This window comes from Bubalus kerabau, chromosome 12 (assembly GCF_029407905.1).
Source record: "Bubalus kerabau isolate K-KA32 ecotype Philippines breed swamp buffalo chromosome 12, PCC_UOA_SB_1v2, whole genome shotgun sequence".
Lineage (NCBI taxonomy): Eukaryota > Metazoa > Chordata > Mammalia > Artiodactyla > Bovidae > Bubalus > Bubalus kerabau.
In genome coordinates, this window is record NC_073635.1 from 8,966,387 (window position 1) to 9,038,475 (window position 72,089).

Sequence of the window (72,089 nt, forward strand, 5' to 3'; positions counted from 1 at the left end):
CAAAGAGAACAAAATATAAGAGATTTAAAATAATTACAATAGTCAACATTTTGTAAAATTTTATGATAAAGAAGAACAGAGGTGAAAACTGGAGAGGAATGTAAAATTAGAAAACGGTTTTCTTAAAATGAGTGTAAATCATTGGAAGGACTGATGCTGAAGATGAAACTCCAATACTTTGGCCACCTGATGCAAAGAACTGACTCATTGGAAAAGACCCTGATGCTGAGGAAGATTGAAGGCAGAAGGAGAGGGGATGAAAGAGGATGAGATGGTTGGATGGCATCACTGACTCAATGGACATGAATTTGAGTAAGCTCTGGGAGTTGGTGATGGACAGGAAAGCCTGGCATGCTGCAATCTATGAGGTCACAAAGAGTAGGATATGACTGAGCAACTGAACTGAAGAGAATATTTGTATTTATGATGAGGGTGATTCAATAAGGGAAAAATTGATACAGAAGTAGAACAGATAGGTTACTGAACTTTATGACTCTAAGTAGGTGAAAGGAGATGGAATCTATTTCACAAGTGGATGATTGGCCATAGATTGGTGCCAGAGACAAAAGCAGTAGAAAAGAAGGCAAAGTGTACAGTCACAGAAGGAGACAGGTGAGTCCATTTGGTGAAAAATAGTCATAGAAATTTTCTAGGCTTTGTTTTCATTGTAAATCAACTAGGAAACAATACTATAGACTGAATAGGTGAGGGGAATTGGAAGCTTTCATGAAATAAACATGTATATGAGGGGAGAGAGTGAGTGGACTAGAAAGATACAGTGTGAAAGCTGGCTATTAAGACAGATGTTCTTCTCAATCTCAATTTTTTGTCTTTAAATATTGCAGTCTTGGTGTGTGTGGAGGATCACTGAAGTCAGGCAAAAATACAAAGAATAAGTGAAATGGAAAAATGACTGGTGATGTCAACAGAGTGAGATTCTTGATAGCTAGAATTTGAAGTTTTTAATTTTTGACCACAGCAGATTTATGGCTATGACCAAAGGAGACAGAATACAAGTCAGTGTTTCTAGAGAAGTGAATGAAAAAATAAAGATCAAGTTTCAATGGATCATTAACATGGAGTTTGAAATCAGGAAGGAGTCTATCCTGTTCCTGTTGTTGTTCAGTCACTAAGTCATGTCTGACTCTTTGGGATCCCATAGACTGTGACAAACCGAGCTCCTCTGCCCTCCACTATCTCCCAGAGTTTGCTCACATTCATGTCCATTGAGTTGATGATGCCATCCAACCATCTCATCCTCTGTCACCCTCTTCTTTTCCATGAATTGGCTCTCCCCATCAAGTGGTCAAAGTATTAGAGCTTCCTGTGAGCCTCATGGTCTGCATCAGCTATTTGAAATTTTTTCCTAAATTATTTTCTTGGATACTTTTTTTTCCTCTTAAGCTATTTCCTATAATGCATCCAGTGATTTTTAAAATACATTCTCCCCTTTCTTTCTGAGATGCAGAGGCAAGCCACATTTATTCATTCAGGTGCATTCTTCTATACCTAGTATCCTAATAGCCCGTGTTGGAATTCCTAATAGTGGAACTGGATGCCCCAAACATCCCTTCCCCCAAACTGGGAAGGGACTTTGAAGCATAAATGGCAGAGGGCTCAGGAGTTTAGACTTCTTAGACATCTCTCTGATGATGAATGATGGAATCCAGCTCCACCTCCACACCCCAGCCTAGATGGCCTGAACAGAGCCGAGCTACTCGCCCATGAAATCTAAAAAAAAAAAGTAAATTACCACAGGTGTGATGCATCTAGCTAAGAAGAAGTGAAGGGAGGCCAAAGCTTTTCTTTGAGTCTCTATCAGTCTTGACAAATTTCTTAGTTTTTTCTCCCTGATCTTATTTTCTAAACTGTGAAAAGACAACATCTTTTGGATAAAGATTCATGCCTGTCCTGCCCTAGCTGCTCAGGAGCTCCAAAAGGCCAAGTTGGTTCTGGCACAGTTCCTGAAATGGAGTTTGTGAATTATGCTTAACAAGAACTCAGTCCTCTGATCTCAAGATGTGTGTGTGTGCGTGCACGCACATGTGCGCGGGCTTATGCTCGGCCATGTTTGACTCTTTGCTGCCCTGTGAACTGTAGTTCACCTCTGCCCATTGGATTTTCAAGGCAAGAATACTGGACTGGGTTGCCATTTCCTCCTCCGGGAATGTCAAGGTGAGTAAAATCCAGTTTCCATAGAAAGCTTTAGCAGATTAAGGTTGAGCTGACCTGAAGTTATTTGTATGATGGCTGTGAGCTGAAGTCTTATCTTTGATTCTTACTGAGACTTTTAAAGGCAGGAAAAGTGAGGATACATCAGTCCCCTTTCTTTTCTTCCTAGCTAGAGTTTCCCTTCACTGACTCATAAATAAGCTCAGCAAATTTTTTTTTTCCATTTTTCTTCAACAAGGAAGAAGAGACTTTAATATAGAGGGAGTGTATTAGCTTTGTTGCATTTAGCATAACCTTAACCAGAGCCTGGAACTTTTAGCCCCAGCTTGAGGATGTTGGGCTTCCCAGGTGACTCAGACCTTAAAGAATCTGCCTGCAATGCGGGAAACCTGGGTTCAATCCCTGGGTTAGGAAGATAGTCTGGAGAAAGACTCACTCCAGTATTCTTGCCTGGGAAATTCTATGCATAGAGAAGCCTGGTGGGCTATAGTCCATGGTGTTGCAAAGAGTCAGACACCTCTGAGTGAATGCTGAGGATGCTAGCTCAAGAATCCAGGCTCTTCCCAATTCCTTATAATTATTTATGAAAGCTTTCCAAGGTTTTACAGACACACAGAAGATTATTTTGCTTTAATACTTAAAACCCTTTGGTGATTCCCTTTCTTATAAGGGAATGCAGGATCTCATTTCTGGAAATTTCCACAGATTCCCTTCTGGATATTCTCTCTTCATTCTCTAGAATCCATCTTTATGGGATTTGTGTGAGTGTTTTGCTCTCCATGGGTGAGCCATGCTTGATCAGCATTGGCTTTTTCATTATCTGGCAAAATGCAAATCCTACTGAAGATGTCAGTTGATGTTTAGCTACTATAGAAAACTTTCTAAGTCAGGTGGGTTTTCCTTCCTTCCTTTCTACTTACCTACACGGTCATACTTCTCATCATCCTTATTGTAATTTGCTATAAAATATTATTTCTTCCACTGTGCTTTAAGTGATCATGACAGCAACATGAGTCTCTGTCTTCCTGACCATGGTATATTCTATGCTTAACACACCATTCCTGATGCTTAGTTCTCACAATAAAAGCTTTGAATAAAAGAATTTGCAATAGATAAATAAATACATGATCCTGCTTGTTTATTTTATGACAATTTCTTTACCTGAATTGCTGAATACGGTGCCAAATTTTTACAGAAACTACTGTCTTGATTGTGCTAAAGATGTGCACTCCCTATGGGGGCATTTCTGGAATTCTCTTGCTTTTTATAATCCAATGAATGTTGACAATTTGATATCTAGCTCCTCTGCCTTATCTAAAGCCGGCTTGAAAATCTGGAAGTTCTTGGTTCACATACTGTTTACGCCTAACCTGGAGAATTTTAAGCATTACTTTGCTAGTGTGTGAGACGAGTACAATTTTGTGGTAGTTTGAACATTATTTGGCATTGCCTTTCTTTGGGATGGAATGAAAATTGACCTTTTCCAGTCCTGTGGCCACTGCTGAGTTTTCCAAATCTGCTGTCATATAGAGTACAACACTTTAACAACACTTTTACCTACCTCCTGTGAAACCTGTATGCAGATCAAAAACAACAGTTAGAACCAGACATGGAACAACAGACTGGTTCAAAATTGGGAACAGAGTATATCAAGGCTGTATATTGTCACCCTGCTTATTTAACTTATATTCAGAGTACATAATGCAAAATGGTAGGCTGGATGAAGCACAAGCTGGAATCAAGATTCCCAGGACAAGTATCAGTAACCTCAGATATCCAGATGACATCACCCTTATGGCAGGAAGTGAAGTGGACTAGAGAGCCTCTTGATGGAAGTGAAAGAGGAGAGTGAAAAAGCTGGCTTAAAACTCAACATTCAAAAAATGAATATCATGGCATCCGGTTCCATCACTTCATGGCAAATAGATGGGGAAATAATGGAAACAGTGATAGGCATCATTTTCATGGGCTCCAAAATCACTGCAGATGGTGACTGAAGCCATGAAATTAAAAGACACTGGCTCCTTGGAAGAAAAGTTATGACAAATCTAGACAGCATATTAAGAAACAGAGACACCACTTTGCCAACAAAGGTCCATCTAGTCAAAGCTATTGTTTTCCAGTAGTCATGTGTGGATATGAGTTTTGGTCCATAAAGAAAGCTGAACGTTGAAGAATTGATGCTTTTGAACTGTGTTGTTGGAGAATTCTCTTGAGAGTCCCTTGGACTGCAGGGAGATCAAACCAGGCAATCCTAAAGGAAATCAGTCCTGAATATTCATTGGTGGGACTGATGTTGAAGCTGAAACTCCAATACTTTGGTCACCTGATGTGAAGAGCTGACTCATTGGAAAAGACTCTGATGCTGAGAGAGATTGAAGGCAGGAGGAGAAGGGAACAGCAGAGGATGAAATGGTTGGATGGCATCACCAACTCAATGGACATGTGTTTGAATAAACTCTAGGAGTTGGTGATGGACAGGGAGGCCTGGCATGCTGCAGTCCATGGGGTCACAAAGAGTCGGACACAGCTGAGCCACTGAAGTGAACTGACCTGAGTCAAAGCCATGGTTTTCCCAGTAGTCATGTATGGATGTGAGAGTTGGACCATAAAGAAAGCTGAGCTCTGAAGAATTGATGTTTTTGAACTATTGTGTTGGAGAAGACTCTTGTGAACCCCTTGGACTTCAAGGTGATCCAATCAATTAATCCTGAATATTCATTGGAAGGACTGATACTGAAGCTGAAACTCCAATACTTTGGCCACCTGATGTGAAGAACTGACTCATTGGAAAAGAGTTGGACATGACTGAGTGACTAGATTGAACTGAATGGGGTCATTTAATGAGATAATTCTTTTACTTTTTGTAGCATTCTGTTTCAGTCACTTCAACCTATGTCTCAGACATAAGCCCTAGGAAGATAAGTAAGTTTTTCCTTAATTTTACTTCATTCTTTAGTTCTTGTTACTGTCATATCTAATTGCCAAGTGCTCTATAATTTATTATATAATTATGATCTTTCTAATAGTTGTAAATATTTCAAACTCTAATATTTAGCTATGTATATATATAGGGAATATAACAGACTGGCTCAGGGGTAAGTATTCCACCTGCAATACAGGAGATGGAGGTTTAATCCTTGGGTTGGGAATAGCCCCTGGAGTAGGAAATGGCAGTCCAATCCAATATTCTTGCCTGAGTAATCCCACGGACAAAGGAGACTGGCAGGCTACAGTCCATTGCATCACAAAAGAGTTGGACATGATTGAATGACTAAACAACAGCAAAATATGTTTCTGTGTGTGTGTATGGGTACTGATAAGTGTTTAATTTTTTAAAACAGTTCAGCTGAAATTTTCAAATACCTTTTTCTCTAATGACAGAAACTGATCCTCTCCTTGACATCACTCTCCTCTTTCTGAGACATTTTCTGATCCCCATACCAGATTACCTTCAATGGTCTGCCCACTCTGGATCTGTGGCCAAATTTACTGAGTATATCAGTGCTTCAGTGACTGATACCTTTTACTGTATCCTAAACTCTTGGAGAGAAGCAATCACGTGGTTTTCATCTTTGAATCCTATGGAATGCACAGCATAATGTCTTACACATCGTTCATTTATGACAATATTTTGCTTTGTGGCTCAATTGTCTTGTCTATTATGAGCTTGGATAGTACTCAACTATTGAATAATGTTTAAAAACTTTAATTTTGTGGATTTAATAGGGAAAATAAAATAAGTTTCACTTTAAGTTTTTTGTAGAATTCAAGATTTGAAATACCACACCAATTCACATAAGAAACAATGGACCAACATGGATTACATTATATCTGAAACAATGTAATGTACTTACAGGCATGTCATTTCAATAATGAGGTTTCAAATTATCTGTATATAAACTTTTCATCTAAAATATATTTCATGTAAAACTGTAATTCATGTAAAGGCTTATGTAAAAGTTCTCTTCATGCAAATTAATATATTTTTTAAATGTTGTAATGCAAAAGTAACACTCAGTGAAACATTGTCAAGAAAAAAAAATATAATATATCATTTTACTCCCTGAAATTACTGAAGTAGTTAGAACAGCAATAAGAACAATAAGTGAAGCACACAGTCTGAAACACTGGGAATCCAATTGCAGGATACATCTTTTGGAGAGTGACCAGGTGGGGAGAAATAAATTATAGATGGTTCTTTTGAGTGTAGTGATTGTCAAGCACCTGGCCATTTAGGTTATTTTAGTATCTAATTAAATTTCCAACCAGTCCATCCTAAAGAAAATCACTCCTGAATATTCATTGGAAGGACTGATGTTGAAGCTGAAACTGCAATACTTTGGTCACCTGATGCAAAGAACTGACTCATTTGAAAAGACCCTGATACTGGGAAAGATTGAAGGTGGGAGGAGAAGGGGATGAAAGAGGATGAGATGGTTGAATGGCATCACTCAATGGTCATAAGTTTGAGGAGACTCCTGGAGTTGGTGATGGACAGGGAGGCCTGCTGTGCTGCGGTCCCTGGGGTCGCAAAGAGTCGGACATGACTGAGTGACTGAACTGAACTGAATTAAATTTTATCATAGTAGGCATACTTTTATTTTATAGTATTTGAAATCATATGTATTATATTCTAAATTTAAGATTATTTCTTTTCTAAAATAATTATATATCCAGGTATTATGTTTATTACTTTATTATATTAGTATATGTTACTACAAATAATAAAACATTTTATTTTAACAGTTAAGGAAAACTCTCACAGGAACTGGTTATTAGTCATTAGTATTTCTAGCCATTGGAGTCCCCAATCTTATTGCCTTCAGGTATTTGCCACAAAACCAAAAATGCAACAAAAACCTGAAGCGTTTGTAATTGCTGTTTTCCTAAAATGTATTACCTGTTGTAGAACACTAAAATTTGAAATTCTTAGCATTTCCAGAAGTATCATTATCACTGAAAATAGTTCAAAGAAAGATGCACTCTTAACTTTACTCATTTTCCTAAAAAACTTCCCTCAAAAAAATCATTTTCGAAACAAAGCACCCTACGTATCACTGTATCAAACACAAAATTGAGTCTGCTAACAAGTTAGAGAAACAAAAATGCAAACAGGTTTAATAGGCATGCCATGAAAAGCAATGTGGAAATGTATGACAAATCATATAGAATATTCTATTGTTTTTCTAATAATCTGTGCATTTATTTTAACCAATATACCATCATTATAAACATTTTAAATACTTTCTTTGAAACCTACTCCAAACTAATGTAGAAAGACTCTGAGAATCTCTCCCAATACTTTTTACAACCATCTCTTTTGAGATTAATGCCCATATTTCTTACCTAGAACAAAATATAATTTAGAATGCATTCTAAATTATAAAATATAAAAACCCCAAGTTTGAAACTTTGAAAATAATACAAATATTTATTTGTATTCATATTAGATAAATCGAATTGGCAATGAAATATGTAATAGTCTGAAATCAAGAAATGAATTAAGGGAAAATGCTTAAGATAAAATGTACATCATCAAAATATATTTGTGGAAGTAAGGCCTGATTGTAAATGTCCTACATTCTACATTTAGTTAAAATAAATTTAGTAAAGTTTCTCCCATTTTCAATGCAGTAGCCTCTGCATCTGCTCTTAAATAAATAATTTTTGTATAGATAACAGTTATTCCTTACGAATACATGTATTTGATGCATTAAATATGTATTGAGTGTCCACGTATGAGCAAGCAGATAGGATATATTTTAAATATTTGCACGTATTTTTGCTATTAGAGTAGATCAACAGAATTAACAATAGAAGACAGATTATCTAAATGTTATTAATACAAGGAATAAATACAAGAAAGTTGTCACAATCAGAAGAAAAAATGTGAATTTTGACAAGACGTAAAAAATTGGAGGCATGCACACAGATGTGGCATTTGAGTTGACCTTTGAATGATGAGTAGTTTGAAAGGAAAAAGCAGGAGAAGAGCACTGGAGCACAAAGAATGACAGGAGTCAAAAGTGAGAGGGTGATACGGCAAAGTAAAACGGTGAGATGGTGGAAAATGAGATAATATATTAACTCCTCACTGCAGTGGCTTTTGGAATCAAGTTAAAAAATTGTCCTACAGTATATATACATTTAACGTGGAGTTCTCAAATATTTTTGAGCAAAAAGGTGCTCTTTGTAAAAGAAAGATCTGCTTCAATTAGGGCTTCTACTAATAGGAAAAGTTTTGGTGAAATGTTAGAAGCAGAAGGATCCATCTTTGGCTTTATTTTATCAGTTTCCTTTATTAATTGTTTTTTAGAAAGCACAGTCAGTATCTCTTTGATATCTTGATAGTTCTACTTTAGAAGACAACACATACACATGCATACAGTCATATGTTTAGATGGAAATAGCCCTTCGATATGCACATGTGTATATTCTTGGAGTGATTTAGTCAAATAAGAATATACTACTCTAATTTTGTTTTACTAATTTTATGAATCCTACTTGGATTGTAGAAGATGGTCATTCTCAATGACATCTGTTTTAGTTTTTTTTTTAATCCCTCTATCATTTCTCTGGTGAAATAAAGATGCAAATCAGGATGAAGAGTCCTTAATTTGGCAGCAGCTGTATTTCCTCACATTGTTCACAGATGGGATGCAAACAGCAACAGAAAAAACTAATCTGTAGTTTGGTGAGAAAGTCATATATTTTAAATTCTTTCAGTGCTTTCTTAGATTCACGTCAAAATTTCTTTTTTTTTTTAATTTTTAATGGAGTATTTTTATTTATTTATTTTTAAATTTTATTTTATTTTTAAACCTGAAACACTGTATTAGTTTTGCCAAACATCAAAACGAATCCGCCACAGGTATACATACGCTCCCCATCCTGAACCCCCCCCCTCCCTCCTCCCTCCCGACACCATCCCTCTGGGTCGTCCCAGTGCACCAGCCCCAAGCATCCAGTATCCTGCATCGAACCTGGACTGGCAACTCGTTTCATACATGATATTACACATGTTTCAATGCCATTCTCCCGAATCTTCCCACCCTCTCCCTCTCCAAAAGAGTCCATAAGACTGTTCTATACATCAGTGTCTCTTTTGCTGTCTTGTACACAGGGTTATTGTTACCATCTTTCTAAATTCCATATATATGCACATCAAAATTTCTTTTTGGATGTTTATGGCTTCTTGATTTTTGAAAAATCTTATATAATGATCTAATTTATTTTTTAGTTCAAAATTAGCGATTTTAATGGATATGCTATGTAATTTCAAGGTCTTTCACTTTAAAGGAAGCAAGGTTCCTTGATTTTATTTTAACAGACATAAAATATTGTGTTTATTTAACTGTCATCAAACCATTTTACAAATTTCAAGTTTGAATAATGGTAATACCAGACTGTTCATCCTACCTTTCTTATGAAGATGTATCTCATTAGATCACCTAACTTGGTTGTAGTTCTGTCAAGCATCTCAGTCCCTTCCCACATGTTAATTTCCAGATAGTAATAGCATTGCTATGGCTTGTGGTTTTGCCTTCACTCTTCTCTTCCTCACTTCTCTTAAGATTTCTCTTGATAACTTTGGCCAGTTGCACTTGTCATTTGGTACTACTCCCTTTCCAGTATTTTCAGTTGTCCAGACCACACCTCTCTCTTTACATCCACAATTGCTTCTTTCACCAACTTACAGATGTGTGTACATGAGTGCACACACACAACACACACACACACACACTACTGTGGAACTTAAAAGGAACTCTAAAAAAGGATGAGGTTGTGTGGCAGATGAAGTATATATAGTTTCAGCTCAATCCTCATATCTTGTTTTAGTTTTGAAATATTTCAAAAATGAATGCTAATTTGGAAAAGAAAATGTTTGCTAAAAGATACAATGAGTTAATACTCCATACATATCAAATATAATTTATCCATTAATTCAATTTAAACATAAATATCAATAATGTATTAATTTCATCAACAGCAAATGGGTGGACTTTCTCTTCCTCTGTATAAGGTCCTAGTAGTTTAAAACATTATACATTATGGACCGTGTTTCTCTCTAACAAGTGAACTCTGATTTCCCTTCCCTTGAACCTGATTGGGCACAGGGATTTTCTTAGAGGATAGGTTCTAAGCAGAATGAAATTCTGTGTCCTTTAGGGTAGGTCATAAAATGCTTTGTAGCTTCTGCAGAGACTCTGTTGGCCCTGTTTCTTTGAGGTATTTGAAAAATGTGTAAGAGCTTTGATTCTACATGGAACTTAGGTCAATAGTCCTGACTAAACTTAGCCTCTTAGCCCACTCTGCCAAAACACCAAATATGAGGCAAAAGCCCTTTTACTCTCACAAATCTTCCTATCTGCCAGATAAGTATTATCAACGGACCTAGTCAACATCTCTGAACATTAGAGCAACACCCAACCCAGGCCTGCTCCAATGTCTGATTCACAAACCTGAGATATAATGCAATTTCAAGTATAATACTCTTTCCAGAGAGTAAATTTGCAGTGGTGGATGACAAGAACAAAAATTAGCGGCTCCATTGGAGCACTTGATCTCACTCACCTTATTATTTTCAAGTATTTTTTCCCTCATCACATTTTTACCTTTCTGCCTTATCTTTTTTTTTTTTTTTTTTCTATTGCTATTAGCTTCCATTTCTTGTCACTATGTTAACACTCTGTGGCTTTTTTCTTCTCTAAAAAAATCATTTTATACAATGTCACTTTCCATTCTTCCATCTATCTTCCCTTTTCTCTGTTCTTTACTCTTTCTTTTTCATCTTTATTATATTTTATACCAAAATTTTATAAAAAGTTCATATAAATTGTCTTTATTTCATCACTGCTGCTGCTGCTGCGGCCAGGTCGCTTCAGTCGTGTCCGACTCTGTGCGACCCCATAGATGGCAGCCCACCAGGCTCCCCCGTCCCTGGGATTCTCCAGGCAAGAACACTGGAGTGGGTTGCCATTTCCTTCTCCAATGCATGAAAGTGAAAAATGAAAGTGAAGTCACTCGGTCGTGTCTGACTCTTCACGACCCCATGGACTGCAGCCCACCACGCTCCTCCATCCATGGGACTTTTCAGGCAAGAGTACTGGAGTGGGTTGCCATTGCCTTCTCTGATTTCATCACTGTCTACCTTATTTTTTATCTACTCTTAACATTCATTAGGCTGTCTTATCAGGGATACCTACTTTCGTCAAATTGAATGTCTCCTCAGTTATCAATTCAACATTTCAAGGGTTCTTGGTATTCTATACTTTTTCTTATATAAATATTTCTATACTTAAATTATTTCTTTACTGTGTTTCTGAGGGTATACACTATCATGTTTATTCTTCCCACTTCACTGGACACTCCCTCTCCACTTTCTTTTCTGAGTTTTTCTCCTCTCTTTCTTACTACAGAATGCTGAAGTGCCCACAGACACTCTTGTGGATGCTGACCAGAGACTGGACAGTTCTTTGGTAACAACAAGCATGGCAGTGTATATGAATTGAGATAGAGGGGGAAGAACCATTTCAAGTTCTTTTCTTGAACTAGAGTGTAAATTCATCAGCTGAGAATAACAATGGAAGCAGAGATGGTGAGTGGTAAAAGAGATGATAAAAGAGCAAAATCATTTTCTAGGAAAGCAGAGAGACTGAAAGGAAATAGGAATGAAAATATTATTGTTGGGGAGAATTGAGGCCCAAATGTAAAGTCCAGGAACAAATCTATTTGAGATATAGAGTGATAGGGAAATAGAGAACCAAGAGGAAAACCACACAAAATTATACATGTTTGCTGGCATGTGGTTGAATGCCAGTAAACAATAATGCTTCAAGAAAGACTGACAGCAAGAAAAGGTCATTATCAAGGTCATAAACATTTCTTTTATCAGGACCTATGTCAAGGAAAAATTTAGCAGTGGTTCAATGCAGTCTACTTTTAAATTTTAGATAGCAATGTAGAAAGCAATTGTCATTCATTTGTGTATAGTCATAAAAAAGCATAAAGACACTTGCCTATGATAAGGTAGAATATGTAGAAAAAAGCAACATTTATAGTATCAGTATACATTTTTAACCATCTCTTTTTTTTATTCGGCATTTTTTATTTTATTTTTCAAATGTATTTATTTATTTATTTTATTATTTTTTTTAAATTTTATTTTATTTTTAAACTTTACATAATTGTATTAGTTTTGCCAAATATTTGGAGGCCAATTATTTTACAATATTGTGGTGGTTTTTGCCATATGTTGACATGAATCAGCCCTGGGTATACATATGTCCCCTGTCCTGAACCCCCCTCCCACCTCCTTCCCCATCCCATCCATCAGGGTCATCCCAGTGCACCAACCCTGAGCAACCATCTCTTTAAATAGAGAAGCATTAAGCATAAACAGACTAACACCACAAAAAACCATAATTCTTTGAATAATAAGATTTAGAATGAATTATATCTTTATGATCATTCTCAAATATTAACTTGTTTTAGTAGCTGAGTTATAAAGAACATGGAGTTTGCAGAGCAGCCTGGACCTGTTGCAGAACTTTCTCTCACTCTGGAACACTGTCAAACTAGTAGCTTCAGGGGTTGCTTTACTTTGATTTTAGGAAGGACCTGGCCCACAACTTATTCTTCACATTGGAAGGAATACCCAATAAGCTTCACACCACTGTGCTCTAAGAAATGTTGATGAGATGGAAAGGTCCTTGGATTTTGAAGGGGTTTATTTTCCACACTTTGATGCAAAAATATCTTAACAATACATCTAAACTAATTACTACCTGAGAAAAAAACGTTAAAAAAATGAAACTGTTAGTAGTTCAGTGGTGTCTAACTCTTTGAGACACCATGGATTGCACTCACCAGGCTCCTCTGTCCATGGGATTCTTCAAGTAAGAATACTAGAGTGGGTTGCCATTCCCTTCTCTAGGGGATCTTCCCAATCCAGGGATCAAACCCAGGTCTCCTGCATTGCAGGCAGATTCTTTACCATCCAAGCCACCAGGGATGCCTCGAAAGTGTAAGTCACTCAATTATGTCTGACTCTTTGTGATCCCATGGACTGTAGCCCTCCAGGCTCTTCTGTTCATGGAATTCTCCAGACAAGAATACTGGAGTGGGTTGTCATTCTCTTCTCCAAGGAATCTTCCCAACCCAGGAGCATTCTTTACCATCGGAGCCACTAGGAAAGCCAATTGCTTCTTAGTACTCACCAATTCAATCAGCCTAATAGCATCACTGTAATGGATCATTACAATATCTTATGGAAAGGAAAGGCAACCAGGTTCCCTCTATGGACTAAATTATGACATAGGGCTAGAGAGTTGCTATACCCTTGAGATAGGATAGAAAAATTGTAGTACTAAATGTCAGCTGAAAAATAAAACTATTTCTGTTAAAGGTTATTATAAAAATTAATTTAAAAAAATGACCAATTGCTGCACACCAGATAACAAGGGTGTTTTCATTTGTTCAAGTGATAGAACCATCTAGAATGGCAAATGAGATTTAAAACACCACATTATTAGGTTTCAGTTCAGTTCTGTTCAGTCACTCAGTCGTATCAGACTCTTTGTGACCCCGTGAATCGCAGCACGCCAGGCCTCCCTGTCCATCACCAACTCCCGCAGTTCACTCAGACTCACGTCCATCGAGTCAGTGATGCCATCCAGCCATCTCATCCTCTGTCATCCCCTTCTCCTCCTGCCCCCAATCCCTCCCAGCATCAGAGTCTTTTCCAATGAGTCAACACTTCGCATGAGGTGGCCAAAGTACTGGAGTTTCAGCTTCAGCATCATTCCCTCCAAAGAAATCCCAGGGCTGACCTCCTTCAGAATGGACTGCTTGGATCTCCTTACAGTCCAAGGGACTCTCAAGAGTCTTCTCCAACACCACAGTTCAAAAGCATCAATTCTTCGGTGCTCAGCCTTCTTCACAGTCTAACTCTCACATCCATACATGGCCACAGGAAAAACCATAGCCTTGACTAGACGAACCTTTGTTGGCAAAGTAATGTCTCTGCTTTTGACTATGCTATCTAGGTTGGTCATAACTTTCCTTCCAAGGAGTAAGCATCTTTTAATTTCATGGCTGCAGTCACCATCTGCAGTGATTTTGGAGCCCAGAAAAATAAAGTCTGATACAGTTTCCACTGTTTCCCCATCTATTTCCCATGAAGTGATGGGACCCGATGCCATGATCTTGGTTTTCTGAATGTTGAGCTTTAAGCCAACTTTTTCACTCTCCACTTTCACCTTCATCAAGAGGCTTTTGAGTTCCTCTTCACTTTCTGCCATAAGGGTGGTGTCATCTGCATATCTGAGGTTATTGATATTTCTCCTGGCAATCTTGATTCCAGCTTGTGTTTCTTCCAGTCCAGCGTTTCTCATGATGTACTCTTCATAGAAGTTAAATAAGCAGGGTGATAATATACAGCCTTGACGTACTCCTTTTCCTATTTGGAACCAGTCTGTTGTTCCATGTCCAGTTCTAACTATTGCTCCCTGATGTGCATACAGATTTCTCAAGAGACATGTTAGGTGGTCTGGTATTCCCATCTCTTTCAGAATTGTCCACAGTTTATTGTGATCCACACAATCAAAGGCTTTGGCATAGTCAATAAAGCAGAAATAGATGCTTTTCTGGAACTCTCTTGCTTTTTCCATGATCCAGCGGATGTTGGCAATTTGATCTCTGGTCCCTCTGCCTTTTCTAAAACCAGCTTGAACATCAGGAAGTTCACGGTTCACGTATTGCTGAAGCCTGGCTTGGAGAATTTTGAGCATTACTTTACTAGCATGTGAGATGAGTGCAATTGTGCGGTACTGTACTCTTTAATTTTTGAAGATCCACATTTTCTGTGTAAGCCAAATAGGCAAGTTGAGTGGAGATGTGGTAGAAATCACCATCCTTGTATCTTTTAAGTCCTTGATAGTAGCACTCTGCAATCCCTGCAGAAATATGGCATTGATTTTGATTAATATTTGGTAGGTAAAGGTGGTTTTAAAGTCCCTCATAGCTCAGACTGTAAAGAATCTGCCTGCAATGCAAGAGATCAGGGTTCAATCCCTGGGTCAGGAAGATCCCCTGAAGAAGAGAATGGCAACCCACTTCAGTATTCTTGCCTGGAGAATCCCATGGACAGAGAAGCATGGTGGGCTATAGCCCATGGGGTGGACTGTCATGGTGGGCTATAGTCAAAGAGGTGGGCATGACTGAGTGACTAACATACACAAAAAGGTGATTTTAGTTGTTTCCGCTTGCTCTTCCTTACCAAAAGGGAGCTAATCGCATGGGTTAGAGGGCCAGTGTGAGGATTCTGCCAGTTGCTATTTTTATTCCATTTATAGATGAAAGAAATGTAGAAATAATCAGTGGATGTATTTGGAGAGCCACTGGGACCACTGTGAGGTGTCCAAGCATTACTTAAAACCTCATCAATCACTTGACCTCTTTAAGCACGTATTATGACTGGACGACCACAATGATGTTTTGAGGTTTTAAGAATGTGTGTTAGTACAGGGCCAGTGTCCAACAACTCCCCCCAAAGTCTGATTACTTCTCTCTAACAAATGTATATGGAGAAGGAAATGGCAACCCACTCCAGTATTCTTGCCTGGAAAATTCCAAGGACAGAGGAACATGGTGGGCTACAGTCCATGGGGTCACAAAGAGTCAGACAGGCCTGAGCACATCAGCACAACAAATGTATATTTAGGCTGGTACTTGGCTCTATGTTATTTTAGGAAAGGCTGGAGAAAAGATGATATAAATTTGTACCAGTTGTAATAGTGTATTTCCTTATGGGGATCCAGCTTCCCCATATTCAAAGTGATTTGGGGCTATAGACTGGCTCAAGTCTCAGCAAATCACTGAAGAGTTGCTACTCTTCTTTGGCTATTCAAATTAAACTTATGTCCAGTATACCTAGAACTTCTTCACCTGTTCAAGTCAAGTAAAAGTTTAATAAACTACCTACCTATTTATATGGGTTTCCCAGGTGGCTCAGACAATAAAGATTCTGCTTGAAACACAGGAGAATTGGGTTTGGTTCCTGAGTTGGGATGATCACTGGTAGGAGGAAATGACAACCGACTCCAGTATTCTTGCCTGGAAAATCCTATGGACAGAGAAGCCTGACTGGCTATAGTCAGTTGGGTCTCAAAGAGTCAGACATGACTGAGTGATGACAAACACACCTCTGCCAAACACACATCTAATTATAATCAATGGACATCATGAGCATCTAGTCTATTCCTTAGGTCCCTGTGAGTCAGACTATCCTGACAAGAGCTTTGTCTCTTCTGTGGGTCAAGCAAATGCATTCACATTGTCTTTGCCATTAAGTGATGCCACTTGGCCCTGGTAACCTGGGATCTCATTATCCACATCACATTAGGGATTCAGGATTGATGGTAATAGTTCTCACACTAATTTCTAAGACAGAGACAACCATAGAACACTTGATGGATTGTAGGATGGAAAATTTATTTCTCAGAGTCATGTTGTAAAGTGTATCCTTCTGCACCTTGCAGGGTGAGTGAACAGGACTTATTAATTTGCTGTAACACACCAGAAACACTATGGATGGTGACTGAAGTCATTAAATTAAAATATGCTTGCTCCTTGGAAGGAAAGCTATGACAAACCTAGACAGCATATTAAAAAGCAGAGACATCACTTTGATGACAAAGATCCATCTAGTCAAAGGGCTTCCCAGGTGGCTCAGCTGATAAACAATCCACCTGCTATTTGGGGGATGGAACCTGAGTTCCAACCCTGAGTTGAGAATGTCCCTGAAGAAGGGAACAGCCACTCACTTCAGTATTCTGGCCTGGAGAATTCTTTGGATGGTATAGTCCATGGGGCCGCAAAGAGTCCAAAACAACTGAAAGACTTTCACCTAGTCAAAGCTATGATTTTTCCAGTAGTCAGGTACAGATGTAAGACTTGTACCATAAAGAAGGCTGAGTGCCAAAAAATGGTTGCTTTCAAATTGTGATGCTGAAAAAGATTCTTGAGAGTCCCTTGGACTGCAAGGAGATCCAACCAATCAATTCTAAGGAAATCAACCCTAAATGTTCATTGGAAGGACTGATGATGAAGCTGAAACTCCAATACTTAAGTCACCTGATGCAAAGATCTGACTCAGTGGAAAAGACCCTGATGCTGGGAAAGATCGAAGGTAGGAGAAGAAAGGGATGTCAGAGGATGAGAAGGTTATATATCATCAGTGATTCAGTGTACATGGATTTGAGCAAACTCCTGTAGATAGTGAAGGATAGGGGAGCCTAGTGTGCTGCAGCCTACGGGGTCAAAAAGATTCAGACATGACTTTGCAACTAAACAACAACACCACTCTAGCACTCCAATACTCTTGTTTTTGGAAGCCTTCTTCTTTAATATATTAAGGGAGTACTAGCACTTCAACTTCATTTACTATAGGCCACTCTTGTCTCCATGTTACCAGAAGTTCAGTTCAGCTCATCACTTAGCTGTGTCCAACTCTTTGCCACCCCATGGACTGCAGCACTCCAGGCTTCCCTGTCCTTTAACAACTCCTGGAGCCTACTCAAACTCATGTCCATCAAATCACTGATGCCATCCAACTATCTCACCCTCTGTTATCCACTTCTCCTCCTGCCTTCAATCTTTCCCAAATTCAGTGTCTTTTCCAATGAGTCACTTCTTCACAACAGGTGGCCAAAGTTGTGGAGCTCCAGCTTCATCATCAGTCCTTCAAAGAATATTCAGGACTGATTTCCTTTAGGATGGACTGGTTGGATCTCCTTGCTGTCCATGGGACCCTCAAGGGTCTTCTCCAATACCACAGTTAAAAAACGTTAATGCTTCTGCACTCAGCTTTCTTTTTAGTCCAACTCACATTCACATATGACTACTGGAAAAATAATAGCTTTGACTAGATGAACCTTTGTCCATAATGTCTCTGCTTTTTAATATGCTGTCTAGGTTGGTCCGGGCTTTTCTTCCAAGGAGAAAGTGTCTTTTAATTTTATGGCTGCAGTCACTATCTGCAGTGATTTTGGAGCCCAGGAAAATAACGTCTGTGACTATTATCACTGTGTCCCCATCTATTTGCCATGAAAGGATGGGACCAGATGCCATTATCTTAGCTTTTTGAATGTTGAGTTTTAAGCCAGCTTTTTCACTCTTCTCTTTCACTCTTATCTAAAAGTTCTTTAGTTCCTCTTCACTTTCTTTCAAGAAGAAAGTTGGTTACTTCTGTATATCTAAGGTGATTGATATTTCTCCAGGCAATCTTAATTCCAGCGTGTCCTTCATCCAGGCAAGCATTTCACATTATGTATTCTGCATATAAGTTAAATAAGCAGAGTGACAATATACAGCCTTGACATACTCCTTTGAAATCAGTCCCTCATTCCATGTCTGGTTCTAACTGTTGCTTCTTGACCTGCATACATATTTCTCAGGAGGCACATAAGGTGTCATGGTATTCCCATCTCTAAAAATTTAAAACAGTTTGGGTAATCCACACAGTCAAAGGCTTTGGCATAATCAATAAAGCAGAAGTGGATGTTTTTCTGGAACTTTCTTGCCTTTTTAATGATCCAACGGATGTTGGCAGTTTGATCTCTGGTTTCTCTGACTTTTCTAAATCCATCTTGAACATATCAAAGTTCTTGGTTCATACAGTGCTGAATCCTGGCTTGGAAATTTTTGAGCATTACTTTGCTAGCATGTGAGATGAGTACAATTATACGATAGTTTGAACATTGTTTGGCATTGTCTTTCTTTGGGATTGGAATGAAAATTGACCTTTTCCAGTCCTGTGGCCACTGCTGAGTTTTCCAAATTTGCTGGCATATTGAGTGCAGCACTTGGACAGCATCATCTTTGAGGATTTGAAATAGCTCACCTGGAATTCCATCACCTCCACTAGCTTTGCTCATAGTGATGCTTCCTCAGACCCACTTGACTCTAGGTGAGTGATCACACCATTGTGGTTAACTGGGTCATTAAGATATTCTTTATTTTGTTCTTCTGTGTATTATTTCCACCTCTTCTTAATATCTTCTGCTTTTGTTAGGTCCATACCACTTCTGTCCTGTATTGTGCCCATCTTTGCATGAAATCTTCCCTTGGTATCTCTAATTTTCTTGAAGAGATCTCTAGTCTTTCCCATTCTTTCATTTTCCTCTATTTACATTGATCACTGAGAAAGCCTTTCTTATCTCTCCTTGCTATTCTTTGGGATAGCAATTAATGGCATAGGAATTAATGGCATAATTCCTATGCCATTCTGCATTCAGATGGGCATATCTTTCCTTTTCTCCTTTGCCTTTAGCTTCTCTTCTTTTCTCAGCTATTTGTAAGGCCTCCTCAGACAACCATTTTGCCTTTCTGCATTTCTTTTTCTTGAGGATGATCTTGGTCACTGCCTTCTGTACAATATTATGAACATCTGTCCATAGTTCTTCAGTCACACTATGTATCAAATCTAATCCCTTGAATCTGTTTGTCACTTCCACTCTATAATCTTAGAGGATTTGAGTTAGGTATACCTGAATGGTCTAGTGGTTTTCCCTACTTTCTTCAATTTAATTCTGAATTTGACTATATGAAGTTCATGATCTGAGCCAGAGTCAGCTCCCAGTCTTGTGTTTGCTGACTGTATAGAGCTTCTCCATCTTCAGCTGCAAAGAATATAATCAATCTGATTTCTATATTGACCATGGGGTGATGTCCATGTATAGAGTTGTCTCTTGTGCTGTTGGGAGAGGGTGTTTGCTATGATCAGTACATTCTCTTGGCAAAACTCTGTTCACCTTTTCCCTACTTCATTTTGTAATCCAAGGCCAAACTTGCCTGTTACTCCAGATATCTCTTGACTTCTTACTTTTTTATTCCAGTCCACTATGATGAAAAGTACATCTTTTTTTTTTTTTGGTGTTTGTTAATTCTATAAGGTCTTGTAGGCGTTTATAGAACTTTAACTTCAGAAGGTCACCATTATCTTCATTACCCCTACCACAGTTTGTTTTCAGGTCAAACAAGATGGAGGGAATACATGCCCATCCATCAACAAAAAATTGGATTAAAGAATTACTGAGTTTGGTCTTGCCTATCAGAACAAGTAAAGTAATGCTCAAAATTCTCCAGCCAGGCTTCAGCAATATGTGAACCGTGAACTTCCTGATGTTCAAGCTGGTTTTAGAAAAGGCAGAGGAACCAGAGATCAAATTGCCAACATCCACTGGATCATAGAAAAAGCAAGAGAACTCCAGAAAAACATCTATTTCTGCTTTATTGACTATGCCAAAACCTTTGACTGTGTGGATCACAATAAACTATGCGAAATTCTGAAAGAGATGGGAATACCAGACCACCTGACCTGCCTCTTGAGAAATTTGTATGCAGGTCAGGAAGCAACAGTTAGAACTGGACATGGAACAACAGACTGGTTCCAAGTAGGAAAAGGTGTACGTCAAGGATGTATATTGTCATCCTGTTTATTTAACTTATATGCAGTGTATATCATGAGAAATGCTGGGCTGGAAGAAACACAAGCTGGAATAAAGATTGGCAGGAGAAATATCAATAACCTCAGATATGCAGATGACACCCCCCTTATGACAGAAAGTGAAGAGGAACTAAAAAGCCTCTTAATGAAAGTGAAAGTGGAGAGTGAAAAAGTTGGCTTAAAGCTCAACATTCAGAAAATGAAGATCATGGCATCCAGTCCCATCACTTCATGGGAAATAAATATGGAAACAGTGTCAGACTTTATTTTTTGGGCTCCAAAATCACTGCAGATGGTGACTGCAGCCATGAAGTTAAAAGACACTTACTCCTTGGAAGGAAACTTATGACCAACCTAGATAGCATATTGAAAAGCAGAGACATTGCTTTGCCAACAAAGGTCCGTCTAGTCAAGGCTAAGGTTTTCCCAGGGTCATGTATGGATGTGAGAGTTGGACTGTGAAGAAGGCTGAGTGCCGAAGAATTGATGCTTTTGAACTGTGGTGTTGGAGGAGACTCTTGAGAGTCCCTTGGACTGCAAGGAGATCCAACCAGTCCATTCTGAAGGAGGTCAGCCCTGAGATTTCTTTGGAAGGAATGATGCTAAAGCTGAAACTCCAGTACTTTGGCCACCTCATGCGGAGAGGTGACTCATTGGAAAAGACTCTGATGCTGGGAGGGATTGGGGGCAAGAGGAGAAGGGGAAAACAGAGGATGAGATGGCTGGATGGCATTACTGACTTGATGGACATGAGTCTCAGTGAACTCCGGGAGTTGGTGTTGGACAGTTAGGCCTGGTGTGCTGCGATTCATGGGGTCCCAAAGAGTCGGACACGACTGAGCGACTGATCTGATCTGATCTGATATGATCAGAACAAGACCTATATTCCCCCACAGTCAGTCTCTCCCATCAGGAAACTTCCATAAACCTATTATCCTTATCCATCAGAGGGCAGACAGTATGAAAACCACAATCACAGAAAAAACTAATCAAACTAATCACATAGACCACAACCTTGTGTAAAAATGAAATTATGAGCCATATCATGGAGAGGCATCCATGAGGGATGGGTTATTGGAGAGTTCTTACAAAATGTGGTCCACTGAAGAAGGGAATGACAAACAGCTTCAGTATTTCCTTCAGAACCCCAAAAACAGTATGAAAAGGCAAAAAGACAAATCACTGAATGATGAACTCCCCAGGTGGGTAGGTGCCCAACATGCTACTGGAGAATAGTGGAGAAATAACTCCAAAAAGAAAGAAGAGACAGAGCCAAAAGGCAAAGAGACAAATCACTGAAAGATGAACTCCCCAGGTGGGTAGGTGCCCAACATGCTACTGGAGAATAGTGGAGAAATAACTCCAAAAAGAAAGAAGAGACAGAGCCAAACCAAAAACAATGTCTAGTTGTGGATGTGACTGGTGATGGAAGTAAAGTCTGATGCTGTAAAGAAAAATATTGTATGAGAACTTGGAATGTTAGGTCCATGAATCAAGGCAAATTGGAAGTGGTCAAACAGGAGATGGCAAGAGTGAAAGTCGACATTTTAGAAATCAGTGAACTAAAATGGACAGGATCAGGAGAATTTAATCTAGATGACCATTATATCTACTACTTTGGAAAGAATCCCTTAGAAGAAATGGAGTAGCCCTCATAGTCAACAAAAGAGTCTGAAATGAAGTACTTGGGGGCAGTCTCAAAAATGTTACCAGAAACCAACCAACAAATATTTTGAAACTCTTTTTAAGCCTTCAAGCTAAAGCACTGAATGCAAAATGTCTGACTGTCTTATTCCAATTACGGGGTCAATTTTAAGGCAGAAGTTTTCAAGGCTTTGCTTAGGCAGTCATCTATGCAATCCTTATTATTAAGATTATTTCAAAATTTGAACAAACAACTGTGTATCTTATAATATTTTACAACTGCTGTTCTTCCGTATTTAATGTTACCTCATCTTCCTACATTGCATAAAGAAGTCGGACATATTCACACTTAATTAGCAAATAATTAGGAAGCTTGAGTTAGATTTTATCAGCCTTCTAATCAGGAAGAGCTGTTTCTCCTCCACAAGATTCTGAAAATGCTCCAAGAATCCAGGACTCGTTGAATTCAAACTAGTAGAGAAAATATGTTAGCTAACCACTTTGATTAAAGAAAGAATTTATATTGAAAAACACTCTTTTCCTGCAGATTGGTTTAAGAATCTAGATTCTAGAGTGCAAATTATCTACCTTTTATTTTAAACAGGAATTTATGCAGAATCATATTTTTCCAAAAATTGTGGCTCAGCTGGTAAAGAATCCGCCTGGAATGCGGGAGACCTGGGTTCAATCCCTGGGTTGGGAAGATCCCCTGGAGAAGGGAAAGCCTACCCACTCCAGTATTCTGGCCTGGAGAACTCCATGGATCATATACTCCATGGGGTTGCAAAGAGTCGGACATGACTGAGCTTCTTTCATTTCACTTTCACCTTTACCATACTCATGACTACTGATCTACTTTATTTTACTGACTTATCAAGTAAATTTGTTGTGTGTGTGTGTGTGTGTGTGTGTGTGTGTGTGTGTGCCAGTGTTATTCTCCATACTGAGGTAATTAAATGAGTTTTTCTCATCATCTGAAAATATGAGTGAACTTGACTTTCACTAATTATAATGCATAGAATAATATCTTAGATTTAACCTCATTCTTATCTCTATTATGCATCAGTTGTGACAATTATCAGTCAGGAAGACAATTTCTGATTCATTTCTGAAGTGTTAACTAAGAATAGACCAATAAATGATTGAATCAGTACAAAGTGTGAGGCTACAATAATTCAGCTCTTTGTGTTGTTACTCTTTGTGTGTGTGTGTGTGTGTGTGTGTGTTAGTCGCTCAGCCCTGTCCAGCTCTTTATGACCCCATGGACTATAGCCTGCTACCAGGCTCCTCTATCCATGGAATTCTCCAGGGAAGAATATTAGAGTGGGTTACCATTCCCTTCTCGAAGGGATCCACCCAACCCAGAGATCAAACCTAGGTCTCTAGGATTGAAGGCAGATTTTTTACCATCTGAGACACCAGGGAAGCCCCTGTTATTCTTTACTACTCTGATTTTGTTACTTTTTCTATTCCTTTCTTTCTTTCTCTCAAGTTGTTGTTCACTTGTCCTGTTGTGTCCAACACTTTGCAACTTCATGGACTGCACCACATCAGGCTTCTCTGTCCTTCACCATCTCCCAGAGTTTGCTCAAAGTCATGTCCATTGAGTCAGTGATGCCATCCAACCATCTCATTCTGTCATTCCCCTTCTCCTCCTGCCTTCAGTCTTTCCCAGGATCAGGATTTTTTTCCAATGAATCGGCTCTTCACATCAGGTGGTCAAAGTATTTGAGCTTCAGCATCAGTCCTTCCAATGAATATTCTGGGTTGATATCCTTTAGGATAGACTGGTTTGATCTCCTTCCTGTCTCAAGAGCCATCTCCAGGACCAGTTTGAAGGCATTAATTCTTTGGTGCTCAGCCTTTTTTATTGTCCAACTCTCACATCTGTACATGTCTAAATTTGCCAAAATATCTCTCAAGTAAATTTACCAAAATATTTATTAGATAAACATCATGAGAATTTTATAAGTTCTTTATTCCATTGCTTTTCAGTTCAGTTTAGTCACTCGGTCATGTCCGACTCTTTGCAACTTTATGGACTAGAGCACGTCAGGCCTCCCTGTCCATCAGTAACTCTCAGAGTTTACCCAAACTCATGTCCATTGAGTCAGTGATGCTATCTAACCATCTCATCCTCTGCAGTCCCTGTCTCCTCCTGCCTTCAATCTTTCCCAGCATCAGGGTCTTTTCAATGAGTCCATTGCCTTTAGTGGGCCGATATCTTTGTAATAACACATACTTTTATTTTTATTGAGATATAGCTGACATAATGTTAGTTCTGTATATTAGTTTTATGTGTACAACATACTGACTCCATATTTTTATAGATTACATTCTATACAAAGTTGCTATAATATTAGTAACTATATTCCTTATGCCATGCATAACTGGTAGTTTGTATGACAATCCCCTTGACCTATTTTGCATCCCCTCCCCATTGCCTTTATTTTGGCAACCACTAGTTTTTTCTCTTCTTCTGTTAGTCTGTTTCTGTCTTATTCTATTTGTTCATTTGTTTTATTTTTTAGATTCCAAATGTAAATGGAAACAGATAGTATCTGTCTTTATTTGTCTGAATTATTCTACTTTGCATAATTATTTCCTCCAGAGCCATCTATGATGCTGCAAATGGAAAGATTTCCTTCTTTTTTAACAGCTGGATAATGTTCCATTATATATATATATATATATATATATATATATATGCATTATCCATTCATCTGTTGATGGACACTAGATTGCTTTCATATCTCAGCTATTACAAATAATGTACAATGAACAATGAACATTGGAGTGTATATACCCCTTTGAATTAGTGTTTTCATATTCTTCACAGGAATATCTAGGAGTGGAATTACTGTATAATATGACATAAAATAAAATTTTAAATGAGAAGTTTTGATAGAGGTACCAAGAAACAAAAGGCAAAATTTCAGAGAATATATTGGAAATTCAACAAAGAAATTTTAACCAACACTCATATATAAGATATAAAAAGTTTGAGTGTGTGGTGATATCAAAAATTAGGATCTATGGATTTCTATGATAATGCTGGGCTGGATGAAGCACAAGCTGGAATCAAGATTGCCAGGAGAAATATTGGTAAACTCAGATATGCAGATGACACCACCCTTATGGCAGAAAGTGAAGAAGAACTAAAAACCTCTTGATGAAAGTGAAAGATAAGAGTGAAAAAGTTGGCTTAACACTCAACATTCATAAAACAAAGATCATGGCATATTGTCCCATTACTTCATGGCAAATAGATGAAGAAACAATGGAAACAGTGACAGACGTAATTTTCTTGGCCTCAAAAATTGCTGTAGATGGTGACTGCAGCCATTAAATTAAAAGATGATTGCTTCTTAGAAGAAAAGCTCTGACCAACCTAGACAGCATGTTGAAAAGCAGAGACATTACTTTGCCGACAAAGGTCCATCTAGTCAAAACTATGGTTTTCCCAGTAGTCATGTATGGCTGTGAATGAATGAAAGTGAAAGTCATTCAGTTGTGTCCAATTCTTTGTGACCCTATGGACTGTACAGTCCATGGAATTCTCCATGCCAGAATACTGGAGTGGGTAACCTTTTCCTTCTCCAGAGGATCTTCCCAACCTAGGGATTGAACCCAGGTCTCCCACATTGCAGGCAGATTCTTAATCAGCTAAGCCCAGGAAGCCCAAGAATACCAAAGTGGGTAGTCTGTCCTTTCTCCACTGATCTTCCCAACCCTGTAATCAAATCAGGGTCTCCTGCATTGCAGGCGGATTCTTTACCAACTGAGCTATCAGGGGAGATATGAGAGTTGGGCCATAAAGAAATCTGAACAGCAAATAATTGATACTTTCGAACTGTGGTTTTGGAGAAGCCTTTTGAGAGTCCCTTAGACTTCAAGGAGATCAAACCAGTCAATCCTAAAGGAAATCAACCCTGAATATTCATTGGAAGGACTGATGATGAAGCTTCTTTGGCCACCTGATCCGAAGAACTGACTCATTGGAAAAGACTCTGCTGCTATGAAATATTGAAGGCAGGAGGAGAAGGGGATGACATAGGATGAGATGGTTGGATGTCATCACTGACTCCATGGACATGAGTTTGAGCAAGCTCTGAGAGTTGGTGAAAGATAGGGAATCTGGCGTGCTGCAGTCCATGGATCATAAAGAGAGGGATGCAACTGAGTGACTGAACTGAACTGATGAAGATGCTCAATAGCTATGTCAGCTTTATAGATATGTGCCCACCAAATACATGAACATAACAGACCACTCAAATAACAGTGAGCGTTTAGTATAAATATCCATTTAATATTAACTAAAACACATGGGGCTTCCCTGGTGGCTCAGATGATAAAGAATCTGCCTGAAATGCAGGAGACCCAGATTCGATCCCTGGGTTGAGAAAATCCCCTGGAGAAGGGAATGGCAATCCACTCCAGTACTCTTGCCTGGAGGATTCCATGGACAGAGGAGCCTGGCAGGCTACCGTCCACAGGGTCAAAAAGAGTCAGACAGGACTGAGTGACTAATATTTGGATATTCCCTGGAAGCTCAGACGATAAAGCATCTGCTACAATGCAGGAAACCCAGGTTCAATCCCTGGGTCAGGAAGATCTCCTGAAGAAGGAAATGGTGACTTACTCCAGGACTCCTGCCTGGAAAATCCCATGGATAGAGGAGCCTGGAAGGCTACAGTCCATAGTGTCACAAAGAGTTGGACATGACTGAACGACTTCACTTTCATTTTCTTTCTTTCCTTTCTTTAAAGCACATGTATATAGAATAAAATATTTAAAACTGGTAATCTGGAAAGATGATCTATTGCAATTAAACTTATTAAAAACTTTATGGCATTGAAACATGTAAAATATCATGTATGAAACGAGTTGCCAGTCCAGGTTCGATGCACGATACTGGATGCTTGGGGCTGGTGCACTGGGACGACCCAGAGGGACGGAATGGGGAGGGAGGAGGGAAGAGGGTTCAGGATGGGGAACACATGTATACCTGTGGTGGATTCATTTTGATATTTGGCAAATCTAATACAGTTATGTAAAGTTTAAAAATAAAATAAAATTAAAAAAAAAAAGCATACAAGATACAATAAAAGCATCAAAAAATAAAATAGGAATAAAATTAACAAAATAAGTGCAAAAAAAAAAATAAAAATAAAAATACACTTATAAAAATGCCAAAAAAAAAAAAAAACTTTATGAGTCATATTTCATTTTCTTTTCCCTTTGACATTCAGCTAGAAATAGCTAAAGGTTATGTTTAGAGATGGGCTTCCCAGTTGGTTCTAGAGGTAAAGAACTCACCTGCCAATGCAGGAGATATAAGAGATGCAGATTCAATCCCTGAGTTGGGAAGAACCCTTGGAGGAAGGCATGGCAACCCACTCCAGTATTCTTGCCTGGAGGATTCCATGGACACAGGATCCTGGCAGGCTACCATCCACGGGGTGACAAAGAGTCAAACATGACTAAAGCATCTGAGCACACACACACATGTTTAGAAATAACTGATGAAATTTCAACTTTAAGTTATGTGAAACTAAAAAGAGCTCCTCTTTATATGCACTTTATCTCATGTTTTATTAAAAAAATGGTCATTGCCTAATTAATATGCTCAAAATCTTTCCATTTTGATAAAACAAAATATTGGGTCACTGGTTCAGTGTTATGGTCTTTTAAATTTACAAGAGTATACTTTTGAAGACTAATGTGTTAATATTTATGAATCATTTAAAAGGTGAATATCACTGAGCTAATTATACATCAATTAAAAAGAACCTTTTAAAAGCTCAATGATATTAAATGCCAAAAAACAAATTCAATATATGATTTTTGAGCATCTTCCCAAATCACTGCCTGCTTTATAACAAAAAAAAAAGGCTGCCTTAAGAAATAACTCTTTGACTTTATTCTTCCATTAAATCAATGCTATTAATGCAGTTGTTGTTCAGTCGCCCCGTCATGTCAAACTCTTTGCAACCCCATGGACTGCAGCATGCCAGGCTTCCCTGTCCTTCACCATCTTCTGGAGCTTGCTCAGACTCCTGTCCATCAAGTCAGTGATGCCATCCAACCATCTTGTTCTCTGTCATCCCCTTCTCCTCTTGTCATTAATCTTTCCCGGCCTCAGGGTCTTTTCTAATGAGCCACCTCTTTTCATCAGGGGGCCAAAGTATTGGAGCTTCAGCTTCAGCATCAATCCTTCTAAGGAATATTCAGGGTTGATTTCCTTTAGGATTCACTGGTTTGATCTCCTTGCAGTCCAAGGGACTCTCAAGAGTCTTCTCCAATAGCACAGTTCGAAAGCATCAATTCTTTGGCAATAACCAGTAGTCAAAAGAAATAACCAAAATACTATTCATATCTCATATAAAATATGGCCTTTTTGAAAGCCAGGTCATTTTAATAAATACTTATAGAAAAAACTGAAAAAATTTAATTAAATAAAACCTGCAAGCAAGAGAAAATATATGTGGCCCAAAGAAAAACCTTAATTAAAAATACATAAGTAAAAGCATTTTCCAAAAAGTATACTTTCTAGTATTCAATTCAAATAAAAAGCTATTATTTTCTTATGATTTCTTGTGAAATTCTATATATCTGAGTATAAAATTGTGCCATGGATTAAATTTGTCATATTATGCTAGGGAGTAATATCAGGGCCCACACATTTTCTTAGAAATACTAACTTGCTGCTATGAAAGTTAAAGAGTTAGTCACTCTGTCATGTTTGACTGTTTGCAACTCCATGGACTATAGCCAGCCATCCAGGCTCCTCTGTTCATATATTTTTCCAGGTAAGAATATTGCAATGGGTTGCCATTCTCTGCTACAGGGGTTCTTCCCGACCCAGGGATCAAACCAAGGTCTCCTGAATTGCAGGGAGATTCTCTGCTTTTTTGAACCATCAGGGAAGCCCTTAACTTGCTGCTATAGTAACTTAATGTATCCCAGTTGCAGAAATCTCTTGATAAATTTTCAGTTAACCCATGTCACTAAGTAAAATGTCAAAAAAGCATCAGTGGCTTAAAATAAAATGGAAATAGCTGGTTACTTACATATGGAGCATTGGAATGTGGTTAATCATAGCTTTGTGGGGAAAAATACAATTATTTAAAAACTTGCTTATAAATTGAAATGCAGTAATGTGTCTCTATTCAACCTGATGATGGCCAACTGCAATAACTGTTAATCCATGTACAACACGAATATTTTTTCACCCTAAACCTCTTGAACCCTCTCTTAAAATGCTATGTTTCTTTAAGATGAGTCTGACAGAATTTGACACTCACACAAAAGCCCTGTATGGTAGGCTTGTGCTGAGCATCACTGTGACATTCAGAGATATTCTGGTGTTGGCAACTGTTTGAGATTTGTGGGTCTCCTTTGACATTTACAAAAATTCTGAGACTATTTCTGAAAAGGGCTGGAGCATTTCACTAGATATGTGGTTTCTTCAAAGGCCACTTTCAGATTAAAGTGTCTATTGAAACTCTGGATGGAAGTAACATGGGACTGAATGAGAAAAGTATTTATTTTGTTTGTAATAAGAAAAGTAAACAGATGGCTGGTTCTACAAAAATCCAAATGAAGGCAAAAAATAAAAAGACAGCATTTCTTTAGTTGTGTCTTTCTGATCACTTAAGTTCCAAGATGTTCCTGTTTGTCTGTACAATGGCAGTCATCACAGAGGACAATTCACGTGGCTGTTTGAGCATACTTAGACTAATTAGGACACCTTATCAGCAGTATTTTTTTGTTTGTTGGTTTGTTTTGTTTTTGATTGCAACTAGTTTAAATTACTGCCAAAATTTGTTCTGTTTTGTTTACATTAGACATTGTCTAATGTAAACTGTCAAGTTTACATTAGAAATGTTTGAACCTCTTTCATGTGTGAATCAACTTGAATCAACTTTAGGACGTTTACGTGAGTAATGCAATTTGGAAATACAAGCAAAAGTCCTGTGCTTTTGTGCTCATGCTCAGTTGTGCCAGGTCTCTGAGACTTGACCCTTTGTACTGGAGCCCACCAGTCTCCTCTGTCCATCAGATTCTTGAGGCAAGAATCCTGGAGCGGATTACCATTTCCTCCTCTAGGCATCTTCCCGACCCAGGGATCGAACCCACGTCTCTTATGTCCCCTAAATTGTAGGCAGATTCCTTACCCACTGAGCCATCAAGGAAAAGTCCTGAGAGGATGTGAAATTCACATAGAACAACAGGTTAGACTTTGGGCCACACATTTACTTCCTTCAGCCTTGATTCCTTGATCTGATAGTGTGATTTTGACACCTAATGGGCATTGTAGGACATCTGCAAAAACAAGTCTTTTGTGTCAGAATTTGATAGGCTAGGGGAGACTGCTTTTAACAGTGTTGAGAATTATTATTTATTTTTTTACTGTAGAGTTGATTTACAAAATGTAAACTATATTCTATAGTTTAAATATATATACATATATACATTTTGATATGTTCTTTTCTCTTATGATTTGTCACAGATATTGAATATAGTTCATTGCATTATATGGTAGGACCTTGTTGCTTATCCTTTCTGTACAAAATAATTTGCATCTGCTAATCCCTAACTCCTACTCCATCGCTCCTTGACACTCCACCAACTTAATAAGCAGAACGCTCTTCTCTATGTTTGAGCTTGTTTCTGTTTTGTAGATAAGTTCATTTGTGTCATATTTTCTCTCTCTCCTTTTTTTTTTTTTTTTTTGCTTTTAGTAATGCTTTTCTTACTTTGATTTTTTTAATTTATTTTTTTTTAATTGGGAGAAATTTGTTTTACAATGTTGTATTCGTTTCTGCTATACAACAGCAGAATCAGCCGTAATTATACAAATACTGCCTCATTTTTGGGCCTCCCTCCTCCCCCCATCCTACACCTCTTGCTCATCACAGAGCAGCAGGTGTGCTCCCTGTGTTGTACAGCAACTGCTCGTTAACTCTCTATCTTACGGTGATAGTGTACGTGTGTCAATGCTACTCTCTCAGTTTGTCCCTCCATCTCCTTTCCCCACTGTGTCCACTGTATTTTTTAGAATTGTGATTTTCTCAGTGTAAATGCCCATATTTTAGATTTGACATATAAATGATATCATATGGCATTTGTCTCTCAAAATAAGTTTTGACAAATACACATATGGGAGAGTATGTTTCTATGATCAACATGAAGGATCAATTAAGTTTTTGTATAAGATTATATATCATCCACATGTGTGCTATGCACACACACACACATGTGCAGTGTATGTGTGTGTATGTATGTGTGAGAATATGCACTGGAATAAAAGCTTAATAGGTATATATTTCTAAAGCTGCTAACTTGGAGCTCTGTTGCTCTCTTTATAATGCTTACTGACCATTTTATAGCAGACATGGAGCCTATGAATATGTGGTATTTAGCAACGATGCAGAGTCAGATTAGATATTAGCCCTGGCTCCCTCCATACCAAAGCCACCCTCAAGCAGATGTATAGATATAGGATTAGAGTTATACCAGGTCGACCTGGTAACAAATTACTTCAAACCAGGGCTACAAGATGGTAACGCATTCAAATAAGCCTCTACTGGGTAGATTTGGACTATATCTGAGAAGTGATTGTTTCTCACAATTTGATGCTATGAATTTTCGTTGTTATTGTATTATCTACTTGAAGGAATCACAGTGACATGTGGACTATACCTTCACAGAAAAGATATATTATGTGTGCCCATGACTTATGCATCTGAATAAAATTTATATTCCTCCTCTTTAGAATTTTCCATCAGTTTAGTTCAGTTGCTTAGTAATGTCCAACTCTTTGCAACCCCATGGACTGCACCACACGAGGCTTCCCTATTCATCATCAACATCCAGAGCTTGCTCAAACTTAAGTCCATCGAGTTGGTGATGCCATCCAACCATTTCATCCTCTCTCATCCCCTTCTCCTCCTGCCTTCAATCTTTTCTTGCATTGGGGTCTTTTCCAAAGAGTCAGTTCTTCACCTCAGGTGGCCATAGTATTGGAGTCTCAGCTTCATAAAATGGAGTTTCAGTCCATAAAATGAATATTCAGGACTGATTTCCTTTAGGATTGACTGGTTGGATCACCTTGAAGTCTAAGGGAATCACAAGAATCTTCTCCAACACAACAGTTCAAAAACATCAATTTTTCAGAACTCAGTTTTCTTTATGGTCCAACTCTCACATACATACATGACTACTGGAAAAACCATGGCTTTGACTCAGTTCATTTCAGTTCATTCACTCAGTCGTGTCCGACTCTTTGTGACCCCATGCACTGCAGCATGCCAGGCCTCCCTGTCCATCATCAACTCCCAGAGTTCAACCAAACTCATGAACATTGAGCTGGTTATGCCATACAACCATCTCATCCTCTGTCATCCCCTTCTCCTCCTGCCTTCAATCTTTCCCAGCATATGTGTCTTTTAAATGAGTCAGTTCTTTGCATCAGGTGGCCAAAGTATTGGAGTTTCAGCTTAAACATCAGTCCTTCCAATGAATATTCAGGACTGATCTCCTTTAGGATGGACTTGTTGGATCTCCTTGCAGTCCAAGGGACTCTTAAGAGTCTTCTCCAACACCACAGTTCAAAAGCATCAGTTCTTTGATCACCTCAGCCTACTTTATAGCCCAACTTTCACATCCATACATGACTACTGGAAAAACCATAGCCTTGACTAGATGGACCTTTGTTGGCAAAGTAATGTCTCTGTTTTTTAATATGCTGTCTAGGTTGGTCATAACTTTTCTTCCCAGGAGTAAGCATCTTTTAATTTCATGGCTTCAGTCACCATCTGCAGTGATTTTGGAGCCTCCCAAATTAAAGTCAGTCACTCTTTCCACTGTTTCCCCATCTATTTGCCATGAAGTGATGGGACGGGATGCCATGATCTTAGTTTTCTGAATGTTGATCTTTAAGTCAACTTTTCCACTCTCCACTTTCACCTTCATCAAGAGGCTCTTTAGTTCCACTTCACTTTCTGCCATAAGAGTGGTGTCATGTGAGTATCTGAGGTTATTGATATTTCTCCCAACAAACCTGATTCCAGCTTATGCTTCATCCAGCCCGGCATTTAGCATGATGTACTCTGCACATAAGTTAAATAAGCAGTGTGACAATACACAGCATTGACGTATTCCTTTCCCAGTTTGGAACCAGTCTGTTATTACATGTCCGTATGGAACTGCTACCCCTTGCCCCACATACAGATGCCTCAGGAGACAGGTCAGGTGGTCTGATATGCCCATCTCTTGAAGAATTTTCCTTAGTTAGTTGTAATCCATATGGCCAAGGCTTTGGAATAGTCAAAAAAGCAGAAGTAGATGATTTTCTGGAACTGTCTTGCTTTTTTAATGATCCAACAGATGCTGTCAGTTTGATCTCTGGTTCTTCTGTCTTTTCTAAATCCTCCTTGAACATCTGGAAGTGCATGGTTCATGTACTGTTGAAGACGGGCTTGGAGAATTTTGAGCATTACTTTGATAGCATGTGAGATGAATGCAATTGTGTGGTAGTTTGAACATTCTTTGACATTGTCGTTCTTTGGGATTGGAATGAAAACTGATCTTTGCCAGTCCTGGGCCCACTGCTGCATTTTCCAAATTAGTTGGCATATTGAATGCAGCCCTTGGACAGCATCATCTTTGAGGATTTGAAATAGCTCAACTGGAATTCCATCACCTCCACTAGCTTTGTTTGTAGTGATGCTTCCTAAGGCTCACTTGACTTCACATTCCAGAATGTCTGGCTCTAGGCGAATAATCATGCCATCATGGTAATCTGGGTTATGAATACCTTTTTTGTGTAGTTCTTCTGTGTATCCTTGTCACCTCCTCTTAATATCTTCTGCTTCTCTTCGGTCTGCACCATTACATACTGCAGTCTCTCCCATCAGCAAACTTCCATAAGCCCCTTAACCTTATCCATCAGAGGGAAGATGGAATGAAAAACACAATGACAGAAACTAATCAAATTGATTGAATGGACCACAGCCTTGTCTAACTCAATGAAACTATGAGCCATGCTGTGTAGGGCTGCCCAAGATGAACCGATCATGGTGGAGAGTTCTGCCAAAATGTGGTCCACTGGAGAAGGAAATGGCAAACCACTTCAGTATTCTTGCCTTGAGAACCCCATGAACTGTATGAAAAGGCAAAAATATATGACACTAAAGATGAACTCCCCAGGTCTGTAGGTACCCAATATACTTTGGAGAAAAGTGGAGAAATAACTCCAGAAAGAATGAAGAGATGGAACCAAATCGAAAACAATGCCCAGTTGTGAATGTGACTAGTGATGGAAGTAAAGTGTGGTGCTATAAAGAGCAATACTGCATAGGAACCTGGAATGTTAGGTTCATGAATCAGGTAAATTGGAAGTGGTCAAACAGGAGATGGCAAGAGTGAACATCGACATTTTAGGAATCAGTGAACTAAAATGGACTGGAATGGGTGAATTTAATTCAGAAGACCATTATATCTACTACAGTGGGCAAGAATCCCTTAGAAGAAATGGAGTAGCCATCATAGTCAACAAGAGTCTGAAATGCAGTACTTGGGTGCAATCTCAAAAATGACAGAATGACCTCTCTGTTCATTTTCAAGGCAAACCATTCAATATCACAGTAATCCAAACCTATACCCCAATCAATAATGCTGAAGAAGCTGAATTTGAACAATTCTATGAAGACCTACAAGACCTTCTAGAACTAACACTGAAAAAAGATTTTTTTTTCATTAGGGGGCTTGGAAGGCAAAAGTAGGAAGTCAAGAGATACCTGGAGTAACAGGCAAATTTGGCCTTGGAGTACCAAATGAAACAGGGCAAAGGTGAACAAAATTTTGACAAGAGACTGCACTGTTCATAGCAAACAAACTCTTTCAACACCACAAAAGACGACTCTACACATGGCCATCGCCAGATGGTCAACACTGAAATCAGATTGATTATATTCTTTGCAGCCAAAGATGGAGACACTCTATACAGTCAGCAAAAACAAGACTGGGAGCTGACTGTGGCTCAGATCATGAACTCCTTATTGCAAAATTCAGACTTAAATTGAAGAAAGTAGGGAAAACCACTAGACCGTTCAGGTATGACCTAAATCAAATCCCATATGATTATACAGTGGAAGTGAGAAATAGATTCAACGGATTAGATCTGATAGGTAGAGTGTCTGGAGAACTGTTGACGGCATTTCTTGACATTGTACAGAAGGAAGTGATCAAGACCATCCCCAAGAAAAAGAAATGCAAAAAGTCAAAATGGTCGTCTGAGGTGGGCTTACAAATAGCTGAGAGAAGAGAAGCTAAAGGTAAAGGAGAAAAGGAAATATATACCCATCTTAATGCAAAATTTCAAGGAATAGCAAGAAAAGATAGGAAAGCCTTCCTCTGTGACCAATGTAAATAGTTTTCCATATGTCCCTGCAAATGCTCCTGCCTATAGGAATCTGCTTGCTGTTTTCACTGGTCAGCTTTAGGTGTTTAATAACTTCACAATGCTTTAACTTGGAGACATTTCTATGATGGGACCCATGAGAATAAAATACCTAGTACTCTTAAATGAGTACCATATAAACAGAAATTTGAAAACGGCAACAATCATACTTTTCTATCCTTCAGATACAGACCTTAAAACAAGGATGTATGAATGCAAGCAGTATATTTAGGAGGAGATTAAGGGAACACAGGATGAAAAGTGGAAGAATAAAATAGGAAACACCAATCAATTAAAGATGCTTTAGCAAGCATGTTGCCACTGTGGGTAGCTGGAAATTAACTCTACTAGTTGGCAAAGCAGAACACAGCACAGGAACAGAACTGTGGCCACAACTGAAAAAAAAAAAAAAACACATTATTATTTGTATTTATTAATATTTAACTAGGCAGGGATGAACTAGAATGGGAAATACATATATATGATGTGTGTGTGTCATTATTTTTTGCTTAAGTTCCAGGATTAAAGACAGTGTTCTCTCCTCTTCAGGAGGTAAATTTCAAAGCGTATGTCAGAAAAGCTAAAGAAAAACTCCCTGCAGAACATAAGAAAATCCCCCAATACATTATTTAATCAAAGGTAAGAACACAGAGCTCTAGCTTTCAAATACTATTTTGTCTGTTATTACTGGATTAAGTTACAGAAGTGTAATATAATAGTAAGTGAGAAGAAAACAAACATGTAATAAGGGAAAGAAAACAGAGATTCCATTATTTCATGTCACTTTACAAATATGTTAAGTAGCTGTGTCCAGCTCTTTGCGACTCCATGGACCTGTCAGGCTCCTCTGTTCATGGAATTTTCCAGACAAGAATACTGGATTGGGTTGCCATTTCCTTCTCCAATAGATCTTCTTGACCCTGGGATCAAACCCATGTCTCTTGTGTCTCCTGAATTGGCAGACAGACTCATTACCAGCTGAGGCACCAGGGAAGTCCTTAAAACATTAAAGAAGAAGAAGACTAAGAAGTGTGTCTACTCAATATCTTCCCAGAAGTAGAAGTCCTAGAATTATTTTTCGCATTACCAATGTACCAAAGTTCATATTTCTCTTGCATTCTTGACTGCCAACAAAACATCACTTTACTGATAATTGATGCTAACTGGGCTGATATCATTCCCAAATGGTATAATGAGTTTAAGATGTCTAATTATTGAAATGAGCACACCAGAAACCTATGACACATCTCCTTTAAGTACTTTATATTATAATAATCTGAAAAGTATGGGTCACACAGCTACCCTATCTGATTATGAGACATCATAAATAGTAGTAATTATATTTAAAAATTTGGATACAAGACAGGGAACTATCACAAAATGTATTTAGCCAGATCTTGAGCAATGGAATTCTCTGAATAAACACGCTTTTACAGTAAAACTTCTCAGTTAAACAACAGAAACTAAAAGAAATACTAGCACTATAAAATATTACTTTTACAAACTACCCCTACAATATTTATGGAGTGAAAACAACAATTGCAAGAAAATAATCAGATTTCAAATGTTTTGGGATATGACTACTTTTTTCATAGAATAAGCATTATATTGCAAATGTTTGTTATTTAATTTAAATATATGTTTAATCTTAATGGCTGCCAGGACATTCAAATATAAAACACAATTAAAACATGCAATTTCTTAATCACATAAGAAAACATGAACATCTTATTTGTGATTGGTTTTCAGAATTCAAGTGTTAAAACCACATGAATGTCCATCAGTTAAAATATACAAGGATCAGGAATATTGAATGGATTGTTATACTTGGTTTCTTCACAAAGAAATATTTGAATAAATTAATTTAAATGACATTTTAATATAAATACACAATTATCTTGCTAGGAAAATACTATGAAAATTAGAGGAAAGACAAGATGTGTTTTTGATGCTATGGGAAGTTTACTATAGTAAATTAATAGGAAAACATTTTCTGCAATGTAACATAAGTGAAAATATATTTGGGTAGAAAATAGGAAAGCATCAGATTTCTCTCAGATAACAGTGGCTTTTCTGTCACACTGACATTTCATGTTTAAAGCTCCATCAGTCAATAAGAAAACAATATGCATGATTTTGACTTGTATAAGGTTTTGGAGATAGATTATGTTCATGACAAATACACACACACTTGCACACACACACACCCTGCTCCTAGAAAAGAAAATGGTTGAATTACCTAACTCTTATAAAGATTGTGAGTGCAGGTAGTAAAATAACATTGACTCTTTTGTATCCACTTGCATACCCAGGGTTTTCTATCAATATATGTTCCTATGTTGCATTATTTGTAGTTGAGTTTGCTTTTAAGGCTTCTGGCAGAGTATAGTAAATCTTTGAATATGTCTTTTTAGAACTATTTTTCTGAAAACAATGTTTGTGAAAAAAATATCTGGTGTGCATAATAGACATGCAAAAATATCAATATTAGTCACGTCGGGGTCAAACAATAATACCCATTGGCTAAGTTTCCAGGAGAAATTTCCATGATACTTTGAGATGTCAAAGGACAGTGAACAGTTTGAAATTAATATGCCAAACAAAAAGACTCATTTTATTCAAGCTACTTAAAAACACAACTCCTATTGGCATTGAGCAATCAGAAGCTATTATAGCAAGAAAAAAAAAAAAAAAACAGGTGTGAAAATAACACTGTTTTAAACAGTGGGCTTCAGTTAGAAAAGTGGAAAATGACAACACCACACAACCTCAGCTGAGAAGATGCAAAACTTTCAAGAAACAGATTAAAAAGTTTATTTCTTTGAGAGCATTGGCCCATAGTAAGTGCATATACAAGACAAAGACTTAATAACGAAGATAGGATGCAGACTTACGTGTCACATGAAAAAGCAAGGTGGGACATCAAAAATACACTCTGGGCAGAATTATCATGCATTTTTTGTGGAAGAAAATCTATTACACCTTCAAACTAACTTTAGTTGCAGGGATGAACAAATTGTTCTTATAAAGGACTAGGTAGTGAAAACGTTAAGATTTTCAGGACATAGGGGGCACTGTCTTACTCAGCCCAATAGCTGTAGAAAAAAAGTAGTCATAGAAAACATGTACATGTTGATTGCAGTTGTATCTCAGTAAAACTTTATTTACAGACCGAAAATTTGAACTTCATATCATTCTTACATATCACAAAATGATTTTTTTCCTCTGATTTATTTTTCAAGCATTTAAAAATATAAACTCTATTCTTGCCTTTTGGGGCTATGCAAAAAGCTAGGTGTGGCAAATGGCCATAGCCTGCCAACCCCTGATTTAGGTGGTATCATCACATATTTTAAAACTATATGTGCTCCTTTGGTTTCCAGAAAAATATCAATTTCTGTTTTATTGACCATTTCAAAGACTTTGACTGTGTGGATCACAACAAACTGGAAAATTTTTCAAGAGATGAGAATACCAGACCGCTATACCTGCCTCCTCAGAAATCTGTATGCAGGTCAAGAAGCAACAGTTAGAACTGGACATGGAATACAGACCAGTTCCAAAGTGGGAAAGGAGTATGTCAAGACTTATATTGTCACCCTGCTTGTTTAACTTATATGCAGAGTACATCATGTGAAATGCTGGGCTGGATGAAGCACAACCTGGAATCAAGTTTATCAGGAGAAATATCTACAACCTCAGATATCCAGATGACACTACCCTTATGGCAGAAATTGAAGAGGGACTGAAGAGGCTCTTGATAAAAATGAAAGAGAAGAGTGAAAAAGTTGACTTAAAGCTCAGCATTCAGAAAAACAAGATCATGGCATCTGGTCCCATCACTTCATGGCAATAGATAAGAGAAATAATGGAAACAGTGACAGACTTTATTTTGGGGGGCTCCAAAATCACTGCAGATGTTGACTGCAGCCATGAAATTAAAGGATGCTTGCTTCTTGGAAAAAAAGCTTTGACTGATTTAGCATAGTAAAAAGCAGAGACAGTACTTTGCCAGCAAAGATCCGTCTAGTCAAAGCTATGGTTTTTCCAGTAGTCATATACAGATGTGAGAGTTGGACCATAAAGAAAGCTGAGAGCCAAAGAATTGATGCTTTTGAACTGTGGTGTGGGAGAAGACTCTTGAGAGTCTTTTGGACTGCAAGGAGATCCAACCAGTCCATCCTAAAGGAAATCGGTCCTGAATATTCATTGGAAGGACTGATGCTGAAGCTGAAGCTCCAATACTTTGGCCACCTGATGGGAAGAACTGACTCATTGGAAAATAGCCTGCTGTGAAAGATTGAGGGCAGGAGGAGAAGTGGACGACAGAGGATGAAATGGTTGGATGGCATCACTGACCCGATGGACATGAGTTTGAGAATGCTCCGGGAGTTGGTGATAGACTGGGAAGCCTGGCGTGCTGCAGTACATGGGGTCACAAAAAGTCGGACATGTATGAGTGACTGAACTGAGCTCATAGCTTGTATCATGAGCAAATTATTTGCTATATTTATAACATCTAATTAAGAACCAGTTTAGGTATTACCATACAAAAATAGGTGGTTATGTTTGTCGATTATAGTTCTCAGATGTGTAAAAAAATACAAGTGTATTATCCTTATTATGCTTTTGTAAGGTTTGCTCTGTCTACAAATTAATCATGTTATGTATTCATTCTTGAAATATTGACTATAAAACAAACACAACAAATAACTTAAATAATAAGAGATGTAGCATAAGTTAGCATTTAAGGAGTGCTAAAATGAAAATCACATTTTTCAAAAATAGTTCACTTTAACCCCAACCAATTTGGCCAGGATAAGTACTGATAGTCAGAAAGATCAAATAACCATAGAAGAATCAACTCTAAAATTTGAGAGTTATGCAGGCAGTTATGCATTCATTTGATTTATCTTACTATATTAATAACATATATTGTCTTTATCACTGAATAGATACATACATACTAGTGATAGTTCTGAATTGTTTCTTTTGACTATCCAGAATTCAAGCACTTGTTCTCATTAATTTTAAGATAATAAACCATATTTTTCCTTATTACAGAAGAGAACCCATTAGATATGTACAGACTTCTGTAACAACAACCATATTTTTGAAAAATAGGGCATTTCTAATATTTTCTTTTGTAAAATAATCCTACAATACACTATATGTACATATCTCTTTTGTTTCAACTTTACTTCAGTTCAGTTCAGTTCATTTGCTCATACCATGTCTGACTCTTTAATAACTCATGGGCTGCAGCACGCCAGGGTTCCCAGTCCACCACCAACTTCTGGAGCTTACTCAAACTCATATCCATCAAGTCAGTGGTGACATCCAACCATCTCATCCTCTGTTGTCTCCTTCTCCTCCTGCCTTCAATCATTCCCAGCAGCAGGGTTTTTTACAGTGATTCAGTTATTCGCATGAGTTGGCCAAAGTATTGGAGTTCCAGAATCAGCATCAGTCCTTTGAATGTATATTCAGGAGTGATTTCCTTTACGATGGACTGGTTTAATCTCCTTGCAGTCCAAGGGACTCTCAAGAGTCTTCTCCAACACCACAGTTCAAAAGCTTCAGTTCTTTGGCACTCAGCTTTCTTTCTTTTTTTTTACTTACCAGCTTTTTTTTTTTATTATTTTATTTTATTTTTAAACTTTACAAAATTGTATTAGTTTTGCCAAATATCAAAATGAATCCACCACAGGTATACATGTGTTCCCCATCCTGAACCCTCCTCCCTCCTCCCTCCCCATACCATCCCTCTGGGTCGTCCCAGTGCACTAGCCCCAGGCATCCAGTATCGTGCATCGAACCTGGACTGGCATTCTTTATAGTCTCACACACATATATGACTACTGGAAAAACCATAGCTTTGACTAAACAGACCTTTGTTGGCAAAGTAATGTCTCTGCTTTTTAATATGCTGTCTAGGTTGGTCATAGTTTTTCTTCCAGGGAGTAAGTGTTTTCTTTTTTTTTTAATTTCATGGTTCCAGTCACCATCTGCAGTGATTTTGGAATAAAGTATATTACTCTTTCCATTGTTTCCCCATCTACTTACCACGAAGTAACAGAACCAGATGCCATGATTTTCATTTTTTGAATGTTGAGTTTTAAGCCAGTTTTTCCACTCTCCTCTTTCACCTTCATCAAGAGGCTCTTTAGTTCCTCTTCACTTTCTGCCATAAGGGTGGTGTCATCTGCATATCTGAGGTTATCGATATTTCTCCTGAAAATCTTGATTCCAGCTTGTGCTTCATCCAGCCAAGCATTTCTCATGATGTACTCTGCATATAAATTAAATAAGCAGGGTGAAAACATACAACCTTTATGTACTCCTTTCCCAATTTAGAACCAGTCCGTTGTCCCATGTCTGGTTCTAACTGCTGCTTCTTGACCTGCATACAGATTTTTCAGGAGCCAGTTAAGGTAGTCTGGTATTCCTATCTGTTGAAGAATTTTCCACAGTAAGTTGTGATCAACACAGTCAAAGGCTTTGGCCTGGTCAATAAAGCAGAAATAGATGTTTTTCTGGAACTCTCTTGTTTTTTCCATGATCCAGCGGATGTCGGCAATTTGATCTCTGTTTCATCTGCCTTTTCTAAAACCAGCTTGAACATCTGGAAGCTCACAGTTCACATACTGCTGAAGCCTGGCTTGGAGAATTTTGAGCATCCCTTTTCTAGTGTGTGAGATGATCATATGCGTGCATATTTTGAGCATTCTTTGGCATTGCCTTTCTTTGGGATTGAAATGAAAACTGACCATTTCCAGTCCTGTGGCCACTGCTGAGTTTTCCAAATCTACTAACATATTGAGTGCACTTTAAACAATCACCTTTACAATTTGAAATAGCTCAACTGGAATTCCATCACCTCCACTAGCTTTGTTCACAGTGATGCTTCCTAAGGCCCATATGACTTTGCATTCCAGGATATCTGGCTGTAGACAAATTATACATATCTTATGTTTTACAAATCATAAAATATAATACATTTTATTGCTTTGAAAAACTGCAAATATGTGAATATATTGAGGGACTTGAAAATTCATATCATTTGCCAGATAGCATCTAGTTTGGGCATTACTATCATTTTTGATTTAGGGATAATTCAAAATGACTTTGACTCTCAATATAGAGGCCAACCTATCTCAAAGTTTTATGAATGAGACTGATGTTAATATCAAAAAGATGACAGAGTGGCATTGACACATATACAGTACCATGTGTAAAGTAGATAGCTAGTAGGAAGCTGCTATCTAATAAAAAGCTTACCCTGGCACTCTGTGACATGACAACCTAGGGGGGTGGCATGGAGAGGTGGGAAGGAATCTCAAGTGTTGGGGAAATTATATGTGTGTGTGTGTATATATATATATATATATATATATATATATATGTGTGTGTGTGTGTGTGCGTGCGTGTGTGTGTGTATATAGTTATGACTGATTCTTGTTGTTGTAGGGTAGAATATACATCATAAAGCAATTATCCTTAAAGTAAACAAAAACAGAATGAAATGATGAGAATATAAAGAAAACCTCACCTGCCACAAATCACATAAAAAATATATTAAAGTTTAACAAGAGCAAAACATCAGATGTCTGATTGACATCTGTGCCAAACATCAATCTGTGTGTTCCTTTAACAGGTATAATACTAAAGCAGATCAAAAAATGACATCAAATGACACTGATGCATTTAAGCTAGTTTTAAAGATGACTTGAAATCTCATTAGCAGCTAGTGACAAGAAGGGCACTGAACCACACTAATTGTAGATGTAACGAATGAGACGAAAGGTCAAACATGCAGAGTGAAGTCCACAGTCTGGTTGAGAGATGAAACAGAGCAAGCTGCTAACTTTGGCTTATTCCTTGCCTTCAGAACCTGCACTCTATAAGATAAGTAGACCTAAATCCAATATTTGATTAACCTTATTCTCTGAAATCACTAAATATCTAGAATACTGAGTTGCATTTACATTTACAAAAAAATGGTGGTACCGCTTGTCTTGGTGATAATGTGTATGTGCACAGAGAATAAATGTGTGTTTACATGTGTATGTATGTGCTGTGACCTCCATGCATAAAATCTGGGTTTATAGCTATCATATTGCATAAATTGTATCTAGTCTATAAAACTAAATTATTTTTTAAAAAACTTATGTTTCATAAATAAAGCTAAAATGTTAGATATTCAATGAACTATGTGAGAATAGGAAATTTCTCCTTTTCTAACATTAATGTTTTTCAATTGCCTGTCTGAAAAAAATAAGGGAAGTGAAAAAGAAAAGGTCAGTGATTTTGATTCAGATGGTCTTGAGAGTAAGTACTTCTAAATTTAACTGAGTGACAAAATAACAAAAAAGTATATGTGAACAATAGAAAACATAACTGATTTTAAAATGACAACTGCTTTATCTAAAGTTTGGAAGCTTAGAAATGCAAATACATCCAATTTAAAACTCCTCTGAATGGAAACCAAAGGAAGCAAGTGAAATATCATTAAATGGTTTAGCACTTTTAAAAGGAAAATAGAAAATATTTGTTTTACTACTGAATTATATTTATTGCAATGATTTTTTTCAATTGAAGAAAAATTGATTTTTAGAGATAAATGTTAAGAACCATAAGGTCACAGGAACATATAACTCAAGGTCATTATTCTTTAAACTACTTTATGTCACAGTTTGTTTTCAATTTAGGGATTCTTAAATATATTTGACTGGAAACCAGTCAAACTTAAAAGAAATTACGTCTGAATATTCATTGGAAGGATTGATTCTGAGGCCTCAATACCTTGGTCAGAAGAATTATTGAGAAATCTAAATAAGTAGAGGAGCATACCATATTTAACAAATTAGAGAGTCAATGTAGTTAAAACATAAATTTTCCCCAAATTGATCCATAGGTTTCTATAATCAGAATAAAAATTCTGGAAGAATTTTTTTTTTTTTTAATGTGAGGATTGATGAACTAATTATAATTTTTATAAAAATGTTTATAGATTAGACAATAAAATTATAAATAAAAACAAATTGGAAAGGGTTTATATAATTTGATTTTCAAGCATTATTACAAGGCTATACTAATCAAAACAGCATGGTACTGATAAAAGGACAAAGACAGGCACAAGGAACAAAATAGAGCCTAGAAAAAGACTAATTATATATTTTCAGATGATTTTCAAGAAAAGTGGGAAACAAGTTCACCTGGAAAAGGGAAATATTTTCAAGAAATGGAACACAGAGATGTTTTCACAAGGGAAGAGTGAAATATTAGCTCATCCTTATGCAAAAAAAAAAAAAAAAAAAAAAAACCTCTAAATCTCTAAGTGCATCCAAGACATAAACTGAAAGGCTAAAACTGTATAATTTCTAGAATGAATCATAGGTGCAAATCTCTGCAAATTTGGAGTAGCACCAAATCATCTCTGACTCTCTCCTTAATAACAACCAAGTTACTGAAAAATAAGATTCAGTGCTTTGAAACTATGATCCAAGAATGATAATTTATATAAAATTAATTACTAACCATACCACAATAAAATAGAACAGCTCAGCAGTGGAGGAATAGGTGGCCAAAGATGATTGATACTATATTCATTTTTCCTTTTGTTAAATCTGTGTTCAATAAGTACATCTTATTTGTTTTTAATGTCTGATATTAAAAGTACTCTATTTATTTGAGTTATACTCTTGGTTACTCATTGTAGAATATATGTAAAGTATTCTCTGGTTAGCTAGCCCAAACAGTCATTCTTTAGGTTTCTTTGAATTTCACTTTATGTTTCTATTCTAGCAAGTTTTGATTGAATTTTCTTCTCTCTTTCCTACCATGACAAATCAGATAGGAATAAGTATCTCTCCCCTGAGTCCAATAGCATTCTGAGTATTCCTGTTAGAATTTTGAGTTCACTATATAAATTGTTATTTCAAGTGACCACTTTCTGTATCTTGAAGTGGGAGACCAAATTTCATACATATTAAACCCAGTGCCTGGCACAGTGATTAATAGATTATATATGGTAAATAAATATTTTATTAGAAAAATGCTGTATTTCTAGAAAATTATTTATTTCTTTGTTATTTACACTTTTTCTACCCTCAGATTGAAATGTGTTTATGGAAGTATAATTATTCTCAAATCCCTAATAATTATATTTGTCCTCCTAAATAATTTCCCTTGATTTACTCTACCACTCATATATTTTTATTTTTTTCAGTAGCGAAGATTTCAGAGTGAACAGCATTTTGTTATCTCATATTAGGTAAAAGACTATGAGATTTTAAAGGTTAATATCAGAGAACAACAAATGTGCAGCATATTATTTCAGTTCCTAACTTTGTATTGTGAATTGTATTCTAAAGAGCTATAAATAAAAAAGATAATGACTTGGTTCTTAGATTCTGGTCTACAAAAAACAAACAAACAATTAATGATAGGCTATGAGTAAGATATTAGACTCTTCCACAGTTTAGTAAAGAATCAGAATAGATCAGGGAGATAGAACTTACATATTTTTCCTTGAAACCTATAATATTTCTCTATATGCATAAAAGGAAGGATTTAGCATGCATGTAAAGAAAAATAAAGGGACAGACTTTATTTGCTTGGGCTCCAAAATCACTGTGGATGGTGACTGCAGCCGTGAAATTAAAAGACTCTTGCTCCTTGGAAGAAAAGCAATGACAAACCTAGATAGCATACTAAAAAGCAGATATCACTTTGACAACAAAGGTCAGTATAGTCAAAGCTATGGTTATTCCATTAGTCTTGTATGGATGTGAGAGCCGGACAGTAAAAAAGGCTGAGTGCCAAAGAATCGATGCCTTTGAACTGTGGTGCTAGAGAAGACCCTTGAGAGTCCTTTGAACTGCAAGGAGACCAATAATCCAGTCAATCCTAAAAGAAATCAATGCTGAATATTCACTAGAAGGACTGGTGATGAAGCTGAAGCTCCAATACTTTGACCACCATATGCAAAGAGACGACTCATTGAAAAAGACCCTGCTGATGGGAATGATTGAAGGCAGGAGGAGAGGGAGTGACAGAGGGTAAGATGGTTGGATGGCATCACCGACTCAATGGACTTCAATTTGAGCGAACTCTGGGAGATGATTAAAGAAAGGGAATCCCGGCATGCTGCAATCAATCCATGGGGTTTGCAGAATCAGACACGACTTAGTGACTGAACCACAACAAAGAAAAATCTATAAAACTCATAAAAATCTATCTGCAAAAGTCTAGACAAATCTAGTAGATTATTAACTTTTTTTTCCATAATGTAAATATTTTATTTTATTTTAATTTTTTAACTTTACAATATTGTATTGGTTTTGCCATATATCAAAATGAATCCACCGCAGGTATACATGTGTTCCCTATCCTGAACCCTCCTCCCTCCTCCCTCTCCATACCATCCCTCTGGGTCGTCCCAGTGCACCAGCCCCAAGCATCCAGTATCATGCCTCGAACCTGGACTGGCAACTCGTTTCATATATGATATTATACATGTTTCAATGCCATTCTCCCAAATCATCCCACCCTCTCCCTCTCCCACAGAGTTCAAAAGATTGTTCTATACATCAGTGTCTCTTCTGCTGTCTCATATACAGGGTTATTGTTATCATCTTTCTAAATTCCATATATATGCATTAGTATACTGTATTGGTGTTTTTCTTTCTGGCTTACTTCACTCTGTATAATAGGCTCCAGTTTCATCCACCTCACAAGAACCGATTCAAACATATTCTTTTTAATGGCTGAGTAAATTTATTAACTTTTGAAATCTGATAGACACCAAAAAAGACATTTGAACACCATAAATGTAAAACAATTCATCCTTTTCAGTGATATCAGATCAGATCAGATCAGTCGTTCAGTCGTGTCCGACAATTTGCGACCCCATGAATCACAGCACGCCAGGCCTCCCTGTCTATCACCAACTCCCGGAGTTCACTCAGACTCATGTCCATCGAGTCAGTGATGCCATCCAGCCATCTCATCCTCTGTCATCCGCTTCTCCTCCTGCCCCCAATCCCTCCCAGCATCAGAGTCTTTTCCAATGAGTCAACTCTTCGCATGAGGTGGCCCAAGTACTGGAGTTTCAACTTTAGTATCATTCCTTCCAAAGAAATCCCAGGGCTGATCTCCTTCAGAATGGACTGGTTGGATCTCCTTGCAGTCCAAGGGACTCTCAAGAGTCTTCTCCAACACCTCAGTTCAAAAGCATCATTTCTTCAGTGCTTAGCCTTCTTCACAGTCCAACTCTCACATCCATACATGACCACTGGAAAAACCATAGCCTTGATTAGACGGACCTTTGTTGGCAAAGTAATGTCTCTGCTTTTGAATATGCCATCTAGGTTAGTCATAACTTTCCTTCCAAGGAGTATGTGTCTTTTAATTTCATGGCTGCAGTCACCATCTGCAGTGATTTTGGAGCCCAGAAAAATAAAGGCTGACACTGTTTCCACTGTTTCCCCATCTATTTCCCATGAAATGATGGGACTGGATGCCATGATCTTCGTTTTCTGAATGTTGAGCTTTAAGCCAACTTTTTCACTCTCCACTTTCACTTTCATTAAGAGGCTTTTTAGTTCCTCTTCACTTTCTGCCATAAGGGTGGTGTCATCTGCATATCTGAGGTTATTGATATTACTCTCGGCAATATTGATTCCAGCTTGTGTTTCTTCCAGTCCAGCGTTTCTCATGATGTACTCTGCATATAAGTTAAATAAACAGGGTGACAATATACAGCCTTGACGAACTCCTTTTCCTATTTGGAACCAGTCTGTTGTTCCATGTCCAGTTCTAACTGTTGCTTCCTGACCTGCATACAAATTTCTCAAGAGACAGATCAGGTGGTCTGGTATTCCCATCTCTTTCAGAATTTTCCACAGTTTATTGTGATCCACACAGTCAAAGGTTTTGGCATAGTCAATAAAGCAGAAATAGATGCTTTTCTGGAAGTCTCTTGCTTTTTCCATGATCCAGCGGATGTTGGCAATTTGATTTCTGGTTCCTCTGCCTTTTCTAAAACCAGCTTGAACATCAGGAAGTTCACGGTTCACATATTGCTGAAGCCTAGCTTGGAGAATTTTGAGCATTACTTTACTAGCGTGTAAGATGAGTGCAATTGTGAGGTAGTTTGAGCATTCTTTGGCATTGCCTTTCTTTGGGATTGGAATGAAAACTGACCTTTTGCAGTCCTGTGGCCACTGTTGAGTTTTCCAAATTTGCTATAGATGTTAGCTAATTATAGTGAAGAAAAGAATGTTTCAAATCAGATAAGAGAGACCTTGATGATTTTAGCATTTAATAAAAATGACTATAGGATAAAGCCAAGCCTCAATAAGTCAACAGGCAAAGCAAGGGCCCTTAATCAGATTTTTTAAAAGTCAGTGTTTTTTATTCTCTTCTGTGAATTCTAGTATAAAATTATTTAGATTTTAGCTATATGTTTAATTTAAGATCCAGTTAAGGAAAATATAAAGTGGAAAATACTTTATGGTTGAAATTTCAAGAGTAAGAAGGTTTATCAATGTTGGATCTTTGGCTTTATTTTTACACTTCACTTCTCCCCATCAGAGGTGGAGGAAGTTGTCTAATTGCTGAGTATAAGAAAGTGAATTTCCAATCATTTAAGACTTTACCCCTTATTTCATTTTTTCCCCTTAGAAACTGACCTTTGAGAAGAGAAAATATGTTTTGCACTGTTGTGCAGTTACATAAATAATATAGGAACAGATTATGCTTCTGAAAATTGGGAAGGCTGGTTCAATTCATTATGCCTACCAGTGGATAATCTGTCTTACCTTGGAGTGTTCACGTATGTCTGTGTTCATGCTAAGTCGCTTCAATCATGAATGACTCTGCAACCCTATGGACTGTAGCTCACCAATCTCTGTACACAGGATTTTCCAGGCAAGAATACTGTAGTGGGTTGCCACACCCTCCTCCAGAGGATCTTTCTGACCCAGGGATTGAACCCACAACTCACGTTTCCTGCATTGGCAGGAAGATTCTTTACCACTAGTGCTGCCTTTTATTACCCTCATCTGTGTCTATTTTCCCATAAATATATATCACATTCTCCAATATAAGCTTCACAAATTATAAAGAGGATATTTTGTTCTTCATTTACCCTATTTGGTTAAGTTGATCTGAAACTTATGTAGGGAAATGTGCTGATGTACTGAATGCCTTCACACCCAATAGTGGTTCATGAAGATGGTAGGGTTCCAGCCAAATGGAATGATTTTAGAAATGGCAGGATGTTCAAAACAGTATTATTATTTTACAAATGAAGAACCCAATATTTAAAGAGATTAGGTAATTCATGGCAGAACTATAAACCAAACTGGTTTATTGACCATCAAGTTCATGCATACTAAGGATCCCCTTCCAACCTGCTATATTTGAAAATTCGTGATCTCTAAATTCAGATCTCATTTCTAGTTCCTTTTCTTATTACTTATTACAGCATTCAGTTTTCTTACTTGCAAACCAATGCCCAAGTTCACAAGTTTGTTCTAGAATAAGAAGAAGAGTACCCTATATTATTATTATTATTATTAATTAAGCTCAGTCATGTCCAACTCTTTGTGACCCCATGGACTGTAGCCTGTCAGGCTCCTCTATTCATGGAATTTTCCAGGCAAGAATACAGGAGTGGGTTGCCATTTCCTTGTTCAGGGGATCTTCCAGACCCAGGAATTGAACCTGGGTCTCCCACATTCCAGGCAGATTCTTTACTATCTGAGCCAGTAGGGGTGCCTGCACTATTGAGTAAATATCCACTTACCACATTATTCTCCATAATTATTTTTCTAATCTGAATCACAACAATAAGTAAAATATGAACTCTTAACGAATGAATATTTTAAAATATTAACAGCATTTAGCAATGCTGATTAGAATGATAAATTATAATCACACAGTTAATTTTAACTGCATGAGATTTTAAGACATATTTATTAAAAACACGTAAAAGTTAGGATATGTTTCTACAGTAATTGAGAAATTATAGTTTTCTGTGTAAAGTGAATCTAAAGATATTTTAATATATCATAAAATCTGAATCCATACTGTCATTATCAAATCAAGTGCTCTTTTAAATCTGTCTTTCACAGATACCCTGTTTATCCTTTTCTATTTTTTCTTACCTTTACAAACCAGTTTCATACGCATTTACCCAGAAGTACTATTTTTGTTACTATGTTTGATGATCATTTTTGTAATGAACACAAATCATAGAAAATATTCCTTTTTAAATAGAATTTTTTTTCATCTTACTCTCAGTGAAATAGCTTGAGGAAAGTAGACAGGTTCAATGAAAAACTGTCATTTATTCATCCTTTTTTTCAGCTGTCAATCCTACCTGTGGGATGACTTTTCCATTGGTGTCTCTACATACCTGATGTATCCTTAATTCCAACTCTCATTGAAAACTTCACACTAAACTAAAAGATGTAATATCAAGGAAAGATCATGGAAGAAACCTAAGCTGAACATAACTAGTTTAAATAGCTTTGCAGCTTCAAAAGGATAGTCTAATAAGGGTGTTAAAATATACAAAAACTAAAAGGCAAATTACTTTTCTTAATAAATTATTTTGAAAAGTGCCTCATCTAATTTAGATAATTTGTGATATTTTTTAATGGTCTCATCAGCATTCTTTACTTAATGGTTAATCCAAAACAATCCATAATAATTATTTATAAGATTAAAAAAATGATAAACAGCAACTACAAATTGGGTGTTGAACAGTGCAATACATTTGAGTAAAATTTAAATTACCTACACTAACTGAGCGACTGATCTGATCTGATCTGAACTCTACTTTCTTGAGCACCCAAATTAACTTAGGGTTTCCTGGGTGGCTCAAATGGTAAAGAATGTGCCTGCAATGAGAGAGACCTGAGTTTGATTCCTGGGTCGGGAAGATCACCAGGAGAAAAGAATGGTAACATACTCCAGTATTCTTTCCTGGAGAATTCCATGGACAGAGGAGCCTGGCAGGCTACAGTTCATGGAGTCACAACGAGTCATACATGACTGAGTGACTAACACACACAAATTAACTGAATTTATTTCAAAAGATATTCAGTTCAGTTCAGTTCAGTAGCTCAATCGTGTCGAACTCTTGGCGACCCCATGAATTGCAGCATGCCAGGCCTTGTTGTTCATCACCAACTCCTGGAGTCCACCCAAACCCATGTCCATTGTGTAGGTGATGCCATCCAACCATCTCATCCTCTGCTGTCCCCTTCTTCTCCTGCCCTCAATCTTTCCCAACATCAGGGTCTTTTCCAATGAGTCAGCTCTTCACATCAGGTGGCCAAAGTACTGGAGTTTCAGCTTCAACATTAGTCCTTCCAATGAAAATCTAGGACTGATCTTCTTTAGGATGGACTGGTTGGATCTCCTTGAAGCCCAAGGGACTCTCAAGAGTCTTCTCCAACACCAGTGTTCAAAAACATCAATTCCTCAATTAATTTTTATTAATTCATTTGCTTATTCATCTTCAAAAAATGTTTATTTAATGTTTGCTATGTTAGAAATTGACTAATATTGTAAAAATGCCTATATTACCCAAAGCAATCTACAGATTCAATGCATTCCCTATCAAATTACAAAGGGCATTTTCCACAGAATTAGAGTGAAACTTTTACAATTATATGGAAATACAAAAGAATTCAAATAGTAAAAGTGATCTAGTGAAAGAAGAATAGAGGTGAAGGAATCAGGCTTCATGACTTCAGAGTTTACTACAAAGCTACAGTCATCAAAACAGTGTAAAGTGGCACCAAAAAAAAAAAGAAAGAAAGAAGCATAGATCAATGGGACAGGATAGAAAGCCCAGAGATAAACCAATGTACCTATAGCCACCTAATCTATGACAGAGGAGGCAAGAATGTACAATGGAGAAAAGATGGTCTCTTCAATAAGTGGCACTGGGAAAACTGGGCAGCTATATGTAAAAGAATGAAATTAGAAGACTCCCTGGTGGCTCAAATGGTAAAGAATCCACCTGCAATGCAGGAGACCTGGGTTCAACCCTTGGGTCAGGAAGATCTCCTGGGGAAGCTAATGGCTAACCACTCCAGTATTCTTGTTTGGAGAATTCCATGGACTGGCAGGCTACATTCCATGGGTCACAAAGAGTAGGACATGACTGAGCAACTCAATCTTTCACTTTCACTAATATCATACACAAAACTCAAAATGAATTAAAGACATAAATATAAGGCCAGATACTACACAACTCTTAGAAGAAAATATATGAAGAACACTCTTTGACATAAATCACAACATTTTTTTTTTGTTCCACTTTCTAGAGTAATGAAAATAGAAAGAAAAATAAACAAATATGTTAGAAATTGCCCTGCCCTCAGAGAGCATTAGGTGCAGTCACACTGTTGCCCTCACTGTCCTTGAATCATATTCAATGAATCTGGAAAGCTTCTATCACAACTTTATCAACATATCAAAATAGAATATCACCCTGGGGGGCTACACAAAATTCCTTGAAATTCTAATATCTGAGTCAATTCCTCTTTTTTCATCACTTGTGTGAACTTGTTTCTTAGGTGGCTCTCTATGTGATCACAGAGGCTAAGAAATCTCTTCCACATGGAGTCAGTTCAGGCTCCATATACCTTGGACTTCACCTTGTATTCCTTCTCTTCTTTTGGCCTGAGAAGAGACAGAGAGCAGGCAGAGCCACAAAAAGTCCCCTATGTCACTGAGGACTTCCCAGGTGGCGCTAAAGAACCCATCTCCCAATGCAGGAAGCATAAGAGGTGCAGGTTCGACCCCTGGGTTGAGAAGATCCCCTGGAAGAGGGCATGGCAACCCACTTCAGTATTCTTGCCTGGAGAATCCCATGGACAGAGGAGTCTTGTGAACCACTGTCCATAGGGTCATACAGAGTCAGATACGACCAAATCTACTTAGCATGCACACACACTATGTCACTGAAAGAAATGTGGACGTGAGTTTAAGGGTGATATAAAGTAATTGACAGCTCTATACAGGGTTACTAACAGGATTCTTATTGACATGTTTTAAATTATCAATCTCGTTAAATTTTAAAAGCATATGAAGTTTTCTACATGTATGTTTTTGTATGTTAGTGAACAAAAAACAAAGAGCTATATGTTGAAAACATGATTTTTATTTAATTAGCTGCAATAGATTGATGTTAAATATGATTTTTATTAAATACATAAATTAATTTCTGAGGTACTTTAGAATTCAGAGACCCTACACTTCTACTATTGATTTAACTTTGTACAAATTGCTTATCCTTTCAAAGCTCCTTTTTCATTGTTGTTTTCATTTGTATGTTTGCTTTGTTTTTGGTGAAAGCTTCAGCTTCTTAAAATACCAGGCACCAAAAGCCATAGTGAGGAGTTTGAGGAGTGAATGAGTGATGTGGAAAATTAGAGAAAGTATAGAAATCAATAATAAGAAGTGGGCATAAAAGGAAAGAGGTGCCAAAGTAGCTGAGCATGAAGTTGAGTTTACATTTGTGTGTGTGTGAGTTTTAGGGAGAGAGAGACTTAACCATGTTTTAGTGCTGATGTGAGAGAATTGCTGTCTAGACAACATTTAAAGTCATGAGAGAAAAAGAGGATAATATGGAGAAAAGTCCTTGAATAACCCTTGGGGAATTGTTGTCATATTAGGGTCACATAAACAATATTCTCCAGAAATAATATATTGAGTTCTCTCTTTACCTATGCTCTCATGACATTGGTGTGTGCTTGTTCATTTCCTAAGTCATGTCCAACTCTTTATGACCCCGTAGACTGTAGCATGCCAGGCTCCTCTGTCCTCCACCACCTCCTGAAATCTGCTCATGGCACCATCATGAGATTTACCAAGCTGTGTTATGTTTGTATATGTACATATGTATCTTCCAGGTTAGGAAAAAATTAAGCATAGGTGGAGAAGGGGCGACAGAGGATGAGAAGGTTGGGTAGCATCATAGACACAGTGGACAGGAATTTGAACAAACTCCAGGAGACAGTGAAGGATAGTGAAGCCTGGCAGGCTGCAGTTTGTGGGATCGCAAAAAGTTGGACACGACTGAGCAAGTGAACAAAAATAACTCCCAGGTTAAGTTGTTAACTCTTTGAAATTTGAGGGTTTACTTTACTAATCCCTTTTTCCCTGGAACCTAATATCTTTTTATCACATTGAATAATTCAGTGAAAATGCTACATGAAATGCTGTATGTGTAACTATTATAGTTATTACTGTTCAAATTATTAAGAAAATGCATATAATGTGCTTAATTACATATAATATGAATGAAATAACATGAATGAAATGACATATAATATGAATGAAAACCCCATTTAAAAGAGATGGAATCAACATTGTAGCATCCAAAAGTTTCCTCTTAATGTTGTTTTCACATACCTTTTATTTTTATTTATTTTTTTAATTTAATTTAATTTTTTTTTTTGTTCTTCAATTTTACATGCCCTTTAGAGTAAATTTTAAAATGAAATATCCTGGCTTCTTATTGAGACTCTATAGTGGCAACGTTTCCAGTCTATTCTATCAGCTCTGTGTTCTGAGCTCACTAAAGATCTTACTATTCCTAGATCCTGAGTATCAAACTGAAGGAAAGGACTGGAAGCATTATGCAGTTTTTTGTTTGCTTGTTTGTTTGTTTTACCTGTGTTCTCATCTGATGATGAAGATTAAGTGTCTTGATGCCTATCAGTTTGGCTTAAAATTTGTAAATATGTAGGCATTTAGCCTTAAGCATAATCACTACTCTTTCAAATAATACTTTGATGATGACTGTATCATCAAATAAACACTAATCTTTCCATTGGTGACAACACATTATAACACCTCATTTTTAAACTCCAAAATTATCAAAAGTAACTAGTTCCCTCTTGACCTGGTAATATAAGCACAATTAATTAGCTATTTAGTTCTGAAAGTTTTCAGTTACAAATTTTCACTTAAATGGAATTGGAAATAGTCTTCATACAGAAACAAATGGAAATGTCTTTCCAATTAAAAATTCACTTACCCATACACATACATTTTTGTTTCAGAGTAGAGAAAATTATTAGTTGTCATAATTAAAGCTTTCCAAGGGCATCTAAGGCAAATTACAAATAAGACATTTTAAATTCTGCTGACACTTTTCAAAAACATTTGTGATTATTACACCAGAGTCAAGAATTTAGTGAGAAAGTGAGTTTTAAGAGTTAAAACTCTTGTAAGACAAAAAGATCACGTACAACAAAAAGGAAAAAAAAAAATCCTTATAGAGAGTTCTGACTTAATATAAATCTCACTAAAGATTATAAAGAGCTCTATTCATATTCAAAAGTGGATCAAATCTTATGAATTTCTCTGAACTGACAGGGAGTTAAAAGGAAGTGGTTTGTAGGAGAGAACAAGGTACCTGAGCCTTCTCATCAGCAGTCTAGTCAGGAAAGGGACCTGGTGACTGCTCTAAGCAGCCCACACAATTACTTCTGAAATTTGCTGCCAGTAAAATCTCTTTCCATCTCGAATTCAAGTCCTGTGATTGTCACCTAAATCGAGTGTCCAAAGTAGAATACCAAGTGCAAAACATTCCATTAATTTTTTTTTCATTTATGCTTTGGTGGCAACCGCCCACTCTGTTTATGTTTTTATACTAACCATCTTATATACACCCTCAGGCAAATGTGCATATATCCCAGAATAGTAATACACAAAGTGATACAGTACACATCATTATTACACCACAGCTTAAGTTTATATTTTTAGAGTGTATAAAAGCATGTGAAAAATTCCTCTCCCACAGATGAAATGCTCTTTGATATTCAGTTTTGAAAAGGTTAGTAGCTCCAATAAAAAACTTTAAAACTAGGGAAACTTGTTTAAAATATTCCATCTATATAATGTTTGGCAGCCACATACTGGAACAGGTTCTAGAAATCTCAGGAAAAGAGGGACAACCCTCACAACCTGAAAATGTGCTATCTGGATGGGATGATATTGATACTTAGTCTACAACCCTCACAACATGAAAATGTGCTACATGGATGAAATGGTATTGATACTTAATCTGAAGGTCATATCCAAACATGTACCATTACCACAGTTATTGACAGAATTTTGTGTTCATATGGAGGACAGGATAGGCAACATGCCTTGAGTAATAGGGAAGAACAAATCTGACTCCATGCTTGATCTGCTTCTTTTACTTTAAACTTTGTGTTCTGTTTATTGTTTTTACTACAGGTTTTCACAAATGGATGTTGCCTTTAGCTTGTGGGCATGTGTGTGTGCTAAGTTGTTTCAATTGTGTCTGACTCTATGGAACCCTATGGACTGTAGCCCACCAGGCTCCTCTGCCCATGGGATTTTCCAGGCAAGAATACTGTGGTGGGCTGCCATGCCCTCCTCCAGGGGATCTTCCTAATCCAGGGTTCAAACGCACATCTCATGTGTCCTGCATTGGCAGGTGAGTTCTTTATCACTGTCAACACTTGAGAAGCATGTTGCCTATAGCTTAGAATATACAAAATAGCCCATTTTAGGGAACTCTGCCTCCCATGCCTGAGTGTTAAGCTAAAATATTTTTGCTAAAGTTTACAGGAAACATCCTGACCAGGCCCATCTGTGAATGGCTACAGTAAAGAAGAATGAACACATTGCCTCTGGAGTCTGGCTAGAACCAGGAAATATTTGAAATAATGTATTGCCTTTTTTACATTACATCCTCACCTTCCCTGACCTTTGTTTTTATAAATGAAGCTAGCACACAAATCTGAGGAAGATGGTTCTTTGAGACAGTAGTCCACCATCTCCTTGGTCTCCTGGTTTTCTGAATAAAATCAGTGTTCCTTGCCTTAACAGCTCATCTCTCAATTTATTGGCCTGTCACGTGGCAAGCAGTCCAAGGTCAGAGTAGGTAACATTAGAAAAGGAGTGTGAAATTCAAATTTGATTCACATCCCCTAAATAGAGAGAGAGGATGATTAGATATATCATATTATGCCCATCTTCTTTCTTTCCAAACTCCCTCTCAAGAGGTAAGAACACAGATTAAATGAGCAAATGACAGTCTGAAAATAATAAAAGTTAAGTATTTTTGATAAAGCTGAGATTCTTTTAACAATGAACAAATATTTACTGAGTCTCTCTTTGATTTCAAGGCAAGTGTCTAGGCACTAGGGATATAAGAAAAAAAAAGACAGAAACAGTACCTGCTGTTGTTAAGCAGGAAATTAGCCATGAGCAATGAGAGGCAGCCCCATTGACTAAACGTCCAGTAGGTGCCTAATCCCGTCAAGCTATTTACCAGTCCTGTCCCAAACAGCCCTGTCAGTACTCGAAATGCTCAAAAGATCAGAAAAATCCCCCTGTGGGCAATTGTCCCCTCTCTGGCACATGCACACACCTCACACTATCATGTCCATAGATAAGCTTAGTGGCCATTGGGCTCATTAAATGCTCATAAATATTCCATGAACACATGCATCTAATTATAACAGACTGAATTATGGGAAGGACATATACAACAGAGCCTCTTGTTATATAACCTGCAGCTCTCAGTTAAGACAGTCAGCCAATGACCTCCTGGATTATGCAAAAAAAACTTTGCCTTAAAAACTCTATATCACAGCCCTCCAGAGCCATTGCTTTCCTTGGCCTGGTCTACTTCTCTCTTGAGATAGGCTCTCTGTTCTCTCTTTAGCTTCAATAATCTCTCTTGCAACAAGTAAGACCTCAAATTCTTCTTTGTATCCTTACCAAGAACCAAGGCCAATGGGAAGAAGGGTCTCTAGACTCCCTTCTGCTAACACTATAATGGCTTTTTCTAGAATGCAGATATATAAATGCTACCTTTGAATTTCACGGTGCTATACGAGCACTCAGTCCAACTTGGATCTTGTAAGAAACTAAAGATGTGGGGATGCCTGGTAAAACAAAGGGATGAGTTAGCCTCTGCAATTTCACTTGTATCTTTACTCTGAATCTTCTTTATATAAAAGTATGAAGCTACATCTTTCCTTCTGTCAAATTCTTCCTGTCTCTAAAATACTCTTTTCTCTTTCATAAATAATCCTTATATTAGCCAGATGTTTCCCTGATTATTAAATTGTGTATTTTGCTATAAAGTGTGAAGACATACTAACAACCAAGTGATGAGGAGAAGGAATAGTACAGGCAACATTCACACCTTGGTAACCAGTCCTCTCTCCCCCAGGAAACTTCATCTGTTGGGAATAAAGTCTTAAATTAGTGTCAGGGGACCTATGTTTTTTCACCATTCCAATTTGTTGTGCAAATTGAAAAAGAGAAAAACTATCATTATGGAGAAAGATCATAGATTCTCAATAAATATGTAATACCTGAATTTGTAAATAAGAATTTGGCAAATTTATAGAATCTTTTGTATTCTTACTAATGCCTTAAGTTGAGTAAATCCACTGAGGGAACCACCCTGATCCAAATTGATCTCAGTACCCTGAAGACAGTCCACATGAAATGGAGTCCCCTAAGAGTTCACTCACAGTGGAAACACTTGAGAAATCCCAGTCCTTCTATTATCCACAGTCCGGGTTAAGATTTGTGTCCTGCTGTTGGTCCCCAAACTGGAGTGTTCAAGGTTGAAATTTGAAATTGGCCCCCGTATGTGGAAGGCAAGTAAAGACTGGATACAGAATCCAATCACTCCAGATTGACAGGCAACAGGTTTAAGAAGCAAAGGAACTTATACACAGGATGTGTCATGGGCACCACAAGATGAGTAGGTCTTCACACTGCCTGCGAAAATTTTAAAAGATTATACAGAGGACTAGATTTTGTCACATACGCAATTCAAATGGCTTCAACCTTCATCTTTATCTTCTCCAATCTATGTCCCTGGAACAGCTCCTGGAGTGGGAATGGCGGGCAGAATGCACTTTCCAAGGATGGGGGAGGGGCAAGGAACCTCCAACTGCCTGAGTCCAGTTCTTGGGTCAATCCAAGGTCACAGCCTTTTGATGACCTTCTCCAACACCTGCCAACCAATACTAAGATCAAGATCAAAGACCTCCGGGGTAACTTTTGAGGTCCTATGTATCCCTGGAGTGACAGAACACCCAAAATGTCAGTGTGATTTGCTCTTTCAGATTTTTCTCTCTACCTGATCTCTAGTCCATGGACTGACTGTCAACTTGCCTCATCTCAGTCTCTGTTCATGATTGCAGCTTCTTCCTGAATCTTCAATTCTCACACACACACACACATAAATAGATACTTTAGGACAGGATAGCTTTAATTATAACCTTTAAGAAGGGCTAGATCTGCTGTCCTTATTTTTCTCCCCATTCTACCCTACACATACTACTTGGGTTTCTAACATAAAATAACTGTTTTCTCAGAACCCCATTTCAGATCATTATGTCCCTGCCCTCTTTCCTTGTACTGTATATCTTTATATAGTTATACAGCACCTCTTTATATAGTTATACAGTACCAGGGCTTCCCTGGTGGCTCAGAGGTTAAAGCATCTGCCTGCAATGCGGGAGACCTGGGTTCAATCCCTGGGTCAGGAAGATCCCCTGCAGAAGGAAATGGCAACCCACTCCAGTATTCTTGCCTGGAGAATCCCACAGACAGAGGAGCCTGCTGGGCTATAGTCCACAGGGTCGCAAAGAGTCGGACACAACTGAACGACTTCACTTCACTTCACAGCACCTCTAGAGAGGCCTTTCTTACATTTGATTTTTGTTATTTGCACAATCATATTTAACATGATTTACTGAATGCTTTCTATATGCCAGGAATTTCTAAATACTTTATATTCATCATGTTTTTCCTCTAGTATATAGATAGAAAATAGGATAATATCTAACATATAGGTCCTATTAATATTTGTTTAATGATATTATGACATTATCCTAATTTACAGTAGTAAGGTTGACTTATAGAAACAGCAATTTGACCAAAATGCAGAATTCTAGTTATTAGTTTTCTTTTCACAATTAGTTTTAAGCTGCAATTATTACCCTGGCTTTTTGTCAACTACCTTTGGGTTGTTTTTTTTACTGTTTCTTGTGTTTAAGTTCCCATCATGACAATAACTTTTCTTCTTCTCATATTTTGCAATTAAAACTAACAAGAACATAATAATTTAACTTCACAGAGTTCTTCTTTGTTCCTTATAATCCAAGATATTGTTTTAAAATATTATTTGGCATATTTTCCATCTCAGTAATTTTAGTTTAACTTTCATCATTAAAGCTAATCTAATTTATCCAACTGTAAACAAAAAAATTTATCAGAAATTCACTGTATAGAAATTATATGTCAATTAAAAAAAAAAAAAAAAAACAGGCTGAGGGCCATTGCCCTGGAGAAGAGAGTATAAAATGAAGTCACAGTGAACTTTTGGCTTTGAGTTTCAAAAGAAGTTTCTAGAAGCTGATTAAAGAATAAAATATAAAAAAAAATGATAAATGGAAGTATAACTTTTAAAATAAATGATTATCAAGCTCTTTCATATAGTTATTTACTATTTATTATAGATTTTTACTTATCACTACATAGAATATTATTATTTGAGCTCTTCAAGGGTATGTATGTATGTGTGTATACACATTTCATTACATTTGCAACATTTTGTGCATACCTTGAGAGAAAACTTATTGACCCAAAATGAATTTTAATTGCAAGATAAAGAGAAGTTTACCAATGAATTCTAAAAAAATCAATTGCTTATGTATTAATTGTTTCATTTATATAAATTACAATTTCAGATAATTCTAATAGCCCAGGCACTTCATTTTCACTGTATTAATTATTCAGTGGTTGTATAGATTTCAAGTATACATAAGGACCTGAAAAAGTCTTATCAAAATGCATATTGCTAAGCCTCATTATCCAAATTCAAAGTCAGCATATCATTGAGGGCCTAGAAATCTGAAATCAACAAGCACCAAAGGTGTTTTGATGTATAAAATACAAGCATCACATCAGTGAAATAAGGACTAGTCAGAATGGCCTGGACAAGGAAAAAGAAAGCCAAACTTCTAAATCTCACTCTAACTTGATCAATCTTGTGATCATTAGAAAATAATTTAGCTATTTAATTTTGCTGTATTGTCCTTATCTCTAATATGAGCAAATTGAATTTGTATTTTCAACAAGGAAAATTTTATGTAACCCTTAAAATTTTCACAATTTTTAATCTATAATATATCAATTGTATTAAATCCAAAGTTAAAATGCAAGTTTTTCCTCTCTAATAATCTCATTTATGGTCAAGAATGAAAATTCAAATTGTATCCAATTTATAAGAAATAAGTTTCTGTATTTGAGCCTGAGACTATGAGATCTCTGCATTTATGGTTTTGTGATTTGAGGATATGCAAAGTAATTTAGAACCTTTTGGTACTATTAAATAGATATCTTCATTTTAAAAGTTCTAATTCATATACTACAGAAAATAATTTCTATATAACCTTAATTCCACTTAGCTAAAATGCAATTATATAACCCTCTCCCTCTCCCTGTTTTTTGTTTGTTTGTTTGTTTTGTTTTTTTTAGTTTTTCAAGAAGGATAACAAGCATAAGCAAACAAAAAAGCGATGTCTAAGCTAAAACACAAAGAAGCTCTTTAATTTCAAGGCCAGCTTGTCTTTGGCCACTATAACTTATAATATAAGGGAAGCACATTGATATTTGTAAAACATATCCAAGACACAAAAGCAAAAACAAAACATGGGCATGTCAACATTTAGTTTACCTGAAAAAAATCTGTGAACAGAATCTGGTAGCATAAATAATACTAGTAATATCAAACCTTTATTATGTGTTCTACAATATCAAAATATGTTTTAATATGTCAGTTTTACAATTAGAGAAGATATCAATTGGTATGACAGTTTTTATCTTCTTGCAGAGATATCCCAAAACTAATAAATATCAGATTCATCACTGGAATCCAGGGACTTCTTTCACTAAATCATGTTCTCAGATTACATCTCTCAGAGTAAATAAGGAATTTTTCATCACTCATGTAATGTAGCCTTCCCTTAACTACATCTGCTCCAATCACCTTCATTTCTACCATGTTACATGTCATCATCAACAATGGTTTTTGCTGATTTTTCTTTATGTATAACAAGAAAGTATACTCCATAAACATGGTACCATATCTACCCTGTTCTCTATGGTATTATCTTGAAGAATACTTAGAATGGAATAGATGCTTGTTTACTGATTAAATAATAAATGAAAAGTATTTTTTTCTTTTACTTTCATTATTTTTCTTTTATTTCTTTTCTTCCCTCCATTTAAAAAAATGAACAGCACATTTCTATTTATAGCCTAGTTTTGCTTCTGAAAAAAGTCATGTATACCTGTGGCGGATTCATTTTGATATTTGGCAAAACTAATACAATTATGTAAAGTTTAAAAATAAAATTAAAAAAAAAAGTCATGGCAAGATTTATTTTTGGTGCAGTAAAGGAGATTCTTGAAACATATCCATTTATAGTTGTTGGGAACCGTGAAGGGTCTGAGACTTTACTCTACTCAGAAGCTAACAATTTAGCTGGCCAGTGTTTTATAGATATTGACAGAAACCACAAGACTTCTGAAGCAGAGACAAAGCAATGTATTACTCAAGGCACAGCAGGAAGCATAAGTTTCAGGTTCACATCAGTTTCCCTCACTACCCAAGACCTGTGGTCTAAGTACAGAGGTCTAAATGATTCTGTACACACAGCAGTTTGTGTAACAACAGAGGAAGCTTAACCTTAGGAAAACCCCAATCTTATAAGGGAGGCTATTGACAAACTTTGTAGACATTAGCTTTAGTTTCTTCTTCAGGAAGTAAATCCATTCTCTTCCCTGGAGGGACTAGCCATTTTCATTATCCAAGGCTGTTTATAATACAAATATCCTTGGGAACATAGTCTAGAACGTGGTTAACAAAACCATTCAGAAACCCAAAAGATACAAGGAAAATTATCTCCCCAAAATAGCCTGAATCAGATAAAATATAACAGATGTATATGCCTTTTATTTTGCTTGAGGTTCTTTTCCTTTCAATTATCATGAATTGGTCTGCATGTAAATTACAACAAAATGCTTCAGTTTGATAAAGATGTTCCTATAATGATGGGACTGCAAGGAGATCCAACCAGCCCATCCTAAAGGAAATCAGTCCTGAATATTCATTGGAAGGACTGATGTTGAAGCTGAAACTCCAATACTTTGGCCACCTAATGTGAAGAAATGACTCATTGGAAAAGACCCTGATTCTGTGAAAGATTGAAGGCAGGAGAAGAAGGGGAAAACAGAGGATGAGATGGTTGGATGGCATCACCAACTTGATGGACATGAGTTTGAGTAAGCTCCAGAAGTTGGTGATGGGCAGGGAAGCCTGGCTTGATACAGTCCCTGGAGTCACAAAGAGTCAGACATGACTGAGCTACTGAACTGAACTGATAATGATGTGGTTCAGTTGGTAAAGAATCTACCTGCAATGCAGGGGACCTAGGTTCCATCCCTGGGTTGGGACGATCCCCTGGAGAAGGGAAAGGTTACCCATTACAGTATTTTGGCCTGGAGAATTCCATGGACTGTATAGTCCCTGGGATCGCAAAGAGTTGTGATGACTGAGTGACTTTCACTTTCATAATGATGTTAGACAGTGAAAAATGAACGATGTAATCATTTACATGTTTCAAAAACACTTATGTTTCCTTATTTATATTTTTCTACCAGATGTGAGGAGTCAACTCTTTAGAAAACACTCTGATGCTGGGAAAGATTGAAGGCAGGAGGAGAAGGGGATGACAGAGGATGAGATGGTTGAATGGCATCACTGACTTAATGGACAGGAGTTTGAGCAAGCTCCAGGAGATGGTGAAGGACAGGGAAACCTGGTGTGCTGTAGTCCGTGAGGTCGCAAACGGACATGACTGAGAGACTGAACAGCAACAACAATTTTGCTACTCTGATATTTTTATATTTTCAGACATAGTGTTTGGTCTTTCAGCAATTTTCCAATGTAGATTATGCCAGTCTAAGTTTTATATTTGGATATCGATGAATAAATAATCTTGGTAGTACACACTTCCTAAGTCGATGTTGATAAAATGCTTTGTAGATGAAAAGCAATTGATTGTCACTGTGCAAAATGTTTAAAGTGTGCCTGACCCCTGTGGATGAGAAATCAGCTGCAACAAATTTTATTTGATCAAAGTGTGTGAGATTGCAAGTGAAGTTAGGGAATAAACTGACCACTTGTAAGTGAAAAGAATTATTTATAATGGTGGTGCTATACATTCAATAGGTTAAACAATAAAAAAATTATCAGTACCATATTTCTCATACAAACTACAATTAGGCTACAATTAAAGGGGTGACATTCATAATGAGAGGATTGATACAATTTGAGGTTCAGTAGTTATACACATAAATGGCATCAAAGAGCATGGCATACACTTTGGAAACACTGTGTCAATGTATGTGCAAATACTTGTAAAAAGATTATACAGTTGAAACAGATGGCAGAGTAAGAGCATGTGGGACACACCTCCTCCAAGAGTGCATCAAAAATGCATGTACACGTGGAAAAAAATCTCACTGAAAATGAACTAGAAACTATTAGAAAAGCTCCTATACAAACAAACCTGTGGGAAAATGAGAAGGAGACTTGAGTAGGATGGGAAGAGAAGGGGTCACATTGGACCCTGTGACTCTGGGTGGGGACTCAGGGAGATCACAGTGGTGGAGGTCTCCCCCACGGAGTGTGTGACTCAAGCCTTATAATGAGCTCACCAGTCCTGTGAAGACAAATCCCTCTGGCCAGTCAGAGGGCCATTGAGTCTGACAGGAGGGCTCTGGGAAGCCTCGACTCCACTCACAGGAGTGCAAATGCACTGGGTGCAAATGCTCCTAAAGAGGTGGGGAGGGCTGCTGGAGTGACTGCCTGGATCCCGGGAGCACCCTGGAATGTGGCCCAGCCCGAGTCAAGTGACTGCTCCAGCTCTGCTTACTTCACATCACGCCTTCACACTAGACAAAAGGCAGCCTTGACCAGAGAGAGAGAAAGAGCTCAGCTGGGGGACACAGAGATGACTCAGACCAGGGGTGGCTTCTGTGTGGGCTGCGGTGGCTGTCACTTAGGCAGCATGTCGGCGACAGTCCCAGTCTCTGAGTTTGCCCACCCATATGCATGCTGAGAACCCCCACAGCCCTTGTCCACAGAGGGAGGGCTGGTGGAGACTGGGCGCTGCAGGTCGGCGGGGCCGGACGAGGGAGACTCAGGCCCAAGGCTGCGTTTGAGCAGTGTGGGGGCTGCCGTTGCTGCCACTTACATGGACAGAAGGTTGGAGGCAGACTGTACCTCTGTCTGTGGTCAGGCTGGCTCAGCCTGGGCCGTCACAGGATAACAGACCACACCAGCCCCTCCTGGTTCACCACTGACCCCTGCCGGGTCAAGGGTCCCAGAGCTGGGAGAGGGGAGAGCACATACTTAAAGGGAGCTGACCCAGCTTGGATTCACACCTCAGACCCAGCTCAAGCTCTAGACCCTCTGTCTCAGTCCCCACATCCTACCCAAGAGATAGCTTGCCAGCACATTGAGGAAAAGACGTTACTGTGTTCACACCGGTCCAGCTCTCCCACCAAGGCAGTGGGCACACACAGCTCATACAGGGACACTCCCTCATAAGGCCACAATTTCAAGACCACAATGGGTAAAAATAAAAAATCATCTATGTTCACAGAGACAGAGAAAGTTAAGCAAAAGACGACAGAGAACTAGTCAAATCCTGAAAAATATAATGACAGAAATAAACACTTTACCAGATAAAGAATTCAAAGCACTAGTAATAAGAATGGTAACTGAATTATGGAAATGAATAGATTAACACAGTGAGAATTTTAATAAGAAAGTAAAAAATATTTTTAAAAAGATGCAGGAAGAACTGGAGAATATAATATCTAAAGTGAAAAAAAAAAAAAAACTAGAAGGACTAAATAGACAACATAAATTATCTGGAAGATAGAATAATGGAAATCACCCAATCAGACCAGCAAAGAGAAAAACAAAAGAAAAAAGCTAGAACAGTTTAAGAGATCTCTGAAATATCATAAAGCATATCAACATCCACATTATAGGGGGTCCTAGAAGGAGAAGAAAGAGAAAAGTGTGTAAAGAATGTATTTGATAAAATGATGGCAGAAAATTTTCCAAACCTGATGAAAGAAACAAATACCCAGGTACAGAAAGCACAGCGAGTCCCAAACAAGATGAACACAAAAAGATCCACACCAAGATACATCGTTATTAAGATGGTAAAAGTTAAAGACAGAATTCTAGAGGCTGCAAGAAGGAATTCGCTGGTGGTTCCGTGGTTGGGAGTCCACCTTTCCATGCAGGGGTTGTGGATTCAACCCCTGGTCCAGGATCTGGACCCTGCATGCCACAAGGTGGGTAGGCCCATGTATCACAACTCCTGAGCTCCTGCTCTAGAGCTCACATGCCACAACTACTGAGCCCACACGCCCTAGAGCCTGTGTCTGCAACAAGAGAAGCTACCACAGTGAGAAGGTTGTGCACCACAACTAAAGAGCAGCCCCTGCTTGCCACAACTAGAGAAGAGACCACAAGCATCAGTGAAGACCCAGCACAGCCAAAAATAAATGTAATTAAATACATTAATTTAAAATATCAGTGACTCTGTAAAGGCTACAAGATAAAAAGAGAGATATGCAAGGGAACAACCATAAGTGTATTGGCTGATTTTTCTGCAGAAACTTTGCAGACCAGAGCAAGTGGCATGATATATTCAAAGTGTTGAAAGGAAAAAAAAAAATACAGCCTAGGATACTCTGCTCAACAAGATTGCTATTTAGAATTGAAGGAGAAATAAATACCTTTCCTGAGAAGCAAAACTAAAAGAGCTTACCAATACTAAACCTATACTAAATTTAAAAAAAAGTTAAATTAGTTTTATCTAAGTGGAAAAGAAAAGGCTATGACAAGAAGTAATAATCTTGTAGATCTTTTAAAATGTGTTTGAATCTAATGATTACAAGGTTTAAACTAGTAGATTTAACTGTAGGTCAACATATATGAACCTCAATTTAATAAAAAAAATAAAAAACCTACAATAGATACACAAATACTAAAAAGAAAGGAATACAACCATAGTACTGAATAAAATCATCAAAACACTAGGGAAGAGAAAAAAAGAAATGTACAGGGAAGAACTACAAAAATGTAAAAAGAGAAACAAGCAATGAAATGGCAATAAATACATAACTATCAGTAGTCAATTAAAAGGCTTCCCAGGTGGCACTAGAGGTAAAGAACCCACCTGCCACTGCTCCAGACATAAGAGGCATGGGTTTGGGTCAGGAAGACCCCCTGGAGAAGGGAATGGTAACCCACTCCAGTCTTCTTGCCTGGAGAATCCCAAGAACAGAGGAGCCTGGTGAGCTACTGTCAATGGGGTTGCAAAGAGTCAGACATGACTGAGCAACTAAATGCACATATATACATGAGTTTATATTATATAATAACCTACTGTGGATCATATCATTGGAAATATTTTCCCCCTTTCAGTAACTTGTCTTTTCATTATGTGAATTGTTTCCTTTACTGAGCAAGACCCTTTAAGTTTAACTAGGTCCCATTTGTTCATTTTTCATTTTTGTTTTTATTTCTTTTGCTTTAAGAGTTAGAAAAAATATATATATTTGTACAATTTATGTCAAAGAATGTTCTCCCTATGCTCTCTTCCAGAAATTATATATATATATACACACACACACACACACACACACGTGTGTGTGTGTGTGTGTGTGTGTGTGTGTTCAGAGAAGGCAATGGCAACCCACTCCAGTGTTCCTGCCTGGAAAATCCCATGGACGGAGGAGCCTGGTAGGCTGCAGTCCATGGGGTCTCGAAGAGGCAGACAGGACTGAGCAACTTCACTTTCACTTTTCACTTTCATGCATTGGAGAAGGAAAGGCAACCGACTCCAGTGTTCTTGCTTGGAGAATCCCAGGGATGGGAGAGCCTGGTGGGCTACCATCTGTGGGTCACACAGAGTTGGATACTACTGAAGCAAATTAGCAGCAGCAGCAGCAGCAGTATGTGTGTTTCTCACATAAATGAGAAAGTGCCTGTCTTACTTTATGTATTATTTTGTTAAGTAAAGTTTGTATATTGCATTAAAAAATCTATATATAGACAGCTCATGCAACACAATAACAAAAAAATTAATAACCTGATTTTTAAAATGAGTAAAAGACCAGAATAGACATTCCCTCCCCTCCCAAAGGAAACATACAAATGACAAACAGGCACATGAAAAGATAGTCAACAGTGCTAATTATTAGAAAAATGCAAATCAAACTGAGATATCACCTTACACCCATCACAATGACTATCCTCCAAAAGATCACAAATGTTGGAAAGGATATTGGGAAAAGGGAACCCTTGTGCACTGTTGGAATATCAGATCAGACCAGATCAGATCAGTCGCTCAGTCCTGTCTGACTCTTTGCGACCCCATGAATCGCAGCACGCCAAGCCACCCTGTCAATCACCAACTCCCGGAGTTCACTCAGACTCACATCCATCGAGTCAGTGATGCCATCCAGCCATCTTCTCCTCTGTGCTCCCCTTCTCCTCCTGCCCCCAATCCCTCCCAGCATCAGAGACTTTTCCAATGAGTCAACTCATCACATAAGGTAGCCAAAGTACTGGAGATTCAGCTTTAGCATCATTCCTTCCAAAGAAATCCCAGGGCTGATCTTCAGAATGGACTGCTTGGATCTCCTTGCAGTCCAAGGAACTCTCAAGAGTCTTTTCCAACACCACGGTTCAAAAGCATCAATTCTTTGGCGCTCAGCCTTCTTCACAGTCCATACATGAACAAATCCGTACATGACCACAGGAAAAACCATAGCCTTGACTAGATGAACCTTTGTTGGCAAAGTAGTGTCTCTGCTTTTCAATATGCTATCTAGGTTGGTCATAACGTTCCTTCCAAGGAGTAAGCATCTTTTTTTTTCATGGCTGCAGTCACCATCTGTAGTGATTTTGGAGCCCAGAAAAATAAAGTGTGACACTGTTTCCACAGTTTCCCCATCTATTTCCCATGAAGTGGTGGGACCAGATGCCATGATCTTCGTTTTCTGAATGTTGAGATTTAAGCCAACTTTTTCACTCTCCACTTTCACTTTCATCAAGAGGCTTTTGAGTTCCTCTTCACTTTCTGCCATAAGGGTGGTGTCATCTGCATATCTGAGGTTATTGATATTTCTCTCGGCAGTCTTGATTCCAGCTTGTGTTTCTTCCAGTCCAGCGTTTCTCATGATGTACTATGCATAGAAGTTAAATAAGCAGGGTGACAATATACAGCCTTGACATACTCCTTTTCCTATTTGGAACCAGTCTGTGGTTCCATGTCCAGTTCTAACTGTTACTTCCTGACCTGCATACAAATTTCTCAAGAGGCAGGTCAGGTTGTCTGGTATTCCCATCTCTTTCAGAATTTTCCACAGTTTATTGTGATCCACACAGTCAAAGGCTTTGGCATAGTCAATAAAGCAGAAATAGATGTTTTTCTGGAACTCTCTTGCTTTTTCCATGATCCAGCGGATGTTGGCAATTTGATCTCTGGTCCCTCTGCCTTTTCTAAAACCAGCTTGAACATTAGGAAGTTCATGGTTCACATATTGCTGAAGCTTGGCTTGGAGAATTTTAAGCATTACTTTACTAGCGTGTGAGACGAGTGTAATTGTGCGGTAGTTTGAGCATTCTTTGGCATTGCCTTTTTTTGCGATTGGAATGAAAACTGACCTTTTGCAGTCCTGTGGCCACTGCTGAGTTTTCCAAATTTGCTGGCATATTGAGTGCAGCACTTTCACAGCATCATCTTTCAGGATTTGAAACGGCTCAACTGTAATTCCATCACCTCCACTAGCTTTGTTCATAGCGATGCTTTTTAAGGCCCACTTGACTTCACATTCGAGGATGTCTGGCTCTAGGTCAGTGATCACACCATCGTGATTACTGGGTCATGAAGATCTTTTTTGTACAGTTCTTCTGTGTATTCTTGCCATCTCTTCTTAATATCTTCTGCTTCTGTTAGGTCCATACCATTTCTGTCCTTTATCGAGGTCATCTTTGCATGAAATGTTCCTTTGGTATCTCTGATTTTCTTGAAGAGATCCCTTGTCTTTCCCATTCTGTTCTTTTCCTCTATTTCTTTGCATTGATCACTGAAGAAGCCTTTCTTATCTCTTCTTGCTATTCTTTGGAACTCTGCATTAGGATGTTTATATCTTTCCTTTTCTCCTTTGTTTTCACTTCTCTTCTTTTCACAGCTATTTGTAAGGCCTCCCCAGACAGCCATTTTGCTTTTTTGCATTTCTTTTCCATGGGAATGGTCTTGATCCCTGTCTCTTGTACAATGTCACAAACCTCATTCCATAGTTCATCAGGCACTCTATCTATCAGATCTAGGCCCTTAAATCTATTTCTCACTTCCACTGTGTAATCATAAGCAATTTGATTTAGGCCATACCTGAATGGTCTAGTGGTGTTCCCTACTTTCTTCAATTTAAGTCTGAATTTGGCAATAAGGAGTTCATGATCTGAGCCACAGTCAGCTCCTGGTCTTGTTTTTGCTGACTGTATAGAGCTTCTCCATCTTTGGCTGCAAAGAATATAATCAATCTGATTTTGGTGTTGACCATCTGGTGATGTCCATGTACAGAGTCTTCTCTTGTGTTGTTGGAAGAGGGTGTTTGCTATGACCAGTGCAGTTTCTTGGGAAAACTCTATTAGTCTTTGCACTGCTTCATTCCATATTCCAAGGCCAAATTTGCCTGCTACTCCAGGTGTTTCTTGGTTTCCTACTTTTGCATTCCAGTCCCCTATAATGAAAAGGACATCTTTTTTGGGTGTGTGTTCTAAAAGGTCTTGTAGGTCTTCATAGAATGGTTCAAGTTCAGCTTCTTCAGCGTTACTGGTTGGGGCATAGACTTGGATTACTGTGATATTGAATGGTTTGCCTTAGAAATGAACAGAGATCATTCTGTCATTTTTGAGATTGCATCCAAGTACTGCATTTCATACTCTTTTGTTGCCCATGATGGCCACTCCATTTCTTCTGAGGGATTCCTGCCCGCAGTAGTAGATATAATGGTCATCTGAGTTAAATTCACCCATTCCCGTCCATTTCAGTTCGCTGATTCCTAGAATGTCGACATTCAGTCTTGCCA

At 37.7% G+C, this 72,089-nt stretch overlaps 1 long non-coding RNA gene across 1 annotated transcript; it reads left to right on the forward strand.

Annotated features, from left to right (window-relative positions):
- The first annotated feature begins 1,228 nt into the window (after positions 1 to 1,228).
- Positions 1,229 to 57,683, forward strand: LOC129624071 (uncharacterized). Its single transcript, XR_008700727.1, has 3 exons — positions 1,229 to 2,175; positions 57,075 to 57,297; positions 57,425 to 57,683. It is a non-coding gene; the product is annotated as an uncharacterized LOC129624071 (long non-coding RNA).
- The last annotated feature ends 14,406 nt before the right edge of the window (positions 57,684 to 72,089 follow it).